The following is a 72,089-nucleotide window of genomic DNA, read 5'->3' as shown; positions in this document are numbered from 1 at the left end:
AAGAAATGTTAGAAATTGCAAACACTGTAACGGAAATGAATGTCTGTGACAGGCTCATTAGTAGACTAGATACATTTGGGGAAAGAATCAGTGAGCTTGAAAATGGGTCTACAGAAAATTCCTAACCTGCAATTCAATGAGAAAAAAGAATTGAGGAGAAAAAAATAAGTAAGTTTTAAAATGTGGACAATTTTAAAGTTGTAACATACACATAATTGGAGTACCAGAAGAAGAAAAATATTTGAAGCAATAATACCTGAGAACCTTCTAAAATGAGTGATAGACACCAAATCATAAATTCAGGAAGCTCAGAGAACACTAGACAGGATATATACCAAAAACAAATCCAGGCAAATCATATTCAACTTTGAACCCTTACTTCCCCCTATAAAAGACAGAGAAGAAAAAATATCTTAAAACATTTCAGAGGAAAATGCTGCATCCTACCTACAGAGGAACAAGAGTACAGTGGAATTCTTGTCCCAAAGCAGGTGATATGGTTTGGCTGTGTCCCCATCCAAATCTCACCTTGAATTGTAATAATCCCCACGTGTCAGGCCAGGTGGAGATAGTTGAATCAGGGGGGCAGTTTCCCCTGTAATGTTCCCATGTTAGTAAATAAGCCTCATGAGATCTGATGGTTTCATAAATGAGAGTTACCCTGCACAAGCTCTTTTGACTGCCATGTAAGATGTTCCTTTGCTTTTCCTTTGTCTTCCACCACAATTTTGATGCTTCCCTAGCCATGTAGAACTGTGAGTCCACTAAACCTCTTTCCTTTAAAAATTAGCCAGTCTCAGGTATGTCTTTATTAGCACCCTGAGGATGGACTAATTGAGTAGGCAAGGAAGAATGTAGTGGGATAAATATTTAGAGTGTTGAAAGAAAAAAAAAAAAAGCTCAGACATTAATTCTATATCCAGCATAATTATCCTTCAAAGTGAATGAGAGATAAAGACTTTCTCAGACAAAGAAAGATTTAAAGAACCCATGGTCAACACACTTGCATGCAAAAACTGTTAAAATTTTTCTTTAGGCAGAAATAATATTATATGAGTCACAAGCTTTGATTACATACACAAAAGAAGAGCCTCAGGGATAAAAAAAGATAAAAATATTTTATTTTTCTTATTTTCATTTGATCTAAAAGTAACCATTCCTTAAAAATAATAATAGGCACAAGTTACTGTGTGATTATAGCATATGGGTAAGTGCAATGAATGAAATGAATATCATAGGGAGAGGAAGAAGGATTTGAGAATAGTCTATTATAAGGAACCTGTACTACAAGTGAAGTGTCATAGTGTTATTGAATGAAAATTAGATTAGTTAAAAATGTATATTGGAATCTCTAAGGAAATCATTAATTTAAATATATATATATATATATATATATATATTCTAAGACAGGAGATTAAATGGAATTATATAAGATGCTCACTTAAAACCAGAGAAAGTGAGAAAGGAAAAAAAAGAAAAAAGGCAACGAAAAGGACAAAGTTACAAACATATTAGATCTTAACCCAGCTATATTAATAATAATTCTCAATATGAATGATCAAAACACCACTTAAAATACAGATTGTCAGAGTGGATAAAAAAGCAAGACCTAACTTTTTGTTGTGTAATATAAACCAACTTTAAAAATAAATAGATCGGTTCAAAATGTAGGCATGGATGAAGATATACCAATGCTAACAATAATCAAAAGAAAGCTAAGGTAGCTGAATTAATTTCTAACAAAGTATACTTCAGAACAAGGAAAATTATCATGGATAAACAAGGGCACTACATAATGATAAAGTCTATTTTAATTTTTTCTAAATGTGTATATACCCCAAAACAGTGCCAAAACACGAGGCAAAAGCTGACAAAATTGAAAGGAGAAATAGACGAATATAATATTATAGCAGAAACTTTCAACACCTCTCTGAATAACTCATAGATCATCAAGCAGAAAATCAGAATATATTTAAGGTGAACATCACCGTCAATCAACTTGGGCTAATTGACATTTATAGAATACTCCAATCAACAATAGCAGAGTGTACATTCTTCTCAAGCTCACATGGAACATTAATCAAGATTGACCACATTCTGGAACATAAAATATGCTTTAACATGTTTGAAAGATTAGATGACATGCAAAGTATTTTCTCAAATACAATGGGATTAAAATAGAAAGGAAACAGAAAGGTAGTTGGCAAAATTCCAAATATTTGAAATTAGACAACACACTTCTGAGTAACATTTGAGTCAGAGAAGATATCTAAAGAGAAAATTTAATAAATATTGGAAGTATTGAAACATAAATGAAAATACAACATATACAAATCTGTGGGATGCAGTGAAAGTGCTAAGAAGGACATTTGTAGCATTAATTGCTTAATGAGAAAATAAGAAATATGTAAATTCAATAGCCTTAATTTTGCTTTAGAAACTAGAAAAATTTTGCTTCTTTAATTTGACTAAGAGCCAAATAAAAATAAATTGACATGATACATGTAATTTTATACATTTTTGTTTATGTATTCTATTTTATATTGTATCCCTTCCTTCAGAGATGTTTGTAAATGTGAGAAATTCATATATGCTTTCTTCATATGCATACTATAAAATGACTGTTCAGAACTATTATATTTTTATACACCTTTTCTTAGTGGTGGGAGGTTTGGGTAAGAATCAGCCACGTTTTCCCTCAACCCTCAAAGGGTAGCATGTTTGAAAACCCCTACAATATATTACAATTCATTATACTTTATAACAAAATGCTATAATATAGCCCATTTGGCATTTATATGCTATGAAAAATATATAAACAGTCATGTGTAAGTCTGTTAGCCAAGTCTATTATTTCAATATACTGTCAATACAATGTAATTTGATAGTATATTGAATATAAGGTGAGTTCCAATTTGAGATGAGTTCACTTCCAGATCAAAAGGTAGAACTGACCAACTGTGAGATGAGAAAGCATCATGTATTTCTTTTTGTCCAGATCTCCCATCTGAGCTTTGGGAGGCTTTTCTACTACCTCCTGCTAGTTCTGAATATTTCCTTTGGATCTTCTCATCCTCAGAGCAGTGCTCTTCTAAGGGATGCTCCTCTTTGTACAAAAACTTTGTCATTTTGCAACCTGGATGGACTAGACTATGCAGAGGGAAGTGGGATGGTGGGAGGGCACTGGAAGTTTTGTTTTATTTTAATTAATATTATTTTAATTTATAGATTATAATTCTATACATTTAGTGGTATCATGTGATGTTTTCACTATGAATAAAATGTGAATGATTGAATTAAGTGAATTAACATATCTATCACCTCACTTTTCTGGGGAGACACTTGAAATTTACTCTCTTAGCTATTTTGAAAAATATAATACATTATTGACTATAGTCACACTGCTGTGCAATATAGCTGAAAAGCGTAGCCCTCAATTGAAATTTTGTGCCATTTGACCAACATCTCTCCATTGCCTCCTCCCCACAACCTGCACCACCAGCCTCTGATAACCACAGTTGTACTTTCTACTTCTATGAATTCAACGTTTTTTTATTCCACATACAAATAAGACTATGCAGTATTTGTGTTTCTCTGTCTGGAGCATTTCACTTACCATAATGTCTTCCAGGTTCATGCATGTTGTCACAGATGACAAGATTTTCTTCTTTTTTAAGCCTCAATAGTACTCCTTTGTGTATATATACCATTTTCTTTATCTATTTATCTATTGATGAAAAATTAGGTTGATTCCATATCTTCCATACTTATAGTGTTGTAATGAACATGAGAATACAGACATTTCTTTGACACACTGATTTCAGTTCCTTTGGATATATGCCCGTAAGTGGGGTTGCTGGATTGTATGGTAGTTCTGTTTTTAGTTTTTTGATAAACCTCTATACCATTTTAAGAAGTTTGAATGTTCGGGGTCCATATGTAGTAGAAGTAACACATAAGACGTAAGACCAGTATAACCTTTAGAAGGCTTTTTGTATTAGGCTGTTCTTGCATTGCCTCAAAGAAATACCTGAGACTGGGTAATTTATAAAGAAAAGAGGTTTAATTGGCTTACAGTTCTGTAGGCTTTCCACGAAGCATGGTGCGGAATCTCCTTGGCTCCCTGGGAGGCCTCAGGAAGCTTACAATCATACAATCACGGCAGGAGGTGAAGAGGTAGCAAGCACTTTGCATGGCTGGAATAGGAGCAAGAGTGAGAGGTGGGAGTGGCGAGAGAGATGTCACATGCTTTTAAATGACTATATCTCAAGAGAACTCATTCACCATGGCAAAGACAGAACCAAGACACGAGGGATCCACCTCCATAATCCAAACAGCTCCTACCAAGCCCCACCTCCAAGATCAGGGATTACATTTTAACATGAAATTTCGGTGGGAACAAATATCCAAACTATATCACTGTTATTGGGAATCTTTTGTAACATTAAAGACACAGGTTTGAATGACCTCACAAGGTTGGTGAACTAAGACCGTGTGTCTGATATGATCTCAACAAACTAAAGGGATCTTCAGAGAGAAAACTTCCAAATATCTATACGCCTGATGTCTTTTAGGAGTTAATTGTTACCAATGTTAAGTTAAATACAATGTCTTGGAATTTGGTTTTAAGGGCATCAGGTTAAAGGATGTTAAATATTTTTCAACAAAAGTAAAATCTATATATTTGGTAGTAGGCAACATGAATTTAGATGATACATAGATAAATAGTTTCATAATTATTACATATGTATTTTAATGTATCAGGTAAAATATAACTACTTTATAAGGATATGATTTTGCAGATTTTATCATTTAGAATACTTTAAAAAGGTTATGAAGTTGTTAATCAACTGACTGCATTTTGAGGATTACCCAGTTATGGGGAAATCCTGCCTCTGGCAAAAGCCTTGAGATACGGAAATAAAAGTGGAGAGGCAACAGGAAGTACAGACAAGTAGGGTTTTGCAATTTAATTTGTGGGTGCCTGGGGGATCATTTGTGAAACTTTGAGCAGAGCCAGTTGGGATGGTGAAATCTCAACTCTGGAACCTGGCATGGCACTGAATGGACTGAGATGTCAAAAATTACCATTCTGAAGGGATACTCAGCTTGAGTAGAGCTTGGACTTGAACCAATGCCAAGCTAACAGGCTTTTGCCAGCAAAGACAGATTCTTCTAGCTGCTTAAAGGGACGTAACATGGAAAAACTGAATGTATATGCCTGGGGGTTTGAAGAATCTTGACCTCTACAGGGCTAATAATCAACAGCTATTTATTTAGGTTTATCATGTGCCATGCCTGTTTTAGGCATGCAAAATACAAAAGTGAACCAAAGTGACAATATCCTTGCTTTTATGGAGTTTGCATTCTGGGAGCCACATCTAAGATGGCTTAGCATGATTTAACTGTGGGCTGAGCTAAATTATGGTTTTAAAACTGCAAATGAAAGTAACCTTAGGCAACTTTTGTCTGGTACTGATTTTTTTCTAAAACTCTTTACATAATATTTACATGATTTCTGTTGCTTAAATTTATACATTTAAGTCATTTGTTTTTAATTTCAAAGTACTCAGTTTTTTTTGTTTGTTTGTTTTTGTTTTTTTCTTTTTTGAGACGGAGTCTTGCTCTGTCACCCAGGCTGGAGTGCAGTGGCGCGATCTCGGCTCACTGCAAGCTCCACCTCCCAGGTTCACACCATGACGCCATGCCCCTGCCTCAGCCTCCCCAGCAGCTGGGACTACAGGAGCCCGCCACCACGCCTGGCTAATTTTTTTGTATTTTTAGTAGAGACGGGGTTTCACCGTGTTGGCCAGGATGGTCTCGATCTCCTGACCTCGTGATCCGCCCGCCTCGGCCTCCCAAAGTGCTGGGATTACAGACGTGAGCCACCGCGCCCTGCCCAAAGTTCTCAGTATTTAAAAAAAAAAAAAAAAATAGGAATAGATATTATTATTTTAGGAAGATATTAAGTTGTTCATAAAATAGTTGTATTTTTGGAAAATATTTCTCATAAGACCAAGATTAAAGCTTTTATTTGACTATGTCAAGTTAGTTAAACTGTATTTTATAATCACAAGATACGTCTTTTCCTTTTTTTCATAAAACTGCTGTGACAAGACAGGTATGTTACTGAAGCCCTATTGTCAATACTGATTAGAGAACTTAAAATACGGCCTGTTAATAGGGAGTCAGTGTCATCCCTCCAAATACCTTAGCTGGTCTCCAAATTATGTCCACAGTGCATATTTTGTAAACAAACATTTGGTGACATTAGAGCTTCTTTGAAGAATTATTTTTACAGAAAAGTTGTACATTTTAATTGCTATGTTTCTGTTTGGTACAGATTTTAATAAAAAAAAAATGTTAAGCCTCTCCAAATTGCACCTTTAAAGAACCATAGCAAATTCCCAGTGCTTATTGACTAAAGCCATGCCTGTCTTCCTAGAAGTCTTTCCCTTGAAGCCTCATAGTGCTGTCTCCTCCCTTGCCTCTGATAGTTTCTTCCCATTTCACTCTCCTCCCACTTAAATTTGAAAAAACAATTCTAGCACAAAACAAAGAAATGAATACAGAAAGCTTTTTTTTTCTCTAAATTAAAAACCTGTATGATTTTACTCATATAGGGTATCTGAAATGGGCAAATTTATGAAGACAGAAAGTAGAATAGAGGGTATAAGTGGTTGGAGGTGGGAACAAAGGAAATCTGAGGTTATTGTTTCATTGATGCAGAGTCTTTGGGATGTAGTGAAACTTCTGGAAATAGATAGTGGTGATGGTTGCATGATGTAAATATAGTTAATTCCACTAACATGAACACTTAAATATAAAATGGTTAAATTCATGTTATGTATATTTTTACCACAATGAAAAGCACACATACACAAAGGAGTCATTTAAACCACTGCATTTGCAATGGCATCATTAAGCACGAGTTAATGTAACATTGGTACTACCACATTTTATTTGTCAGCTAGCAGCAGTCAAGATTTGCAACTACATGGAATAAAAACAAAAAACCTTTACAGTATTTCCTGTAATCTCTCAGCAGCTTTCCTTATGTGGTTTTACTTTCCAGTGACAGGCACATAATGTTCTTATCATTCAGAGGGTTAACAAATCACCTATTTGGACAGTGTTTTGATAGCTCAAACTTCTATGGTTCTTGGCCCATGGAAAGAATTAAATACTCTGTTTCTAGTTGGATTTGAATTGTCACAGACAATGAGTAATGCTAGAAAAGTTATTGAAAATGGCCTCCAGGAATGAAGATGTTTCATAAGAAGCCAATCTTTTGATGAAGAAAGCTCCAAAGAGATTTAAACCTGAAACACCAAATGTGATCCTGCCCCAGTTTTCTCTTGTTGCCCCCATAGGCTCATAATTATAAAGGAAGCTTGCATATTGGTGATTTAATGCTTTTATAAACGATAAGCTCAGACATTATTCTATAAAGAATGGGCACATAAATTATTTTGAAGCAGCCTATTTTCTCAGGTAGTGGAAATGGATTTATACAAGATACAGGATTATTTCCAAAAATAAAAACACTCATGATTCAAATAGCATGTTTTACTTTGTTGTCATGTTAATATATATCTGCATCAAAAAATCACGTCATGAATTATTAGAGAAATAATCCAAAAAAGGCAAATTGCAAGGGATGAATTATTGCCTTTCAAGGAGCAACTTGAATCAAATCAAATAGTTCTCAAGGGGCTGAAACTATCTCAGAAAAAGTTCCTAAACTAAGTCATTATTTTATACTACCAACATTAGAATAAAACTTTTCATTCATTTGCCTACTTAAATTCTGCAAGGCTGTACCCTGTGGTGGAGCATTTACTTTTCCTAGGATACCGGGTAAATTGAAAGGAGAATATTTACACACCAAATAGGGGCTCTACAGTAAATACACGCTGCACAGACATGACCTGCATTTGAATGTTCCAAACTAAACAGGACATAACTTTCAGGTTAGAGTGTGAATAAAAGCTAAGTAGAAAAAGAAAACAATCTCTTAAAATCTTCAATCCATCCTGAAATTTTCTTTATGTGTCATTAACTTAACAGAGTTTGTCTTATATGACAGTTTTGCTCTAAACCTTTACATATACTGACTCATCTTATTCTCATCTGAAGCAGGTACTATCCATGGAGAAGGTCCCTAAGGTCACACAGATAGCTGGTGGCAGAGCTGAGAATCAAACATAAGCAATCTGGCCCCTGGTCTGCATGCTGAACTGCTGCATTATGCTACCTTCCTGAAAAGCTAGTGAAGAGAAGAGATCTTTGTCGAAGGAAATCACAAATACAGGGTCTTTTTTGTTTTCCATATGTCAGGCATTCCACCCTATTCTATTATATCGTATCTTGTGCTTGACCTTAACTTCTGACTTCACACAGGGCATTTTTCTTTGTTGGAAAAGGAGGTAGGGCATTGTTAAAGGGTCTATTTTGGCAGGTATATGGTAGCAGGCCTGGTTTCAGCAGCATATTCAACTAATATGCAAAAAGGCAGGAGCAGGACCCGGGAAGGGGTCTTCCAGGTAATGTCTGGCTGTTATCATTCTCTTTTGTAGTTTTCCCTCATTCCCAGTATACACAGTTCCAAAGATCACCTCATCTGTAAAATGTCAAAATTTTTGCCATCACTCAGTGCAAGAAGCTTTCATTCAACACAAGGTCATTTCCCATGTGAAAAACCAGCCAATCAGGGGAAAATTCCATATGAACCTTTCCTTCTTTCTGTCATTCTGTAATTCAGATTGTGTGATTCTCCAACATTGCTCGGACCAGAGTCCCTTTCAAGATGATACATTATTTTAGTACCCTAAAAGTAAAGTTGAACTCACATAGAATGAGTAATTTCTTATAATTTTCACATACATCAAGAAGTTTAGTTAGCATAATCATTTTTGTTTGTTCTTCCTTTCCATTGGAAGCATCTTTGGAGATGAAAATGCAAACAAAGCAGTCAACTTTTCCTGCTATCACTTACAACGGCAGAAGTGTTGGTTAGAGTGGTGCAGAGGGCAGTGTTCAGAGTACGCTGCCTCATCACACATTATTTGTGCTTTTAAAATTGACTATGTACCATGCTGCCTGGTGCAGAATGAGTGCTCCAAACTTTTCTTTTTAATATATTACATCATCTTCCTAAGAAGTAGCTCTATTTTCGTCATGCTCTTCTATCTTCCTTCCCCTTACTAAGATATTAATATACTGAGATTAAAACTATAACCTTCTAACTAGTTTCCTTGACTCTAGTTTCACCACCCTACATGTACTTGCTAGATTTGATTATCTAAAATAATAATTGGATCATGTTATTACCTCATTCAATTACCTTTGATAACATCTAGATTCAAGCGTAATAATTGGCACATATTCATCACCAAATTAATATTTGATGAACAAATGAATGAATAAATGGATAAGCACTCCATGGGAGAATTTCAAGTCCTTCCACAGTTAGACCTTACCCTCATTTATTTTATTATCTCCCTTTAGTTATTTCCATAAACATGGGACATTCATTTATTGTGTGACTTTGACATGTCAGATGCCATGAGAGTTACTGAACGTTCAAAGAAATAAAGGAGCTCAAGGCTTCTTTGAAAGAAAGTATCTGCTTAAGTCACATTGATTTATTTATTGTCTTCTGCTTTCCCATTGCCAAGGTTTGTTAGTGTCATTTTGCCAGCATAAAAAGCCATTTCTTTCTTTTCTCTCCATGCACATTCTTTTCATCCCTCAGGATTTAGCTCAAATTGTACCTTGTTCATTATAAACACTTACCTAACCACTCAAATGTAAAGTGATCCCTCCCTCAATCCCTTCTCTGACTTTCTAAGACAATTATTTTAATTACATCATACTTTACTTTGGCCGGGAATTATACATTATAAGTTTTCTGGTATGCTAGAGCTAAAATATTATTATACAAATCTATAGTTTATGCCGTATCTCCTTATGAAACATATTTCCCTTGAGGCTATGCCCTTCACATCGTACTTTGTATTTCTTGGTATCTTCCATGGGGCCTGGTATAACACTTCCTCCCACAGTGCTTCCTCAGTCTATATTTGTTGTTTAATTGATTGATGAGTTATTGTAAATTTCCTTGTATTTAACAGAGAGGTATGTACCTTATGCAGACTAATGGATATTCAATAAATGTTGATGTACTGTCCAAGTACAAACTAATCAGTATTATGGAAATAATAATTAATCTTTTAATTAATTACAACTGACAAAAGAGATGCCCCAGAGCATTCAAGAAGAGTCAGGAAATTAAGGAACTGAATATCTCATTGATACTTTTTAATCTATTTTAATTTATTACTTATCCTTTCCCTGTCTCTATTCCCATTTCTACTTTACTGCTCAGAGTAGAAATTCTTAAACTAGAGTCTCTGTTTCCTTATAAAGTCCATGAATGGATTTCAGCTGGACTTGGAGCCCAATAAAATGTTATGCATAAAGAAAGCCAGGCTGTTATTTAACAACACAAAGTCAAGGCTTAAACCAAAGCTTATCTAACTCCAAACTATATCATAGCTTAGCTGATTTCTTGTGTTGTTAGGCAGAAAATCCACTGGACTATAAAAGACGTGCAGTCTGGTTACTGTACTGGAGTGTCCAAGGTAAGGTTTGTTAATAACAAAAAACACAAGAGAAGCAGCAGCAGAAGCAACAACAAGTGTTGTTTGAGATGTGTCAGGCACGGTTCTAAATGTTTTATGTATTAAACTTTTTTGAACTTCACTATAAACCCATGAAGGGGATACCACTGTGGCTATTCACGTTTTATAGGTTAAAAACCTGGAGAACAAAGAGGTTAAGTTACTTGTACAAGGTACTAGGACACCAAACACAATGGTGAGGGATGGAGGAATAGAGGCATGGGAAGATAGCCAAGGTAAAAGTTGTCTACACCAAATTTTCTTTCAAGCTATTCTGTATTCAAAGTGCCCTAAGTTCCACCCTAACCATCTTTCTTGGCTGCGGAAGAACTCTGTCTTCAGTGGCAACTACAGAGCCAGACAATTCACACCAGACCCAGATCTGACTTTGAAGAGTCAGTCTACAGACAAACCAGTCACATCAGGATTGTGAAGATAATCGCTTGCCTCTAGACCTCTTAGAAAGTAAAGGGGTGTCAGAAGGAGACCTTTCTAAGCTCTGGCATTCTTCATATCCTTAATGGGCAGGTACAATTAAATACTTTGTATGTGATGTCAGTGAGAGAGAATGGCCCTGAAATGAACTTTGATAATGTGCAGAATACAGTTAACCCTGTTAGCTAGTGGGCTGTCAGTAGAAATCAAAGTTTAAGTAGTTTAACAGTAGATGTGGGATGTGCTCTGAATTGGAATATTTCACATATCTATATGTCAGCCAGGGATTCAGGGAATCCTACCCCAAACATTCCAAGCCAGAATGAGTTTAAGCAATCGTGCACAGTGCTGTTTCTAGCCTTAAAATTGTTTCATTTCATGTTGGATTGCAAGAGGCCTGGTTTCTGGTCATAGTGTCATGACCTTTTGGTGACTTAACTGCATATGACTTTGTTGGGACATGGTTTCTTCTACTGAAAAATGAGTATAACTTGTGTATAATAGATGTAACTTGTGATTAAAGATGCAGCTTTTAAATATGATGATGTTTGGTACAATGCTTGAGATTTTGGAGGTGAGTTTCTTTCCAAACGACAACAACAAAAAGAAAATTTTTATTTGTTCCTGAACAAATTAAATAAAGTTTTAAAAGCATTGTAACTTGGTCATGGTTTGTAAAATAGTCTGAAAAGATGTTATCTCAAAACGTTGATAATTAATTTTCTATACAGTAAGAGTTTTCTTGCTCTTTCTTAAGATATATTATAGTTTAGTATAGTTTAGTAATGAAAACTGGATTAGGTGTGAGAAGACCTGGATATTAGTTTCTGCTTTGTTTCTTGCCAGCTCTGTGAACTTGGGCAAGTCACTGGGCTTTAATTTTCTCATTTGTAAAACAGAAATAGTAAATGTGACTTATCTTGTCTAACTCAAAGGATTGTTTTGAAATATATGTCAAAACATAATAAAAGCTTGCATTTATGGAGATTTTCACTTATAAGGATTAAGTTCTGAGTTAAGTGTTTTATATATATTGCCTTATTTAATCTCCACTCCAACACTATGAGTTAGGTAAGAATTTGTATCTGTTTTTCAGATATGGAAACTGAAATTCAGAGAGGTTAAGTAAGTTGCCTGAGTTCATACAGCTTACTATCGGCGGGAAGGAACAGATCTAAATCTTAACCATAATGGTTCTGCTTTTATAAAAGTAAAATTATCTGCATAAAAAGGCATTATGTCTTTTTTTCTCCTCCTCCTCATTTTTCTTCTTCTACTTTTTGTTTAATACTTTCTTTTCTCTCTGTCTTGTAATAATGATTGCCATAATTTGTCATATACACTTTAGTAGGGTTAGGTTTTGATAAACAGTAAGCTAGGATTGGGGCAAAACACCAGTCCGGGTACAGTCCATAGCCAATCATTTGATTGTCTTTACTAATTTAGCAAATGTGTCTTGGTAACTTAGTATATACCATGGCTATTTCGGGTGCAGGGATTCTACAAATATGAACACAATGTCATTCCTCCCTTGGAGTAAGACACGTACATAAATAATTATTATGTGAGGCAGGAGTGATTATATGTCATCAAAAAGAGATAAATGCCATATAAGGAGAGTTCAGAAAGGAAATTAATAAATTCCAAGTAAAGGGGATCATGGACTTTTGCACCAATGTCCAGGGACAATAGTGCTTGCCTTTGTCTAAACTATCAGAATAACTAGATATGTGGTTATTAAATGTTAAGGAGATGCAGAGTAGGGTAAATTGTTTATCTGGGAGGCTGGGCTTGGGAAATAAGGCAAACTATAACGTGGTAGCACCCCTCCCCCTCCTTAGATACCACTCGAGAATTTAATTTCTCTAAGTTTTATTGAGGAAAAAGAATATTTACTGTGGAAGAATATACTTTGATGGCTGGAGGAGGGAAGGAAGGAGGCTGGAGGAGGGGAGGGGGATCCTCTCGTGTTTCACAGCTGTTGATTTCCAGTTTCCACCTGGTAACAGCCTAGGGGCCAGAGCATAATGATACAAGTCAAAACACAGAGACCTACACAGAGACAACTAACAGATCCAGCAAGGGAATTATAAAAGCTCAAAAATATTTCCAGTGGCTAAATAAATACCTTTCCTTGTAGTTGCACTTTTTTTCTTTTCATTTACTGAAATTTGGAAAGACACATAGACTCTATTGCCTTTTCAAAGTTCTAGTTTACATAAAAGTACAATCTATGAAAATCAAATTTTTCATATATAGATGATGAAACTATGTTGTGATCAACTACAGGTTATCTATGTATTTTATTTAAAAACTGGTGGACAATGAGAAAGATTTTAAACTATGATTAATGAAAGTGATAGATGACATACTTTTCATATAAAACCATGACTTTCTTTCAGGACACTTTAGAAATATGTCCAAAATATGCAGAAAAACTCCACAGCATAGTGCTTGAATTTACACAAACATTCCAAGGCAAGTAAGAATCCGAATGAGTAGTTTCACATAAGGCTACTCATTTATTTTTGCAGTCCACATTTAAAACAACTACAAGATTAATTTCATTCCATTTTTCTGGACTTACACATCCTGAAAGCAAGAAAAAAAATGTCATTTTGGAAGTCTAATAAATGCTACTTGTAAACAAGGCTAGAAAGGGTGGAGAATGAAATGAGATGGGGGGTGGGGAAACAAACCCTTTAGTTACAATATCTTAGGGAAATGAATCTACAATAAGACAAATTTCAAATCAAGTTGCTCCACTATACTACATAAGCAGTTTAGAATCTTAAGCAGATGCAAAAAGAATAAAGCAAATGGGAGGAAAAAAAAGGCCGATAAAGTTTCTGGCTACAATACAAGAGACATATCATTACCATATGATCTAATGTGGGTGTCAGCCGGATTGTGTTCATTGAGGGAAACCTTATTTTTTAACTGTGCTATGGAGTAGAAGCAGGAGATTTTCAACCTAGTGACAGTCACAGAGCAGCACCTACCCCCTCCTCTTTTCCACACCTGCAAACTCTTTCACTTGGGCTGAATATTTAGTGTAATTACATCTCAGCTTTGAGGGCTCCTGTGGCAAATTCCTGGATTAAAAGGTATGGTTTTCAATAATTGTCCTGAACTCTGCTACAGACTAATAAAACTTCGGTCAAGTTGAGAGCAAAAGGGATTATTTGGTGAGAAAAAGAAAAGGAAAAAAAAAACTGTTAAACTTTTATAGTTTTTATGCAAAATTTTAAACAAGTATTATTTGAAAACAGAAGTTAAATATTTGATAAAATGATTGAATGCATTGTTTTATTTCTTTCTCTTCTGTTTTTGCAAAGATGCTTCTCAAAAAACTGTAACCTAACACCACGACTCTCTATATTAATGTTTTTGTGTTTGTATTAATGAATGTTTAGCTCTTTAAGAGGTGGTAACTGAAAAGTATTCTAAAGTAGCATATCTGTAATTGAGCTATATATTTAAAAATGTATTTTTCTCCTGAATTTTTTATTGCTTTAAGAACTTTTAAAAGCCCAGAAGAACTGAACTTTGGTGATTAGCTGAAGATACCTAATGTATATTTCTTCAACCCCAGAAATGAATAGAAATTATCACCAGAGAAATGAAAATAAACATTGAAAATATTTATGTTAATAAATGCCTAAGATACTAAAAAAGCTGTATAATTTCTTAAATGTAAAGTGTCCCAGTCAGTATCTTCACTGCAAGTGAAATTTTAAGATACATTCACCATAAAATGAGGATGTGGGTTAATTTTCTAATTTCAGAACAGGGTAACACAGTGACCACTAGTTAAGTGGGCTCCCAGTGATGTAAATACCTGTGGCTTTTTTTTTTTCCTGTTGCTGTTTCTAACCAGAAAAGAGCCAAATGCCTCCTATAGTAACCCTTGTTTGTGGATAAATGCTACTTTTATTCTTTATTTTTAAATTACATATATTATTATTGAAGTTTATAATCATCTAGTGCTGTAGGATTTTAATTTTGTTTTGCATTTATAGCTTCACTTATCTCTTGAGGGTTAAATTTTGACTTTGAAAGCGACACCAAAGGCATAGATGACATAATGCAAATGTTGATCTGAATGATATAGTTCATTTAATGGGTTTAAGTAGTTTTAGGAACCAGAAATTATTATTTTTGGTAGAACATTTGTAAACTATGGCAACTAGCTTCAGTGGAGTAGTGATATTACGTTAGTAATTAGCATCTTGGACAGTGTCATGCATTTTCAGACTACTTAAAACAGTTTCAATAAAATTTAAACAGCGTATCATCTCAATAACAATCTCTTTCATTACTACTTGGACAGCTGCACTTTGCTCTTTATATTTCTGATTAATTAAGGAAAGAAGGAAATGACTAAAGGAATTATCAGTATTGACAGCCCACATTAAATGTTTTAAGATGCTGGGTCTTCAAGTACCATGACACTAATTTAAAACAGATGATTTTATGGAAGATTTTGCACAGTTTCTGGACATGCAATTATTTTTTCACAGTACAGTCAGGGTTAAATGCACACACACACATACACTCTCTCTCTGTCACACACATATGCACACACATACACTCTCACACACATGCACATACACACGCACACATACGAGCAAATGAAAGTGAAATAAAAATCGGTGATTGAAGTTATAAGCTGCTTGTCTATATTCGGCTTCAATCAAAAAGAATATTGTTTGGAGCATTTGTACCATTTTAACAGGAGTAAACAAACATAAATTATAATACTATTTCTCTCAGCTAATACTCAACATTTTCTTTTGCGGGTTGTTAGTGAAACAACCAGGCATGTTCTGCTCTGGAGAAAAGATTACAAAGCGACATCTGCATTAACTGTCGTTGCTATTTATTAAATCTGCAATTACTTTGCTTCATTTTTCTTTTAAACTTGTAAGACATTAAATATGCAAGGCTAGCAAGCTTGTGGTAAACCATAAACATTGCATTTTTAATGGGAAACAGATACGAAACCACTCCCTCAGATACAATCCAAAGGAACAGGCTGCCAAAACAAGAGTCTTCTCTTAAAGGGATACTCAGTAACTGAATGGGAGTGGGCTGCTAGAAGAAGCTTAATGTTGAACTTAAAGTGGCAGTGTGAATAATAATCTTTATGATATTTTGTTAAATGAAAAGCCACAAGCCTGTATTCAACATGTGCTGCCTTAGACACATATCAGTGGTAAATATAAACTAAGAACAAACATGTAAGAAACTGAAAAACATTTGTTTCTTCTCTAGAGAATCTAGGCAAAAATTCCCAGAAGATACCTTAAGGTTGGAACATACGAAGATCTTTCTTTTCTCTTCTCTTCTCTCTTTCTCTTTCTTTCTTTCTTTCTTTCTTTCTTTTTCTTTCTTCTTTTTTTAAAAAACTATGTTAAAATTGGATAATGACTCAAAACAGCTCTAAAATTCTACTTACCAACGTACAGCTTTAATATGGATTCGTCTAAGTGTAAAATTCAAGGTAGAGATGATGGGACTAAATATCTGTTATGCTTTGGAGATATCAGAATAGTTTCAATGGAATTTAAAAAATATTTCGTCTCCCAAATGACTTTGTTGCTATATAATCAAGTACCTTTTGTTATTCAGATTTATTAAAATTTTGTCACTCAGATTTATTTAGTGCACTTCAGTTGATTTAACAACATAGATTCGTGCTTGTGGAATGAATGGATAAACATGGAATACATTTATCAAAACAACAATTGGTTTTTTACAAAATGCCCTGTTAGCAAAATGAGATCATACATACATCATATAAAAATCAGTTAGAATTTTCCATATGTGTTTATTAGCTTATTAAAAATAATGTTTGAGAAACTAGGAAATTGATTTATTTTTTAAAGCCAATCTTGCTTATACCAAGTTGAGGTTTTCAATCTGCTTTTTTTTTATCAGAAATTCGATATTGAGAAAAAGCTAATTTTGTGTTTTAAAAAATCGGACTGATTGCTTGGAACAAATGGAATAAATTGTCTTGTCAATAAAGTGATGGTCAATTGAGTCATTTGTGTGCAAAATATTGTGCAAGGCCCGGGTACAGAACAAGGAATAATAAGACACGCCCTAAAGGAGTACATCGTCTAGTGAGGGACAGACCAAGCACGCAAAACAAATTGCAATATAATGTGATAAGTTCTTTAAAAGAGGTAAGAGCAACGTGTTTTGGGAGCAGAGAAGAGGGAGAAAGCAGCATCCTGCCTGGATGAGCCAGGGGACACAGAAGAGAAGCCCACTATCTCATTTAATCTTTACAACACTCTTGCAAGGTCGGTATTCTACGTGGCAAGTAGCTTTGATTGTCAGGGTTCAGGCGAGGACTCGGAATGGAGTGACAATGAAAAGGAATGTGGCTAGAGCGATTAATTCATACCAATTTATGAGTGGTCTGACATACAGCACAGGGACTGTGGACAGTATTGATAAGCCATAGGAAGTTAATAAATGGTTTGTAGTAGAAATTAATAAGATAAAATTGAATTTTTAGAAGATGACTCAGGCAGCAAAGTGGAAGATGGACTGAAATAGAGGAAACATGCAAGGCAGAGATGAATTGGAAGCTCTTGTAGTAGTTTAGGGATAGATGAGAAGGGCCTGGACCAAAATAATTGTGGTAGGATGGAGAGATGTGACTGGCTTCCAGAGATATTTCTGAAGCAGAAATTGGAGATCTCCTATGTGGATAGAGATAATTTTATCTGACCATGTGTTAAGTGAGCATTGAAAAGTCCAACATGATTTATTATCATGACAATTTTGCAAACGATTTGAATATATAGTATATCATCTTAGTTTAGACCCAAAATTCAAACAAGCAGATTTAAATAATATTCAGATTTCTCATCCTAAGTAAATAGCTGTGCAAATGATACTATAATGTACTTGATCATCTTTCAATACATTTTTAATGCTCTGCTTCCTGATAACAATTTAAATATTATTTTGCACCTTTTCTCTGTGCTCACTCTATTGTGGCATATTATATAAGAAACAACACACAGATTAGACAGTGCTACTCTTCTTAAATCTCTCATTTGTTTCCTAGTTTCCCTGGTTGTGAAAATACATGAGATAAATCATGAAGGCCACTATCATCCTCCTTCTGCTTGCACAAGTTTCCTGGGCCGGACCGTTTCAACAGAGAGGCTTATTTGACTTTATGCTAGAAGATGAGGCTTCTGGGATAGGCCCAGAAGTTCCTGATGACGGCGACTTCGAGCCCCCGCTAGGCCCAGTGTGCCCCTTCCGCTGTCAATGCCATCTTCGAGTGGTCCAGTGTTCTGATTTGGGTGAGTGGGATGCGGTTTCTCTCTGCCTACCTTACTTGTTTTATTCTTGGGAATGGCAACTCTGAGAGTTTAGCATTCATTTTCAGTTTTAATCTCTCTAAATGTGAGAGACAGTGCCACCTAATGAGGAGTAAAGGAAGCAGAACAGGATAGAAAGGAAAGTAGCGTTGTGGTTCTCTCTCTCTCTCTGTCTCTCTCTCCCTCTCTGTCCCTCTTCCTTTTTTCCTCCATTACTTTGCAATCTTGGACAAATCATTTAAAAAAATATTTCTGAGCTTCATATCCCTCTACAAAATAAAATTTTGAACAAAAAAAGTCTTATATTCTAAAATTTCAGAGTAATGGTTTAATCTTAATTCTATAATGTGCTTTTATAAAATATTAGATATTAAGAAAATCAGGTCAGTCTCTCTACTGTTCACTTAGCCCAGACAACAGAGTTTCAACACTACTAAATTGTAAAATATGCAGTTATCAAAAGCAAAACACGTCAAATTTTATGACAAAATTTATCTTTCAAGTATCAAAATACTCCCTTAATCTCTGAGTCTTAGTTTTGTCTTTACTTTTGACATTTTGTAATCCAGCTGCTTATATTCTTTAGAAAGTTTCAAAGGAAATATTTATCACTAAGGTATGGTGTAAATATTCAATATAATTGTGTTACATATATCTTTAGCCTAACACGCTAAAGACAGTTTGATTTATCATCTTTTCAGAAAAATGTGGTCTGGAAATTCCAAGAGCATTACACTTAGAAGATAAATCTCCAGAAAGATTGAAGCTCAGTGGATGGGCCAAAGGGGAATGAACTCAGTTTACATGGCAGCTGGTTCACATTCCTCCTTTTGAAGGGGTGTATTTTCTTATTGGAGATGAAAAGAAAAAAAAAAAATCTTTATATCATGATTCCACCATGTGTACTTCCTTCTGGAGGAAATCCCATACTATGATCAGGCACTTCTTTGAGAAGTCCTATATTTACTCAGAACATGCTTTCTAGCAGTAGTTTGCAGAAGAAAAATGCAGCTTCTACAATTGGAATAAACTACCTATAGGAACCCAGAAAAAACATAAAGTATATTCAGTAGTAACAACTGAAAAACACTTGAAATAGCTTCTTCAACACATATATGGTATAGCCATTTAAAACCCAAATACAAATGTTATATAAAGGCTTTCAAAAGGCCACGGGATAATTCCAATGGATCCATTTGTTCACTCATTCAGAAGCTATATTGGGAACCCATCATGGATGAGCTCTGCTCTAGGCATGGGGAGGAAAGGATGAGGAAGACAAATATGGCCCCAGTTCTTGTGGATCTTATGTTCTAGTGGTGGTGACTATTACTTTTTGAATTGTGTATTCACCACAGGGGAGATTGGATTACTCTTCAGAAACTTTATAAGCATCTAGACATGACCTGCATTATTGTCTTGGGCAGGAAAATAACAGGGTTGAAAAAAATCTGAAGAAATCACCATTTGATGGATATACACAGGATAATCTTTTCTGAAGTTACTAAAGTGGTGAAGTTCCCCAAAAATGTGATGCTGGTTAAATTTCACTTTGCCTCTGAGAAAAAGTTAAAAGAATTTATTATTTCTCTCGCTACATATATTATCAAAAATGAAGGGTTGATATTTTTAAGGAAAGAAGAGTTGGCCAGTCACTTTAGTGAAGTTTTATTTTTTCGTAAATATAGTTTGCCTTTGCTTCCATGAAAAATAGCTCATAAAGCTTGACCCTGATGAAAGCATTGGGCCAGTTTTCCAATTCTGTGTTATGTAAAAAGGCATAAGTCAATTGTTCAAAGCGAAACAACAACAACAAAATGTAGTCTTAGGAAACAGCAAGTTCACTGACTTGGGATCTTTATGATAGTTTTGTTGTTGCTGTTGATATTGTTTTGTTTATTTTGTTTTGTTTTCAGATGAGAAAGTTTTCTACATGTTATCTTTTTTCTAGGAGCTCAAAGTGTACATCATTCCTTTATTATAACTAGGTTTACTGACTCATATACTAAGGAAGTAGCTAAAATTATAAAAATAATTTGTTTTTAAAACCATATTTAACTAAGAGAACTAAGTTCCAATGAGCAGTGGTCTCATGCAAGGTATTTTCAATATTTTAAAATTTACAGATGAATATTTAAATATATTATAAAAGTTTTAATCAGATATCTCTAAGAAAATACATTTCTTAAAGGGAAGTGAAATTCACTTGACTTTAAATAAAACAAATGAACTCATTTCATGTTTTTAACTATTATCTAACTCTTCCTTACTTTATGATGCTGGCAAGCTGTTGAGAGCCTTGACATCTCCATCTGCAGAAAAATCACAGTCTTAGAAATCCTATTAATTGTGTGAGGTACCCGGGTCATAGTAGCAGCTTCATGCAGTTTTAAAATTATATGATGATTATATGCAGTAACACATGAAGAAAAAAAGAAAGAAAGCAGGAGAAATGGACCACCTCATTCATTGTAAATGCAATATAGTTGATTTTTTAATTTGTTATGTCCTCTAGTGATCTAAGCATGAAGCTTGAATTATTGTAATAAAGAAAATAAATGCAATGCAGTTGGGGATGGCAAATGTTAATGCTTATCTGTATCAAAGACTAACATTGTCTTCAGGATTATCCTTGATGGATTATCCTCAGCAGACACTTAATGAGCAGAGAGAAGCTACAGTGTTGAAGGACAAAAGTCCTTTGTCATCTTATTATCGAAATAATGTTTAATACAAATAAACTTTTTAAATCAAAATGTTTGACTACTTTTTACCACTGAGAAATATTCTTGGCAAAGTTAAACAACATCAAAATTTTAAACAATTCTTTCAAAGCTAAGAAGTAAAAACCTATGAAATTAAAATTATGTAATTACTCTGCAGGGTAATTTGATGCCTCTGGAAAAATGCATGGACTGTTTTAGTCCCTAGTTCTAATTTATCACAGGAGTATTAAAATGTGCTTTTTTTTTTTTTTTTTTTTTTTTTTTTAGAGGATGAGGGATTGAGACAGTAAACATGAATTCCTCATAGATATTGGCCAAATTGTTTTGTTGAACCTGTTGCAGCTTACCTTGTAATTGGAACCACAGTTTTATGAGACCCATATCTTGTCTTCTTTTATCTATCATGTTAAGAAATAAACCAGTTCCCTCTTAATTATAGCATTTATTTCAAAAAGCAGTATTAAAAATAAATGTAGAGTTAGCAAATTCAGAAGTCTTTCGGTTACTTTATAATAATAAATCCACAATGTAACTCATTCTTCTAAAAACCAAAAAATTTTAAAATGTTCTGATTTTGATTGGATTTTCTATTTTATACGTTTGGCATCCTGAAGGAAGACAGCTTTCCTTACTTAGGTACTCTTTGGCTGAGCCATTCATCTTTGGATCAAGTGTCACCAGGTAGTATAATTTGGTATGGACTTAACACCTCATTACTGAAATACAAATCACTCCTGACAAGTCAAATAAGAACAAGCATTGACTTTTGACTAGTCTCCGAAATTAAAATAATAATTCTTGACATATTTCTTATAAACAAATTTCAGAAGAGTTGAAATGCCTCTTAAAACAATTTGATAGTGGAAAGAACTTGGGCTGTGCAGTTAAGCACCTCTGGCCTCAAATTCTGCTTTGCCGTTTACTACCTGTAACCTTGAAACTTTCAAAATTTTGTTTCCTTATTTGAAAAATGGAAATATATCTTATTTCACTGGGTAAGAATAGAAAAATATATGTACAAATACTTATTATAGTAACTTACATTTCACTTACCATTTCAGGCAAAGTTGGCTAAGAACATGAGGCTGTTTCTGATAGTTCCTTTTATTTTTATGTATTAATGAGAATAATAGGTATAGGCCATATACTCATTAGAGACTCTCAATGACTTATTATTCTCAATTCAAATTATATCATATTATACTCAGTGAAAATAAGCCATATACTTATTAGAGACTTATTTAGAGTCTTATTAGAGACTTATTAAGAGTCTCTAGTAAGTATACGGGTTGTCAAGCTAGAGACAAAATAGTACCATCTCTCTCCACCTCTCTAAAGAGGGCCACATCATCTCCAAATGTAGATAGACAAGAATAAAAAAAGTTGTGCATTTACTAGGCAATTGAATGTTCTCCAAACCAATATTCCTTTGAACAAAATGAGTTTGTTTGATTTGAGAACAATGAAACATTTGGCTATTTTATAATCATAAATGATTCATACTCCCACACACTTAACCCTCTAGAAATGGTGCCAGAACATGAAACACATTTAATTTTGCCATATAGAAGCATTACAAATAACTACTGATTTCTAATAATGTACCTTATAATGCAAATAATGTTTTAATTTTTAAAAATATCAGAAAAAGTACAACCTTTTAAATTATATAATTGCTTCTTCTTCATAATCATTTTTCTTGAACTGGTGAGAAATTTTGTCAGAGGTTACCACTTGGGACCTATTGTACTACAGCTTCTTGCTTGGCTGGGGAAACTGGTTTTCCAGAAGCAGACCTTATACAAGAGGTAAATGAACCATTAGACTTCTCCCATGAAATCAACCCAGAAAAATAAATTAGGACTATTTTGCAGAGGAACAGACAGAATGCTAGAGGCTCAGTTGCCTTTATCGTTTATGTCTGTCTCTGCAGCAGCAGGGGTGTGAAGTGTTCCTCATTCAGAGTTTCGAATGCACCAAAAGGGTGTTTCCAAAACGTGATATGGGAAGGAGGCTGTGCACAAAGTATGCCCACTGGATTGCCTAAATTGACATTGGGTAGGAGTGGAGTATGGGTGATCTTCAGATGAAGCAAGAGTAATGCTCAATGTGACCTGGTTAAACAAGTCTCCCGAATCAAGGGATTAAAGATGGAGAGGAGAAAGAGAGGGAGTCAAGAAGGCCAAAGGGAGCGTCTGTCTCCTTGACCTGAATGACAACTAACATAGCCCTGGTTTCCTTCTCGGTCCCCAGGAGGGAGAGAGAGGCAGCTGTGTGGGATCAAGGCATTTCGTGAGACTGCAGCTGTGATTCATTTTTCTTTGGAAGAACATCCCTAGCTCCAGGGGATATGGTGGGAATTGGTTAGCTAAAATATCAATTCCCTGAGTAAAAGAGGAAAACCATGAGACCCTCTAATCTTAACTTTTCTCCTTCAAAAGAGTGGAAAAAGATTACATAGTTCCTCAAAAAAAAAAAAAAATGAGTCTGCAATTCAGTCTTAATAAAAAGAGAAAGCCCTTAGCACATATACTGTAACACTCAAGACTCAGTTACTCTCGACTTAGTCTGTGGACTGCTTTAACTTCTGTAGCTTGCCTACTTCTGCCTTTTTTACTGTAATCTACATTTGCTTTGATTATTCTATAATAATCAATTATATATACATATCTGTGATTGTACAATATCTTTTATCTTTTTATATATCTATTTTATTTTTTTCTTCACTAGAAATGAAGTATTGCAATAATTTATCTTTGTACAGCCTCTACACAACAAACTGCCTTATACTTTGTAGACTCTTTAAACATCACTCAATGATTGATGAATGAATACACGAACATATGCATGGCTTGGTTCTTGAATTAATGCTTGGATGAATATTCTACAATATTCTTGACTCTAGCAAGCTGAAAAGAGAAGGGAACATGTCTGATTGAGAAACAGAAGTGATTTCTCAGTGCATCCCTGCTCCTTCCCTTTAAGGACAACTGTAAAACCAGGAAGCTTAGAAATTCCTTGAGTTTGACTGGAAAGAGAATAGAATTAAAGAGAAGAATCGTCTATGTCTGAAGCCTGGTCTAACTGATAACACAGTCAGATTGCCATTTTTAAGATGGAAAAAGGGAAACATGCCTGCCTTGAGCAGAAAAGTTTTTGGTGGGGCTGGAGCTCCTAAATATTATTTTGGTCATTTGCCCAAAAACTGAAGTACACCACCAATGTCCCAATGATGAAGCTGAATACAGAATTATAAAAAAAATTGTTGAAAGTCAATAAGAATAAATCTTAGAATTTGGACTCCTGCCACATGGCAGAAAAAAAGCATGATGTTTTAAGACGACCTGGCCTTTGTCCAACATGATGTTTACCAGATTGCTGACATTTGCTAGCAGAACAATGCTGTTCATCACTGGGACAACCAAAAGAAGGGAAGAAAATAAAAGTCTATTTCTTACTAGTCTTTATTCAGAAATGATTTTTTGGTAATGTCTTAAGTAGTGTCTTATTTGCTTTAATAAATAACTAGATTTTAAAGAAGATAAAGCTCCTTACAAAAACTGGGAGAGAAAATATCTAATCCAGGCTACCTTGAAAATAGTGTGTTTTAGTGGAAAATTTAGAATTACGTTAAATAAAGGCTGCTCAATGAAAAATAAATGTAGGGAACCCCTATGCTCCTGTTACTGCAGCTGAATGAATTTCATCCCAAAACATGGTGGCTTAAAAACATAATTTAATTTGCTCATGACTTGAGTTATGGAAAATTTGGGAAGGGCTCTGAAGGGCTGTTCTCACTTGGGGTCACTCTTGCATTTGTAGTCAAATGTTAGCTGAGATTATAGTCATAAGAAGGCTAGCCTGGGCTGGACACCTGTTCACTTCCATAACTGACAGTTGCTGCCGCTGTCGCCCACAAGCTTGGCTGTTCTATCCTCCGGATTGCCTCAGACAGCCTCTCTTTTTTTCTATGGCCCCTGGCTGTACCAGAGCAGGCATCCCAGAAAAAGTGGGTAGCAGCTGTACAATCTTTTCTGACCTTGTCTCAAATGTTATAGTGTTTCAGTCTATTGATTCCTAGAGGCATCACAAGGCCATCCTGAATTCAAAGGGAAGAGAGAGGAATTAGATGCTACCTCCTAATGGTATTGGGACAAATGCATATTGTAGAAAAGCATGCAGGACAGAAAATTTAATATATGCCATCTTTGAAAAATATAATCATCTGCATATTTACTTAGATTTATATACATTTCTAATGAGAAGTTTGAGCATAATTATGTATTACGTAGAGAAAGCCCACAGATATTACGTATCCCTCGTGAAGGTCATTATTTAATGATTACAAACTACATTAAGATGTTAAATAATTATAATTAAATTAATTTACAAATTAACTTCATAGTTACTTAATTCTTCTACTTAAGATTGTAAGAAAAGTATTAAGTCATATCTTGATGACTTTGTTTTCATTATGGAACATTTTTTGGACGTAAATTGAACCTGGCTAATTGATACATATAATTTAAAATGTTAACATTTTACTTTCTATATCATTTTATGAATAACCATAAAATTCATCAGTATCAATAGGAATTATTTAGTTAAAAATCACATGCAACTAATACAATCAGATATGGTTAAAGGCAGAATTTAAATTTGTTTATTTAAAAATTTAAAAAATTAAGGTAGGATAACTGTTTCATAGAATACTATCCGTTTTTATATTTTTTGAAGATTAGGTTTAGTTCAAATAAGCATTTTTTAATTATCAAAAATAATCTCTAGTCCTAGTGTATTTCTACCACAATTTACTTCAGGCTTGGTGTTTTCAGATGAGGAAATGGAGCCTGAGGAATGCTAACTTGCAGATTGCGGTCATCTCTCCTTAATAGCCGAGTTGATTTTAACCCAAGCCATTCTGACTCTAATGATGTACAAAGAGTAATATTTTATAGATTTGCGAAAGAGTGTAGCATTTGCTACCATTAAGATAGGGTTACATTGACCAGGAGCAGTTTTTGAGGAGTCTAATTACTCATTGGGGATCATGTGCTTCCTAAACTGAAGGCTTATCCAAAGGCCCTGAACTTGGTAGACAAGCACCCCAAAGGCCCTGAACTTCATGGGAACAATGATGAATGCAGAAAGACCAGGAAATAACTGTCAAGAAAAAAACATTTCAGGACCAAGATCTTTAGATGAACACCTTGTGTTTGACATACCTGAAAAACAGATTTCAGCCTCTAGGATAATATGCATTCTAATTGTACAGAAAAGAAAGAGTTACAGATGAATAATCAGAAAGATAGTGAGAGCAACACCCTCTATTTTGCTTATTAATAATAATCATAGGTAGCAATACTTGATACGCCGCTATGCACTATGGTAGGAGATTATTTTGTAGCATAGCTTATTGAATTCTCACAAAAATTCTGTAAAAGACTTAAGAAAACTGAGGACAGAGGGTTTAAACAATATGCCTTCTAATTTTTTTTTTGTTTTTTTTTTGGGGGGCAGAATCTTGCTGTGTCACCCAGGCTGGAGTGCAGTGGCACGATCTCGGCTCACTGCAAGCTCTGCCTCCCGGGTTCACGCCATTCTCCTGCCTCAGCCTCCCCAGCAGCTGGGACTACAGGCACCTGCCACCACGCCCAGCTAATTTTTTGTATTTTTAGTAGAGATGGGTTTCACCGTGTTAGCCAGGATGGTCTCGATCTCCTGACCTCATGATCCACCCGCCTCGGCTTCCCAAAGTGCTGGGATTACAGGTGTGAGCCACCGCGCCCGGCCTCAATATGTCTTCTAATCTTAAAGATCAAGAAGAGGAACCAGAATTGAAATTCACATAACAATCTTATAAAAAAAGTTATAGGAGCATGTTTAAATATGAAAACTCTACATAATAAAATGACCCCATTGTGTACCCACCACAGAGCTTCAACCAGTGTCAACTAATGCCACTATTTTTCTATCTCCATCCACTTCCATATCATTTTGAAGCAAATTCCAGATATATGATTGTATCTAACAATACACATATCACTATGTTTCTCTGAAAAATAAAGCTCTCAAATAGCCATAGTTTATAGCTCATTTATATGAGTCAGGATCCAGATGAAGTACATACATTGCTTTTTTAAAAATAACTTTTTTGTTTTGTTTTGTTTTGTTTTGTTTTTTAGACAGGGTCTCACTCTGTTGCCTCGGCTGGAGTGCAGTGGTGCAATCACAGCTCACTGTAGCCTCAACCTCCCCGGGCTCAGGGGATCCTCCCTCCCGAGTAGATGGGACTACAGGCTTGTGCCACCATGCTCAGCTAATTTTTTGTAAAGATGGGGTCTTGCTATGTTGCCCAGGCTGGTCTTGAACTCAGAGGCTCAAGCAATCCACCTGCCTGAGCTTCCCAAAGTTCTGGAATTAGAGGCAAGAGCCACAGCACCCAGCTAAAACATCTCCTAACTCTCCTTTACACTACAGATTCACAATTTCTTCATTTTCCTTTGGAATTTAGAGGATCAATCAGATTCAGGATTAATTGTTTGTTTTCGAAAATGCAAATCTATGAACGGGGATTTGTTTCTTCATTTAGAAGCTTCTAATTGATCCTTTCCCAGGAGATATATATGCCATGTAGAGAAACTCTTACTGCTGGAGTAGTCACTCTGTAAGACAGAAAAATCAGTCTTGTTGAGATATGTATGTGACAAAAGGTGCTTCACAAATATGGCAAAGACACTGAAGAAAGTGAGAGCAATTTTCAGTTGCAGATAATGGGGATGACATATTTGATAGTAAGTAGCATTCATTTATAAAATATTCCCGGAAACAGGAAAAAATATAATTATTATAACCAGTTGTATCCTAATACTTCTGAGGAAAATAAAAACTCCTATGATAGCAGGTTATAGGGAGATGGTTATAACAGAACATGGCAGAAATGATCTCAAAGCCATACTCATAAACTTTTCATCATGGGACAACAAGGCAGATAGACTTTAAAATTAATTAATCAGAAAGGCACTTCTTGTTTTCAAAGCAGCCAGAGCAAAATGCTGATGTGAAACCGTAATTAGTCCTCCTTACTCAGGAAAAAAATAAATAAACTAACAAAACAAACAAAGACCCTGAAATACAGGACAGTATAGTTTAAACTTATAAATCTATAGCCTGTAAGAAGTTCAGAGGTGCAAGATTACTGTTACACGGGGGTGGTCAGGATGAATATTACAGAGGAGAGGGATAACGGATATGCTTCAAGGGATTGTTAGAATGGAGATAGAAATAAATGAATAAGTGGAGTTTTACATAAAATATGCATTGCATGAACAAAAATGAGTAGCTAGGAATGAGTATAATATGCTCAAGGAATAGCTGTAGATCAGCATTAGAAAATATGCACAATGATCACATGCATAAATGGCACACCACAGCCAGGCACAGTGGCTCACACCTGTAATCCCAGCACTTTGGGAGGCCGAGGCTGGTGGATCATGAGGTCAGGAGATCGAGACCATCCTGGCTGACACAGTGAAACTCCATCTCTACTAAAAATACAAAAAATTAGCCAGGCATTGGTGGGAAATGCCTGTAGTCTCAGCTACTCGGGAGGCTGAGGCAGGAGAATCGCTTGAATCGGGAGGTGGAGGTTAAAGTGAGCTGAGATGATGCCACTGCATTCCAGGCTGAGCGACAGAGCAAGACTCTGTCTCAAAAAAAACAAAAAAACAAAAAACAAACAAACAAAAAAACCATAGTTCTGGAGTGAGGACTCTAACTATCCTGGTTCTTGATCTACTTTAGCCATGAGGCACCTTAGATAAGCTATTTAACTTCTTTGGGTTTCTGTTTCCTTACCTATGAAATGAGAAGATTAGACTGGCTTAAAATTCTCTGATTTCTGGGATAATTAAAATTTTGAATGTTGAACAAGTTAATTTCTCATTAAAGTCTATACCAAACCTAACAAAAGAAGAGCCTGCCATCTGCTATCATAATCATTTTTTAAAGAAGGTGTATTTAAAAGTAGAAATGGAAGTGAAGGCAGGAACTGGTCTCAGATGGTCTCAGAAATGTGTGTGTGTGTGTTTGTGTGTGAGTGTCTGTGTGTGTGTGTATGAGATAATTTACATTAAAACTTACCACACTGCTCTTATTGTTTTTTTATTTTGATATAGATTGCTAACAACCTCATCACAGAGTCTACCTAATCAGCATTTGGGAACCATAGACTAGCTGACATTTAAGGGCCCTTCCCTTTGTGACATTCAGAGAACCCATAATAACTAGGGTAAATTCTCCATTATGCTCTGTCTCTTGTCTTTGAGCAAGCTAGTTAACACTCCAATGCCTTATCTACCCCTTACAGGTAAAGCATATTACTGGGTCTGATGATATCAGAACAATTATTTCAGGGGGTACAGATAGGTATGCCAGAAAAGAAAGTCATGCTGGAAGCCAGGAGAGTTGTCATCTAATTCACATTTTGTCATTCCTAACTAGATAAGCTTGTTCATGTTATGAAACTTTTTAAAAGAATTGAAAGTATGAGATTACCATACTGCCTTGCCTATCTCATTGGGTTATTGTAAGGTAAATAATAACATATTTTCATTTTTAAAAATAAACTCTAAAACTAAATTATTAATAAAAAATACTAATATGTGAAATCCCCCCAATAAACATAAATTTACTAATTCGCAGCAGGTTGTAGAATTATAATTTTAATCTTTGAAATGGCTCTCCAAGAACTAAACTACAAGAATTAGAATCCTGAGGATGGCATTCCTTTTTTCTGAATCTCTAGAAATAAGATGTATATAAATTACCTTAAGTAATTCCTAGTGTTATAAAATTTTAGGACGACAACATGATCAAAAGTGTCAGCCATCCAGACACATCATTCTTTCCCTACACATTTGAAATTTTATCTGCAGTTTCCCATTAACAAAATGAGAGTCACTAGAATTTAAATTCACCAATGAATAAAAGTAAGCCCAAGTGGAAATTAGGACTTTGATGAAGGTGTCCAAGAAGGAATGATAAAATGTAGTAACTACGTTCCAAATGGAAAGAAGTTTGTCTTTTCTGGGTTGGAGAACACTAATTATCAAAGATTTGGCAGAAGTCTACTATTCCTAATTGCATGAAATTAGCAAATTGACATTTCTGAAAATGGTGGTAATTACAACTGTACAGTGTCATTAAACAACCTCCTACAAGGTAGCTGTTCTGGTATTTTACTGTTCATCACTGAAAACACTTAACTCTTGTTATTTCTATGGGAGCTGTGTCTATAAGAGTTATATATTTATGTAACATTTATGTAAGTTCAGAATTACTTATATTTTGATACTTAAATTTATAAAGATAGGTGGTCACTGAATTAAGAACAAGATTCCACCCGCAACCCCAACTATTAATGGAGCAGTGATATTATAAATAAAAAATTATTTGGAAAAGACTCAGAAATAGGTAGCTTCAGGTATATTTTCTGTAATTTTCATGGAAGAAATGAAGACAGTCAAAATATGGCTACCACGGTGGTTTACAGGTATGTTTACATAAAAAAAATTGAAAAGTTATTTTCTCGACATAGCAGTTATTATACCCTGTAGTAATTTTATTTTAATTGAAAACAGTAAACTGAATTATATTTTTATGAAGTCATGGGTAATACCTGCCTTGGTCCTGCTATATTCCCAGGATCTAATAAATTCATGGTGCCCAGGAGGTATTCAATAAAGGCTTGTTGAATTTATGAAAAAATAATCTTCAGTACTTCAAGTTTCAGATATGATGGAGAGATTGCTTCTAACAAAGGCTAAAAAATATTTCTGATTTATGTTATACAGTCTTAAAATACGGAAATGATCACATTAATTTGAGTTAATAGAATATCAAATTTTTACTTAATGTCCTACTTCAATATGAAACAATGAAAAAAGAAAGGCAAAAGGCCTTATTTAATATTTTTCTCTATTATGATTCAAGATGATTTATTCAAAATAACTGCCTTTTGTATAATTCTGGTTCATCCTTATATGACTAGCTGAATGACTATTAAAATGTTTTTAATACCATGGACCATTTGGTAATTCAATGAGTTTACATTTACAAACTAAAAACAATAATTCAGTCAGAACAAAATCTAAAGTCCAAAAGTAATGCTTCATAAAATTAATTTCAGATATGTCATACTACCAAATTTATTTCATTCTAACTAGCCATATACCTATTGGTCATAAAATATCAACTGAAATGAATATTGTTTTGGCATTCCAATGAAAACTAAAAGAAACGTTATCCCAAAATGTTGGATAAATTTTCAAGATCCTGCCACAAGTTGATTATATGTTTATATGATTTTAACTGTAGATCTGTGACAGGGTTAGGTTTATCAAAAAGATCTTTATTACTGATGATTTGGCTAGAGTAATTATTGACATGGTATTTATGTAAAAATGTATAGATTTGCAAATCACTCATGCTGACTACTTATCAAAATAACTACTTTTCAATACAACAACAAAGAGGTAAAACGTATAGATTTGAGCCACAACCTAATGCAACACAAATGTTCCCCTAATGCAGAAGAGTAATTCCATGAGGAAAATATCATGTTGAGTTTATTATTAAATACAAAAAGTCATTTTTTGGTTGCAAAAGATAAAGCAAAAATTTTACCCTACAATGAATGTAATTCTTAGAAGAAGAAAAATACGTTGTTACTGTTAAAATGATCATCATAACATTAATTTCTTGGTAAATATATGTTGCATGATTCTGTAGCCACATGTCCTTTGTGCTCACCGCACACTCCTATTACTCTTATGCTAGGTCTGGACAAAGTGCCAAAGGATCTTCCCCCTGACACAACTCTGCTAGACCTGCAAAACAACAAAATAACCGAAATCAAAGATGGAGACTTTAAGAACCTGAAGAACCTTCACGTAAGAACTAATTTTTTTAAATCACAATAAGATAGGACTCAAGGTATTTTTCAAAACACCACCTAGATAAGGCCAAGAGTACTATGTACCAACAAAGAAGCACATTAGTGTTTATTAACTTCACCTTTTTAGCAGTGGTAGGGAAGCAAAGCATCATATTTATTAACCACTAACAATTTACCCAACTTTTTTTCTACATATACCCCATATATCTTAGGTATTTTCTTCATAAAAATACTTTAGATCTTAATTCCCTCTCATGTTTTCAGGAATAAAAATTGTCTTTCAAATTAAATTGTATTTTAGTAGTGGGAAAAAACACAAAATGGATTGATCCTAGTATTATTTTATTTCTTTGTTTCTTTTGTTTGTTTTCATGCATTTTCTAAGAGAGGTGTGAATGATGTTCTAAAGTCTAGAAGACTGGAATCAAGTGAAAAAAGATAATTATTCATATTTCATTTAGTGAAATATAATTCTATCTTCATATATATGTTTCTTGCTTTATCTTTAGGATTATGCTTGCTGTGTCCTTATCTGTATGTTTATTTTGATTTTCTCTTATCTCTCTACCTTATCATAATGTTCAGTCTATCAGTCAGGATTTCATCAGAAAAGAGATGCCACTCACAAAGGGGTTTCATGGAGGAGACGTTATTGAAACCTCTATTTGCAAAGGGGTATGGGAACCCAGCAAGGCACTGTGAGGCACCCAGTCCCACAAAGGTCTAGAAGAATTTGAGTGTCTCAGAGCCATGGGAGAGCTGAGTAGTTCCACCTCTTAATTTCCTGCCTGTGTCTCGTGTGGTTGTGTCTACTTCAGACCAAAAGACAAAGGCATTTGATTAATGCATTCCCCAGAGGTCAGCTTCCCAGGACATGAAGAAGGGCCAAAAAAGGGCAAAGAATGAATATTGTGGTAGTTGGAAGAGAATATACTATACAAGGGAAATGACCAACCCAATAAAATAGAGGTAAGCCTTGCTAAGAGAACCTTCTGTAAGAGTAAATGTATTGTTTGTTCACACAGAACACCAGAATCACTATAAAATGCATTTTCTCGCCCAGTTCTCTATCTGTGGGATGAGTGTGATGTGGACTTCCATCAAAATATGAGTGCACATTGAATATAAATAAACCAGACTTCAATGTCCAAAATATATACTCTGGAAATCTCACTGTGTCAACTTCCATTCTGGTAGACCACTCTGAAGCATTGAGTCTGGTTCTTGGCATTTTAAGAAAGGCATTAAAGAACATCTAGAGAAGGATGACCATCGAGATAAAGAATCTGGAAATTAGGTCTCAGAGGCACCGTGGATGGAGATGTGGATGTCTAAACTGAGTGTTGAGGGTCACTAGTGGCATATTTGAAGGGCCATGTTGAAGAAAAAGAATTGTATTTACTTGCTTCAACTACAAGATGACAGAATCGTCCTAGTGAGTAGAAGTTTTAGAGAAGCAGATTTTTATTCAACATTAAAAATAAAATTTAAAGAATCAGAATTTTCAGAAAATAGAGAGACTTACCTAATGATTTGTTACCTGCCTGTGGAGATTAGAGTTCACAGCTTCGTATAAGGAATGTCATAGGAATATATTCTTAATGTTGGGAGCATAAACATACCAAACTCGAATTTCATTATCTACTTATTTATTCTAGTCATTACAGAAAATAATTGAGGAGGATATATCATGAGAATAGGCACTACTTAGTAAAGTATAAATATAAATCATCTGATATACATTAGAATAAAAAATATAGATACAAGGGAAATAATATAATATAAAATAGAATCAACTGGTCATAATTATTACAGAGTTACTATAATGAAGGTACCATTTAGTTATAAACTTTACAATAGCCAAGATGGGAAAAGCAGTAAACATTTAGCCATTAGAAGAAAATATACCAGATATTTTTAAAGGAAGAAATTTTTTTTTCTAAAATTTTAAGACTCTACAAGGAACCATTTAAAAAAATGCAGAAAGGCTGGGTGCGGTGGCTCACGCCTGTAATCCCAGCACTTTGGGAGGTCAAGGCGGGTGGATCACAAGGTTAAGAGATCAAGACCATCCTGGCCAACATGGTGAAACCCTGTCTCTACTGAAAATAATTAGCTGGGCATGGTGGCACGCTCCTGTAGTCCCAGCTACTCGGGAGTCTGAGGCAGGAGAATCGCTTGAACCCGGGAGGGAGAGGTTGCAGTGAGTCGAGATCGTGCCACTGCACTGCAGCCCCGGCAACAGAGTGAGAATCCATCTCAAAAAAAAAAAAAAAATTGGTAGATAAAACAGTGCTATGATCAATTTATTGACGTGTCCAACAATATAAGCACAATATGATATGAGTAGTGAGTGTTAGGGACTTCAAGTATAAGAAAAAATTAGGCATCATTATTTATCCAATTACCAGATACAGTTTTGAGAGAATATGCGAGGAAGGAGTTTTAGACGATCAGCAGAAGTTTGAAGGAGTTTCTGTACAAGAAGAAAGCAAAGGCAGAACAAAATAAGAGACAAAAATACGAGTTGGCTAGAGTGAAAAAAACAGCTGAAACAATGGAGGATAAGGACAAGCTGGAGGTACCGACTTTTGGGTCTCTTTCCGCTGATTAGAACCTTACTCACCAACTCCCTGACTTCACCTTAAGGTTTCACTGGGAATGAGCTGATGGTGAAACCAGCAAGGTTTTCAATGACTATTTAAGCAACTGTTGGCATAAGTTTAAAAAGGAGACCATAAAAAATGAATATTATTAAATTTAGATTACTAAAATATTTTTAAAACTTTTATTTGCATAAGTTTGCCTTATAGCTACTTTTTTAAAGGATGAAACTTTCTTCCTGTCATCTCAACTTCCTGTACATTTAAGTATAATTGGAATGCTTTTTTAAAAAACCCTTTATATCCTTAAGTAAGTGACATCTAGTGTCCACGACATTCTCATTAAATCTGGCATTTGTAATAATGTGTTGTTTCTTGTCCCAAGACTCCTTCTAAGTATGTTTTTAGGCAGTCATCATCTTGACAATCTCTTTCTTTCTACTTCAAAGTATACATCAGATGAATAAAGAGAGTTCATTAGAGCCTTCAACCATTCAGAGGATGTTAAACAGCTATTTTTCTCTTACTCTTTCATTCATGATCCTTTCTATCCTTGTTATTTTGCAAATAAACATCATAATTTCACCTAGCAAAGCCACACCTAAGGAAGGAGAGAAATGGAAATTTAGCAAGGATTAAAACAGAAAGAATTTAACAGAATCATGTTCCCTGTATGTGCTTCATTATGAGTGGTACGTGTTGCCTAAGAGTAATTTTATACCTATATATAGTGGGAAAAACTACATAATTGTTCTATAAAATAATGGAAAATTAAGTGTGGTAATGCCAACATTTAATATATTTTCTTTGAATTGAAGCTTAATAAGTTGAGTAAGGAAAATTTTTTTAATTAAAAATCAGCAAAAATTGTCAAAGACTGAAAAAAAGCAAACACTTGTTTAGCAGTTACTATATATACTAGTAACTATTCTTAGTACCTTATATACATTAACTTATTTAATTCTTATAACTATTCTATGAGGTAGTCACACTTGATACCTCCTTTAAATGGGCACAGAACGGTTAAGTTACATGCTCATAGTCACAGGCCAAGTAGGACCCGGAGCTTGAGGTTCTAAACTCAGAATTCTGGCTTGAGTATGTGCACTAATAATTGCCTATAAATATAACAGTCACCAAAAAAGTCTTTAGAACAATATTTGGTACAGTGTAAGACCTACATAAACGGCTTTGGAGAAAAAAAATCATATTAAAAGTCAGGTTTTAAAAACATTTAACATAATACAGACTTTTCAGATCATGTTTAATACATTTAATTATATCACACTTCCAAATGTTCCTCCATGGATAGGAATTGAATATCTCCTTTGTGATTTTCATTAGGCATCCACAATTTTGGATGTCTTGTAATGATATATGTCACCTCACTCCACTCAGCTGGCTCTGGCTTTTCCCTGATTTTTTGTTTGTTAATGTCAATTTTTTTATGACCTTAACTCCCACAAGTTTTTGAACTTTTGATTATTAATCGCAATGTGTTAGGATTGTGTATCAATTAACCAATGCATCTTTCAGGATTAAACGATTATATTACTTAATAAGAAGTTTTAATTCATCAAGTAATGTGAACTATATGAGGATATACATATATTAATTAATCAGCTATTACCTTTAGAAAACACTCTTGCATTTCTGAGACTAAAAATACTCGCTTTCCTATTATAGGACCCCTTTTGCCCCTCCACATTCTCATATATGCAAAACATATACTACAATTGAAAATGCAAAATTAGACCTTAATAAGTTATTTTAAGTTCCTTATAATTAGTTAATGAAGTGGCTTGAAATAATAAAACCATGTGGTTTTGTTAGACATATAGATAATTGAAAAAGAATAAAATAGTCCAAAAATAGGCCTAGCAATTGTTATAAGCATAATAATAATGAATTAGAGGTAATTTCTTATATAATGAGAACTCAGAAATAAAAATCAAATAATTACCCAAAATATTAACATATTTGTCATATAAAACCTTTACACATAAAAAAAGGCAAAAAAATCAGGAGAAAAATATGTTAAGGCTCTCTGTGTCATATTGACCATATCTTTATTTTCTAAATCAATTATTAAACTATATTAAAATTTAATAAACATGAGAAGTATTTGTGATCAAGCAATCTCCTCTCTCCAAAAAATACAATAAATGGTAGGAAAATAAAAAATACTTTAACCTTTTTAAATGACAAGGAAATACAAAGAAAAGAAATGAGCTACAACATGATATTATTTTGGCTATACTCTTAAGAAACATAAGGTCAAATATTGCAAGACTATGGGAAAATTTTAGTTCCTTGCATTGCTAGTGATAGCATAAATTGGTATCATCCTTTTATAGCGGAATCCATATTCATGATCAATGAAGATGGACTTTTTAGGTTAAAAAGCTGACTGCGGGATGGATGTCTGTGGCATTGATTATTTTCAGGTATCTTGGGTCATTTCAATTGTTAGGAGTATTTATTATTTAAAAATTACATATATATACATGTACATACACATACATACATGTCTGTGTGAGTGGAGTGCATATATGTTTATGTATATATTATATATCTTATTACACTTCCCTTCTCTTCATTCCTGATTTTCAGGTCCTCATATTATAACTTTTTTTTTTTTTTTTTTTTGAGACAGTCTTTCCCTGTCACCAAGGCTGGAGGGCAGTTGTGTGATCTTGGCTCACTGCAGCCTGTGCCTCCCAAGTTCAAGTGATCCTCCTGTCTCAGCCTCCCAAGTAGCCAGGACTACAGGCACCCACCACCACGCCCAGCTAATTTTTGTATTTTTGATACAGACACGGTTTCGCCATGCTGACCAGGCTTGTCTCGAACTCCTGGCCTCAAGTGATCCTCCCACCTCAGCCTCCCAAAGTGCTGGGATTACAGGCATGAGCCACCACACCTGGCCTATAGACTTCTTAAGTAAAGAAACAATATTTACTTAATTATTTCTCTGATTTCTTGCAATTTTTTAGCTTTCTCTGCTATCCCTATGAATGGAATGAACAAACATGCCCTTGTTTTACATGTATGTGGAAGGTTTTGAATTTAAGGAGTTGTTTTTCTTCACTATCTACAGGCATTGATTCTTGTCAACAATAAAATTAGCAAAGTTAGCCCTGGAGCATTTACACCTTTGGTGAAGTTGGAACGACTTTATCTGTCCAAGAATCAGCTGAAGGAATTGCCAGAAAAAATGCCTAAAACTCTTCAGGAGCTGCGTGCCCATGAGAATGAGATCACCAAAGTGCGAAAAGTTACTTTCAATGGACTGAACCAGATGATTGTCATAGGTACAGACATTTTTATAACTTTAAGACCAAAACTCAAGTTTTTACCTTAAGAGATTTCAACCGGGTTTTAAGTGCAGGAAGGTAAATTAGCTACAAGCTACATGCCTGGAGCATATGTGATTTATAAGAACAGGGCAAGAGAAATTGGGATTTTGAATCTGGACCTTACAGTGATGTTTTTATGTATGTCCTTGAGTATCCGAGAATATGGAGAAAAGCCTAGGGCTGAAGTTATCCTACCACATGCACAATATGCAAAGATGAGTTTAAATAGTGCTTAACTACACATATTTTGAGATACCTTTCCATTTTGGGGAGCTGTTGTATTCTAAACACTCATAAATCATTTGCTTTAAAAATATGTTATGGCTGGGCACGGTGGCTCATGCCTGTAATCCCAGCACTTTGGGAGGCAGAAGCAGGCGGATCACAAGGTCAGGATATCGAGACCATCCTGGCTAACATGGTGAACCCCGTTTCTACTAAAAATACAAAAAATTAACCGGGTGTGGTGGCAGGGGCCTGTAGTCCCAGCTACTCAGGAGGCTGAGGCAGGAGAATGGCGTGAACCTGGGAGGCGGAGCTTGCGGTGAGCCGAGTGCCCCACTGCACTCCAGCCTGGGCGACAGAGCAAAACTCCGTCTCAAAAAAAAAAAAAAAAAATAGTTATAATGTTTCTCTAAACATATAGTAAAAATTGTAATTTTATTATTGGCTTATAAAATGCTAGATTGAAATTCTTTAACAAAATTTTAAAATACCTTAGGAAAATAATAAATAACATAAGATGGGAATTGTAAACTTGCTTTAGTTGATTTCTGGACAAACCTGTGTATGCATTTTAAATAATTTTATTGGTATTGCTTTCACTAATAGTCTTTTTCATAAGTCATTATTATTCATAAGTCATTGTTTGTTTGGCTTTTGTTTGTTTTAATAAGGGAAATTTTTATCCCATTTTGCTATTCTCCTGAGAAGCATGCTCTTTAATCTCACTTTTGTTTTTTTGGTCAAGTTGATATTAATCCCTATTTCTTTATAGATTGCTTGCTGAAACAGATACTACAGTGACTAGTAATATCCTAAAATGTCCTCTAAAAGCCTTGCACTTATTACATTTGTAGAACTGGGCACCAATCCGCTGAAGAGCTCAGGAATTGAAAATGGGGCTTTCCAGGGAATGAAGAAGCTCTCCTACATCCGCATTGCTGATACCAATATCACCAGCATTCCTCAAGGTGATAGAAGATTCTCCAAAACACTTTGAAAAATTTAAATTCAAAGGCTTTAATTAAAAAAAAAATCTTGTGTAAACTGGAATTGTCACCTAAGAGGCCAACCTTATTTCCAGCAAATTCTCTATTACTGCTAGTGTTTCATCCAATGTTTATATTTCCAGCAAATTCTCTATTACTGCTAGTGTTATATCCAGTGATTCAGTCTGGATGACCACGGGGCCAACCAGGCTCACTGTAGAGATGGTTAGACTCCGTTTAATGTCTAGTCTAAGACACAACTTAATGCACGTGATTTTATAATATTGTGAAATCACAAAGAAAAAGTATACTTATTTAAAAAATAGCATGCCTTGGTGTTTGTAAAAAAAAAAAAAAAAAGATATATGGGAGTACCTCTGAAATTGATCCAATTTTTACCTTGAGTCTGCAATAGCTTAGAGAATTTTTTTCCTTTTTAAGACACTCCGGTTATTAATATCTGAATGATAGTGGTAGTTGTGTGTTGTGAAGAGTGTAGATTTTGGAGTCAGTTTGCTTGAGCCTAAATTACCATAAAATGGTTCAAAGACTTTGAAAAAGTTATTCATTTGTCCTCTATCTCTTTATCTGTCAAGTGGAAATAATACTGCTATCCACTTCATTGAGTTGTTTTAAAGTTAAATAAATAATTAGAGAAATATTTAGCATATAGATAAGTAGGGAATTAATATAACTCTATATTATGCATTAAAAATGTTCTGAACAATCAGTATGTGTAGGCGATGTACCACACACTTAAGACAGGGCAGGGAATAGGATATGCTACATGCCTTTGGGAGCTTACTCTCTAAAACCAAGCCAGACAAATACACAGCAATGACCACATAGTCACAAGGGTAAGTTCATTGTTCCAAGGGATTCCCAGGAGAGGCAGAAAAGCCAGTCTTTGTGAATTAGAAAAGGCATCAAACCACCAATAATAAATTCCCCTAACTTGCACATCGTCCCTACTCTGGGTTTTTCAGTCTCACCAAAGCCCTCTATATTATCTAGTTTTCCCCTGTCTGTCCCTTTCTCAACTTAGATGCCTTGTTCTTGAGCGCATGCAAAATGTAGGCATTTGGCCACAGAAAACACCAGTTGTCCTTTATTGTTCTTTTACAGAAATTTCAATTCCTGAGAGTGCATATTCCATAGGATGCTTTCTTACCACCCCTTGCCCTCTCCCTGGTCTTTTGAATACAGAGCATGCTTTTGACTTCCTTAGTAGCAACTACTGGGATAGACAGATACATAGATGATAAAGACTGATTTATAATTCATAAAGCACTTTCATGTTGAGTCTCCAAGTTGTTGCATGTGACAAGTAATCTTTTGCTATCCCCAGTGCAGGAATGAGATATTTATATCTCAGATACATATAAATTGGGGATTGATATAGATAGATCTTATTAAAATTCTTGCTGAAATTTATTTCATGCAGCCAGATGACTTACATTTAGCACAATCTCAGACTTTGCTGAACCTCTTAATCCATGCTCCAAAATATCCTTCACTGATACCTTTTATCATTTCATGATCTCTTTTCCTTTACTTTGCTATGTCTTCTATCTATCCCAGGTATCCTTTCCTCATCATTTATAGCGTGCTTTTATTTACCACCACTTAGCAGAAAAGTTAAGTAACTACAATTTATTAAGCATGTATTTAGTTCTGGGTATCATGTCAAATGCTTGTCATGGAGTCTTCTATATGATTCCTACAACATCCTTATATAGTAGTGTCATCATTCCTGTTTCATAAAAGTGGAAAATGAGGCTTAAACAGGTAAAGAAAATTATAATTAAGTTCTTAGAGCTAGGAAGCAGCAGAGATGGAGTTGTGTGGTGCTGATGTCAGAACTCGTGTGTTTAACTATTTCACTCTGCTGGCATATTAAGTCCTCCTTTCTATTCATCGTTATGCTTATCTAATACATGATTCCACCTTGCTTAGGCTGGGATACCTATGCCTGAATATCAGCAACCTCCTGGTGATATTTTCTCCTATCACTTATGGAAATGGAAAGGCAGTAGAAAGTAATGTAGAGACTATAAAAATCATACTTTTAGACCAACCTGGGTGAGAGACCTAACTCAGTCATTTAGTTGTACTGTGACTTTAGGATAATTATTCTGCATTTCTATAACCTCAGGTTTGTTAAATGTTACATGGAGCTATTAATAACCCTGTCTACTAGGATTATTATGAGGCTTACTCTATAGAAGTAAGGCTTGTAATGTACACACAAGTACTTGGCCCAATGTAAACCTCAACATATTTTATCTTAAAAAAGGAAAAGAAAAAAGAAAATTTAAAATAAATAAACAAACAAATAAATAAAAGAACTAGAGTATGGGTTCTTTAACTCAATGCCACAGTGGCAGAAGCTAATGATGCACTTTATAAATTTGTCTATCTCAAACCTATTGCAAAGTTTTTTCCCATAGTCAAACTTCTTCCTAGCTATAACTTTAAATTTGGGAAACTGACATCCCAAAAAGGGAGACACTTTGAAACTAAGTAAGGCTGATGGTTGTGATAGCAATTGGTGTACTAGAGGCACTGCATTAAAAAATATACTTTTTGCATTACTTTGTAATTACTTTGTAACTTTGCATTACTTTGTAACTTTGAGTCTTATTTCTTTATCTGTGAAAAGGGATTAGTGACCAATAATTTATATTTTGAGAGGCTTAAAGGATTTGAAGTAGGAAAAGTGCCAAGGTCAATGTTCGGTGCGTAACAGACACACAATAAATAGATGTTCCTTTTCCTAGCAGCTCTAACACAAAATATGCTACCATAGGAAACTAAGAATCATTTTCAAGTCAAATATGGACTAAACTATTCTATTAAATGGACAATATTGACAGAATTCAGTGTGATGTGATAAAAATTTTAGACAAAATGAAACCTATGGTTTTTCAATTGTGTGTCTTTATAGACAAATAGCCAAGTCTTTCTGCCAGTCAGATGTTCTTTCTACACATAACCAATTTGCTATTTTCTCTGTATCTATTGCTATTAAGTGGAACAATATGTTATTTTAAAAGCTGTATAAATATAATACATCCTCAGATGCTAGGAGGAAATGAAAATAAAATATTTAAAATTTTATATTTATAATACTCAATCTTTGGAAATCACAGCCGTGCAAGTACTATCTAGAGGTTTAGTGGGTACTTTGGATCTAAAATTATTACCCCAGGTGCTCCACATATGGCAGATCACTTGATTATAGACCTCTCCACTCCTCCTGCATAAACATTCTGGATTTAATAGGCATAAGTAAATGTTAGCTGTTTCTACACAGACATTTTGCAAGGTATTTGATGTTTTTATGGAAAAGTCAATTAAGGCTAAGACCAGCACAGCATATCAGTGTTAATTTTTAATGATTCTCATTAATGGAATAGACAATTAAGTTTATACATGGGTTTAATTTATACGTAATCTCTTCATTATGGTTCGAATAGTGACCTTCCCACTTTATAGTTACTATCTTTCATCAACGTCAATTTTAGCCCATTAACAAAGGTGGAAGAGAATAATGAGACTCAGCGTTGACTTCAGTTCTTCTATTCCACAAAAAAAAATCGACTACATGATAGAAATCATCCAGGTTTTTGTTAAAGTCAACCTAAGAGAAAAATAGCAAGGGCTTCCACTACTTCCAAAAGCACACATTATTATAAAAGGGATGAAAAAAAAAGATAAGTAAAGCTGATTCTTTGAAACTGTGTGTCTTTTAGAAAATTGATGGCATATGTCTTCTTTAAGTCTACCCACATTTTGTACTTACAATATTTATCTGCTAATTTAACATCTTTAATTCCACATTCCAGGTCTTCCTCCTTCCCTTACTGAATTACATCTTGATGGCAATAAAATCAGCAGAGTTGATGCAGCTAGCCTGAAAGGACTGAATAATTTGGCTAAGTAATAATATTCTTTCATGACATTCTATCAGAACAATGGCTAGGCATATTACTGCTTATATGATAAGAATTACAAACACGATGATTGATTTTTGACTGTACTACATTTCGCGGCTGTTGTTGTTTCTAATAATCTCAAACTTCAGCATATCCAATTGTTTCTTGAGAAGAAGCTAATGAAATAGTACCCTTACTAAAACCACCAAGATCAGCTTCATATTTTATTAATACTATGCTGTTTATAGATTAGTTATATTTTATACACAAACTGTGTGATTAAATCAGTATGTGCATTTAATATGTTCTAACTTATTTGCATCAAACAGAAGGTTAAGTAAATTATAACACAGTTTCTAGAATTTGAAAATGCATTAAAATGAAATCTACCAAGACGGAGAAATATTGAGCATCACACAAATTACTATTTTAATAATTATGAGATTCTCCAATCCCCTCTTCTCTGAAAAGTTTAAAATAAAATATCTCTGGACATTTAATGTAGATCAACAAAAGAAAAGCTTTTGTTGTTTTTGCTGGCCCTTCTTAACGATTTTTTTTTTTTAATAAGTGATACTAGTACTTGTCCTGGTTTCAAACATAACTTCAATCTGGCAAACGTTTTCATTTGTCTTCAAGTAACACTATGTTCTTTTTGATCTGTACATATTGCTGACTGTCCCTACAGAGAAGCACAGTATCATGCCAGATTTACTCATTCCTGTTTTCATATATAAATTTCATGGTGGATAAATAAATATAAAATATATATTTGAATGTATATATATATGTGTATATATATATATATATATGCATGTGTGTGTGTATAATCAACTCCTTTACTAGGTAAAATATTCTTTGATGGGAAAAGTGGTTTTTGATCCACGAGACCTCTGTCCTTCACAATGCCTAGCATAATATCGTGCACATAATAAGTTTTCAAGAACATTTGTTTATTAAATATACAAATAAATGTTTGAATAAGTGAACAGTTTTTAAAAATAAACTACTAGGAATATTATGTTCCAATACTACGGTAGTCCATAATTTGATGTTGGAACTTAGGATATTATAAGAAATAGGAGACTATGTCCAATCACGTTCTGTCAGATGAATCTCAAAGAGAGTAACTTTGAGCCGAGAACTTAACAATAAATGGACTTTGTCCAGGCTCAGAGAGGTTGGAGAGAGCACTCCAAGAACTGGGAATAGTAAGTGCAAAAACAGAAAAATGTCCTTTCCTATAGACTTGATTAATTACACAGTGCTTGTAAGAAAGGCATCCATGTGTGGTATTTGCTTTCATTTCTGCTTTCTGTTGCAGGTTGGGATTGAGTTTCAACAGCATCTCTGCCGTTGACAATGGCTCTCTGGCCAACATGCCTCATCTGAGGGAGCTTCACTTGGACAACAACAAGCTTACCAGAGTACCTGGTGGGCTGGCAGAGCATAAGTACATTCAGGTAATGCAAAGCCACTGCTTATGTGAGGAATATCCAGACAGCAAGACCCCCACCCCGCTTATGGGATGCTAGGAAGCAGGAAGCACTTCTTAGAAGTTTTTTTTTTTTTTTTCAGTGTCTTAGTTAGAATTTCTATGACAAAATACCATAAAAAATTAAATCAAAAAGCACAATTTACATTAGCTGGATTTCTTTTTTTATTTTTTTTCTTTATTTTAATTTATTTTATTATTATTATACTTTAAGTTTTAGGGTACATTTGCACAATGTGCAGGTTTGTTACATATGTATCCATGTGCCATGTTGGTGTGCTGCACCCATTAACTCATCATTTAGCATTAGGTGTATCTCCTAATGCTGTCCCTCCCCCCTCCGCCCACCCCACTATAGTCCCCGGAGTGTGATGTTCCCCTTCCTGTGTCCATGAGTTCTCATTATTCAATTCCCACCTATGAGTGAGAACATGCGGTGTTTGGTTTTTTGTCCTTGCGAAAGTTTACTGAGAATGATGATTTCCAGTTTCATCCATGTCCCTACAAATGACATGAACTCATCATTTTTTATGGCTGCATAGTATTCCATGGTGTATATGTGCCACATTTTCTTAATCCAGTCTATTGTTGTTGGACATTTGGGTTGGTTCCAAGTCTTTGCCATTGTGAATAGTGCCACAATAAACATACGTGTGCATGTGTCTTTATAGCAGCATGATTTATAGTCCTTTGGGTACATACCCAGTAATGGGATGGCTGGGTCAAATCGTATTTCTAGTTCTAGATCCCTGAGGAATCACCACACTGACTTCCACAATGGTTGAACTAGTTTACAGTCCCACCAACAGTGTAAAAGTGTTCCTATTTCTCCACATCCTCTGCAGCACCTGTTGTTTCCTGACTTTTTAATGATGGCCATTCTAACTGGTGTGAGATGTCATTTCATTGTGGTTTTGATTTGCATTTCTCTGATGGCCAGTGATGATGAGCATTTTTTCATGTGGTTTTTGGCTGCATACATTAGCTAGATTTCAATAAAGTTTTTGATTTAGAAGTATGGAGATGAAACTTTAAGTCTTTTGTAATGCTATTTTTTTTCAGTAGGGGTGGTGGTGTTGGTGGTGCCATAGTGAGTAGGGGGAGTTTGAAGCCACAAGTAAAATAAAAATTCTTTCTTTTTACTGTCATTATTAATTTTAATTTTCAAATTATTCAAGAATCGACTGGGAGGAGCTTCTTTGGTCTAGCTCCTGATTCTTTTTGACATGGCTTCATCATTTTTCTTTATTTCCTCTAAAAAAAAAAATGAGATACGTTTGCAGAATGTGCAGGTTTGTTATACAGGTATACGTGTGCGATGGTGGTTTGCTGCCCCTATTGACCCATCCTCTAAGTTCCCCCGCTCACTCCCTACCCCCTGTTGTGTGTTTTGTTACCCTCTCTGTGTCCATGTGTTCTCAGTGTTCAACTTCCACTTATGAGTGAGAACATGCAGTATTTGGTTTTCTGTTCCTGTGTTAGTTTGATGAGGATGATGGCTTCCAGTTTCATCCATGTCCCTGCAAATGACATGATCTCATTCCTTTTTATGGCTGCATAGTATTCTACGGTGTATATGTACCACATTTCCTTTATCCAGTCTATCATTGATGGGCATTTGGATTGATTCCATGTCTTTGCTATTGTAAGTAGTGCTGCGATAAACATTATGTGTGCATGTGTCTTTATAGTAGAATGATTTATATTCCTTTGAGTATATACCCAGTAATGGGATTGCTGGGTCAAGTGGTATTTCTGGTTCTAGATCCTTGAGGAATTGCTACACTGTCTTTCACAATGGTTGAACTAATTTACGCTCTCACCAACAATGTAAAAGCGCTCCTATTTCTCCACAGCCTCATCAGCATCTACTGTCTCCTGACTTTTTAATAATCGCCAAACTGACTGGTATGAGATAATATCTCATATCCAGCCACAGGGAATCATTAATCTATTTTATCATTTTTGTTTGTTTCATAGACCATATTTTGTGTAGATTCTGAGAATACTTTAACATCTAGAAATTTTGTAATTTTAACTCCTGTATTTGGTTTTATAATCTAATTTTGAGATAATCCCAGTATATGATATGAGTCTAATTCATTTTCTGTATGTGGATAGCAATTGTCCCAATGTCATTTGTTGGAAATAATATTCTTTCTCCAATGAATTGTCTTGTCACTGTTGAAAATCACTCGATCATAGACACTTCTCAAAAGAAGACATTTATGCAGCCAAAAAAACACATGAAAAAATGCTCATCGTCACTGGCCATCAGAGAAATGCAAATCAAAACCACAATGAAATACCATCTCACACCAGTTAGAATGGCCATCATTAAAAAGTCAGGAAACAACAGGTGCTGGAGAGGATGTGGAAAAATAGGAACACTTTTACACTGTTGGTGGGACTGTAAACTAGTTCAACCATTGTGGAAGTCAGTGTGGCGATTCCTCAGGGATCTAGAACTAGAAATACCATTTGACCCAGCCATCCCATTACTGGGTATATACCCAAGGCACTATAAATCATGCTGCTATAAAGACACATGCACACGTCTGCTTATTGCGGCACTATTCACAATAGCAAAGACTTGGAACCAACCCAAATGTCCAACAATGATAGACTGGATTAAGAAAATGTGGCACATATACACCATGGAATACTATGCAGCCATAAAAAATGATGAGTTCATGTCCTTTGTAGGGACATGGATGAAACTGGAAAACATCATTCTCAGTAAACTGTCGCAAGGACAAAAAACCAAACACCGCATGTTCTCACTCACAGGTGGGAATTGAACAATGAGAACTCATGGACACAGGAAGGGGAACATCACACTCCGGGGACTGTTGTGGAGTGGAGACAGGGGGGAGGGACAGCATTAGGAGATATACCTAATGCTAAATAATGAGTTAATGGGTGCAACAAACCAACATGGCACATGGATACATATGTAACGAACCTGCACATTGTGCACATGTACCCTAAAACCTAAAGTATAATAATAAAATAAAATAAAGAAAAAATAAAAAAAAAAGAAAATCACTCAATCATAAATGTAAGGGTTTATTTCTGGACTTTCAATTCTATTACATTAATCTATATGTCTAGTCATATGACATTATTATACCCTTCAATTACTGTAGCTTTTGATTAAGTTTTGAAATTAGAAAATGTAGGTTCTCCAACTTTGTTCTTTTTTTTCAAAGTTATTTTGGCTATTCTGGTTCCTTCGCATTCCATATCAATTTTAGGATCTACTTTTTCATTTCTGGAAAAATATTCTTGTAAGGCTTTGAAACGTATTGTTTTGAATCTACAGTTCATTGGGAAGAATTACTATCTTAATAATATTGAGCCTTCCAAGTCATAAACAAGGGTTATTTATATCTTCTTTTCTTTTTCTCAACAGTTTTTGTCATCTTTAGCATACATGCCTTGCAATTCTTTTACTACATTCATTTTTTTCATTATTTTTGATGCTGTTTTGAATTGTTAACTTTTTTATTTGTTTGCTGCTAATGTATAAAAATACAATTGATGTTTATATATTAAGCTATCCTGGTATTATGCCAAATTTTTTTTAGTTGCAGTAATTTTTGTGAGTTCCTTTGGATATTCTATATTCAGGATATATTATTTAAAAATAGACAGCTTTAGTTATTTTATTTGGATTGTTTTAGGTCTCCCCCTCCCCCACAACCCACCCTTTACATTGGCTGGGATCTCCACTGCAGTGTTGAACAAAGGTGATGAAATTAGACATCTGTGCCTTATTTGCTAGTTTCGGAGGAGGGAGCATTCATTTTACCATTAGTTACTATGTTAGCCACCGGTCTTCTATAGATGCTCTTTATCAAGTTGAGGGAGTTCCCTTCTATTTCTGGTTTACTGAAAACATTTATTATGAATTTTTTTCTTACATGTTTTTCCTGCATCTATTGAGATAATAATGCGTATTTTGGCCTTTATATTTTTGATATAGTGTATTACATTGATATTACTTTGATTGATTTTCATATGTTAAACCAATTTTACAACCCTGAGATAAATCATGTTTGGTCCTATAGTATAAAATCACTTTATATGTTGTGAAATGTAGCTTCCTAACATTTTGTGAAATATTTTTTGTCCATATTCATAAGAGGTATTTGATTACACTTTTTTTTCTTATGATGAATTTTGTCTGGCTTTGGTCTTAGAAAATATTGACCCCATAGAATGAGTTTGGAATCTACTTTTATTTTGTTCTACACAGACTGATACTTACGTCTTGATATTTTCTTCTCTCACTTTCAATATTAACCATAAATCCTCACCAAACACCCCTTCCTTTACTTGCTAATCACTACTGGAATATGTTAAATGACAACAAAAAACTTCCAAAATATGAGAATCATAAACCATACATATAAGTGTTGCTTTCACTTTAATATTCCTTGTTTCTGTTTTTATATGACATCTACTAATTCGCTTTTAAGCCCTTACAAAAACAAAGCCGTTTTCACTAGCACATGAATGTGAATGTCCTAATGGGTAGAGCAATATTTCAAGTTGTTTTTTTTTTGAGACAGAGTCTCGCTCTGTCACCTAGGCTGGACTGCATACAATGGCACAATCTTGGCTCACTGCAACCTCCGCCTCTCCAGTTCAAGAAATTCTCTTGCCTCGGCCTCCTGAGTAGCTGGGATTACAGGCACGTGCCACCATGCCTGGCTAATTTTTGTATTTTTAGTAGAAATGGGGTTTCACCATGTTGGTCAGGCTGGTCTTGAACTCCTGACCTCATGATCCATCCACCTCGGCCTCCCAAAGTGCTGAGATCACAGACATAAGCCACCACGCCCAGCCTTTCAAGTTATTTTCTAAGGGAGTACTTCATAGGTTTTATAGCTCACTTAAGACCTTGCTGGTGGCTGGGTGTGGTGGCTCACACCTGTAATCCCAGCACTTTGGGAGGCAGAGGCTGGCGGATCATGAGGTCAGGAGATTGAGACCATCCTGGCTAACACAGTGAAACCCTGTCTCTACTAAAAATACAAAAAATTAGCCAGGCGTGGTGGCGGGCACCTGTAGTCCCAGCTACTCCGGAGGCTGAGGCAGGAGAATGGTGTGAACCCGGGAGGCGGAGCTTGCAGTGAGCCGAGATTGTGCCACTGCACTCCAGCTTGGGTGACAGAGTGAGACTCCATCTCAAAAAAAAAAAAAAAAAGAAAAAAAAAAGACCTTGTTGTCTTAGTGTTATATTCTAACCTTACTTGTATGATTTCAGAGAAGTTGCTTCTTGACCTACAGAACTCATATCCTCAAAGTGAAGTGTAAACTCATTTCTAACATTCTTTGTATAAGTCTGGTTTTTAGTGACCCTAAGAAAATCTATGGCCAAATTACCATTATCCTAAACATGATTGTAAAACATAATTCAGAAAAAAAACTCTGATTAATTATATTGCACTGTATTCATCAAGTAAAACATATTACATAAAATACATATTTGTTAAAACTTCCTAGGTCTATTTATTGTAAATGCTGTGATATTTAAATATTTAAGAATTTCTTGGAGTTTGTGATTCTTTATTTCAATTCCAGTACTTTATGCTCTCTTTTTCTTTTTCACTACACAGCACTTTCTCATTCTATATGATTTTGTTAAAAGGTGTATATATTTTTTTGTCCTGAAAACATAATATTTCATGTAGACCCAATATAGTCATATAGACCTGATATATGAAATAGCATTTGTTCATTCAACACATACTTATTGAACACCTGGTCTGTTCTAGTACTGGAGATACAGCCATAAACAAGCAGAACCATTCCTGTCTCATGGAGCTTTTACTCTAGAGGAGAGAAACAAACAATATCAAATAAGCATAATATGCTACATATTGATAATACTATGAAGAAAAATATGTAACGTAATTCTGCCCCAGAGAATGGCAGGATGGGGTGGTCAGGGAAGGCCTCTCTGGTAAGAAAAAACGACTTACATGAGGCAGCAAGCCTTGAAGACACCTTAGAGATTATTCCAGGTTGAGTAAACAGTGTTGATAACTTAATCACGCTTTGTGCATTAGAAGAGCAGCAAGTAGACCAGATGATTGGCTTTTACAATAAGAGAAGAGGAGGTCAGAGTAGAAGGGTGTCAGATCATGTAGGATTTGTAGGCCCCTTTGAGAACTTTAGATTTTATTATTCTGCATGAGATTGGAAACCGCTGGAGTTCTGAGGCAAAGAACATATAATTTGGTTTACTTTCTAAAGCAATTGCTCTGAGAGCTTAAAAAAAGAATAAAATTTAGGAAGGCAAAAGGGGAAGCAGGAATAATAATCAGGGCAACTTCAATCATTTGGAAAGAAACAATGGTGACTTGGACAAGGTTGTAGGAGTAGACATGGAGAGAAGAACTTGATTAAGTGTACATTTTGAAGGCTGAGCTAGCAAGAATTGTTGTTGATTATGTAGAGAGCATAAGAGAATTGGAGCTCAAGGATAATGACAATGTATATAGGCTGAGCATCTGAAATGATTGGTATGCAATTTACTGAGATGGGGAAGACAAGACTAAAGAAGGGAAAAGCAAATTTTCTTTCTTTTTTTTTTTTTTTTTTTTGAGACGGAGTCTCGCTCTGTCGCCCAGGCTGGAGTGCAGTGGCGCGATCTCGGCTCACTGCAAGCTCCGCCTCCTGGGTTCACATCATTCTCCTGCCTCAGCCTCTCTGAGTAGCTGGGACTACAGGCGCCCGCCACCACGCCCGGCTAATTTTTTTTTGTATTTTTAGTAGAGACGGGGTTTCACCGTGGTCTCGATCTCCTGACCTCGTGATCCGCCCGCCTCGGCCTCCCAAAGTGCTGGGATTACAAGCGTGAGCCACCGCGCCTGGCCGGGAAAAGCAAATTTTCAAAAGGAAGGGAGAAATCAAAAGTTTAATTTGAGAAGTAGTCAGTTATTCAAAGTGGGGTCTGTCGTGGTGGCTCACACCTGTAATCCAAGCACTTCAGGAGGCTGAGGTGGCCGGATCACTTGTCAGAAGTTCTAGACAAGCCTGGCCAACATGGTGAAAACCCATCTTTACTAAAAACAAAAATTAGCCAGGCATGGTGCGGCTACTCAGGAGGTTGAGGCAGAATAGCTTCAACCTGTGAGGCAGAGGCTGCAATGCACTGAGATCATGCTACTGCACTCCAGCCTGGGTGACAAAGCAAGATTCCATCAAAAAAAAAAAAAAGTGAAGGATTAAAAAATAATAAAAAGAATAAAATGTTTACCTGAAGGGCCTCAACATATTTAGAAAATAATAATTATTTTCTATCGTTTCATGTTGTAGGTTGTCTACCTTCATAACAACAATATCTCTGTAGTTGGATCAAGTGACTTCTGCCCCCCTGGACACAACACCAAAAAGGCTTCTTATTCGGGTGTGAGTCTCTTCAGCAACCCGGTCCAGTACTGGGAGATACAGCCATCCACCTTCAGATGTGTCTATGTGCGCTCTGCCATTCAGCTCGGAAACTATAAGTAATTCTCAAGAAAGCCCTCATTTTTATAACCTGGCAAAATCTTGTTAATGTCATTGCTAAAAAATAAATAAAAGCTAGATACTGGAAACCTAACTGCAATGTGGATGTTTTACCCACATGACTTACTATGCATAAAGCCAAATTTCCAGTTTAAGTAATTGCCTACAATAAAAAGAAATTTTGCCTGCCATTTTCAGAATCATCTTTTGAAGCTTTCTGTTGATGTTAACTGAGCTACTAGAGATATTCTTATTTCACTAAATGTAAAATTTGGAGTAAATATGTATGTCAATATTTAGTAAAGCTTTTCTTTTTTAATTTCCAGGAAAAAATAAAAAGAGTACAAGTCTTCTGTAATTCATTAAACAGTTAGCTCCTTTGAGATAAAGTCAAATGCCAAACACTAGCTCTGTATTAATCCCCATTATTACTGGTAAAGCCTCATTTGAATGTGAATTCAATACAGGCTATGTAAAATTTTTGCTAATGTCATTATTTTGAAAAAATAAATTTAAAAACATTTCCTGATTGGTCTAGAGAACTGATGTTTCAATTTACTCCTCTGCTGAATAAATATTAAAACTATCATGTGACTTCATGTAATCAGGCTGAACATTTCTACAATTACTAGATGTATTAGACATAAGTATTTTCTTTAGTTAAACCACCAATGTTAAAAATGTTTTCTGTGGAATTTAGAAACAGCTATCAATGCAGACAATTTAACAAGCCTGGGGATGATTTACTTACAGTAAACATTTATCAAATTGTACATTTGTGCTATCAACAATTAATAAGCAAATATGTGAAAATAGTTTTTGTCTTCTATGAAGTTGGATATTTGATGGTTAAAAGCCCTATAAATCATAGTTTCATATGGGAAAAAATAATTGAAATACTACAGGGTAAATTTAAATAATTGATTAAGTACAGCAAATAATTGAAATATGGTGGAATAAATTTTATCACAGAAATATATGCAAGGTATAGTAGTGGCTCACATGAGAGGTAATCATTTCTGCTAATAGTAGCAGGATGAGTGCAGTGGAACATGAAAAACTTGAGGAGATAATGGTTGAGGTGGGTTTCCATAGATTCATAATAGTTCAAGAGCAAGATTTGGTGGGGAGGCACTATTCAAGACAGGGACTAAGTTCAAAGTCAAAGAGGTATGCCGGGACACATCTCTGACAGGTTGGCATAAAGGAGGCTTAATCAAATTATTTTTCTTCTTCTGAAACAGAAGCAATAATTTTCATTTACATTTGACATATCCGGAGCTAATATTAACATTAGGGAAAGTTACTTTTTTCCATCTTTCTACATTCTTGCAGGACCATAAAATCTGAATTTTCCAGTATTTGTAATAAGAGGGAGGAAATCTCTCTTTTTCTTCTCTTTTTCTTCTCCCAAGAGATCCTCCTCTCATGACTACAGTTGAATGGGTGGTTTCTATTGGAAGACATTCAGGAATTCAAGGTGCATGTCCACAAATGGACATTTTTTTGTTGTTGTTCAGAGCAGGACCTTGAATGATGCATGATGCATCCTTCTTTCTGTTGTAATCATGAATAATGCACCCTTCATGCTATAGCCTTTAATGATTCACCCTTCTTATTGTAACCTTGAATGATTCACCCTTTATGGTATAGCGTTGAGTGATGCACCCTTCATGTTGTAGCCTTCAATGATGCACACTCCATGTTATAGCCTTGAACGATATACCCTTTATGCTGCAGCCTTTCTCTTATGGGGAAAAGCCTGCAGATATCCTGCTGCTTAACTGACAAGTGTGGTGAGAAATAAGTAGAAATCTAAAGAGGGGAAGACCATTTTGGACACTTAACTGTAAAGCAGATCCAACACATTTTTCCAGTAGTCAAGCTACTTCTAATTTTGTTCAGTATCAAAATGAGAGACAGGCCTGATTCTCCAGCACTCTTAAGTGTCAACACAACTTCCCCCCATGTTTATATATATATACACACACATATATATCTTTATATATATATATCTTTTTTTTTTTTTTTTTTTGAGACGGAGTCTCGCTCTGTCGCCCAGGCTGGAGTGCAGTGGCGCGATCTCGGCTCACTGCAAGCTCCGCCTCCCGGGTTCACGCCATTCTCCTGCCTCAGCCTCTCTGAGTAGCTGGGACTACAGGCGCCCGCCACCGTGCCCGGCTAATTTTTTGTATTTTTAGTAGAGACAGGGTTTCACCGTCGTCTCGATCTCCTGACCTTGTGATCCGCCCGCCTCGGCCTCCCAAAGTGCTGGGATTACAAGCGTGAGCCACCGCGCCCGGCCTATATATATATCTTTTTGTATATATACATATATATGTATCTTTATTTCCTTTGAAATAAAGATAAATATATAGCTGATTTCTTTGGCTTCAACACTTACTATTTGCATGACTAAGGGAAGTTAGTTAACCTTTCTGTGACTCATTTCCTTGTCCATAAAATGGGAATATTAATTGTACATGTCTTATGGATTGGTGTGTGCATTCAGTTAGCGAGCACAGAATATAACTTTTAGATCAAAGTAAAGTAAATGGAACGGGCTCAACTATGGTTGTTGCTGCTGCCATTGTTATTACAGGCACACAGTTCGAACTATAATCATTTCAAGGGAAATTCTTATGTGTCAGGTCTGGATCGAGGTCTGAGATTCTGCATTTCAAACAAACTTCCAGGAATGCTGCTGCTTCTTGGTCCACACTTGGAGAAATAAGTCAGCAGAGAGTCCTCTCGTTTCCTATTATACCATGTCTGTCTTTTGTCTCCTGGTTGTTGGCCTCTGTAAGGAAGTCACAGCTGCTATAATAAAGTACCAAAAACTGGGTGGCTTAAAGCAACAGAAACTTATTCTCTCACAATTCTGGAGGCTAAAAATTCAAAATCAAGGTGTCAGCAGGGTCAGATTCCTTCCAAAGCCTTTAGGAGAGGACCTTTCCTTGTTCCTCCTAGACTTCTGGTTAGATCTAGGTGTTCTTTGCCTTATGGCAGCATGACTCTAATTTATGCCTCCATATTCATCCTCACATGGCCTTCTCTCTCATGTGTTTGTGTCTTTTCTCTACTTCTATGAACACGAGTTATACTGGATTAAGGCTCACCCTAATTTAGTATGAACCCATCTTAACTTGATTATATCTGCAAAGACTCTATTTCCAAATGAAGTCTGACTCACAGAGGGGTTCAATCTTGAACATATCTTCTGGGAGGAGACACAACTTAATCATTAATATCCACTTTCTTTTTTCCTTATTAAATGTCTAATTTTTTTTGTTTTCATTAAAACTGTTGTTCGATTATGTGTGCTTCACATAAAAGGTTGGAAACTTATGAATTTGTCTCTGGCCTCTCCTGGTTGGAAAAGCCTCTGTTGTACATTTATGCTAGCCTAGGCCATACCACTTTCTGTCTTCAGGACAGCCATCTTAGTTTATTCAAGTGACACAGATTTTCCAGAACACAGTATTCATGATCTTTTAAAGTGTTTCTCTTCAAAGACTTTGATCTGGCAATAAATGTTACTATGCAATTCTCATGACATAAATTAGGCATAACTTGGATCTCCTCTTCTTCTGCACATTCGTTTGTCTGAATCATCACTATTATCTTTTTTTTTATTTTCCTTTACCCTTCTCCATAATGCTTTTCCAAGAAACCATTTTATTCCACAATTTTATTGCAGAGGCAGCTGCAGGATATCATAATCTTATCTTTATACGAAGGCAGAAATGCCTAATCCCTCAGGTAAACTAAAAATGTTTTATACAGTCATTTCTCATTCATCCAATGTTCCAGGCAGTCCCAGTCCAAGACTGCCCCTTCACACACACAACAACTCTTCATAAGACTTCACTGTCCTTCAGACTCTCCTGCAGCAGACATTCGAGGTTGCTGAGTCGACATTGCAGTCATTTCACTCTTGATTTTGCTGCTCAATTTTAAATCCCCACACTTATTGCTAAAACATTCCTTCTAGTGGATCTGTTTATGTATGGGAGCACACCATCCGTCACAATTACTTCAAATCACAGGTCTGTGACAGACTGTCAATTTCACACTACAAAGTATGATAGTGGAAAACAAAGTAAAATCAAGAAAGGGAGAACACTAAACTTATTAAAACCATATACAAGCATAAACGTTCAGGAAACTAAAACAACCTTCAAAGAAGTTGAACAATTTTGAGCCAAAAGAAAGGTCATATGCACACCCTACTCCAGTATAAGACAACCAGAAAAGGACTGGGTGAGTTGCCTCCTGAGTATTATGATTGCCACCAATCACTTAGGCATTGGAGATCAGGAGACTCTTCCCAGGCCACACAATCTGTAGTGACTGTGAGGGCTGAATGAATGCTTTCAGGCCATCAGGATCAAGCATAGAAACACAAATCAATTTTCAAATACACTCAAAAATATCAAAATAATCCAACTTTTTTGTCTTGATCAGATATATCTACTAGCACATATTGCTTTATTTTTTCAGCCAATATTTATTAATAACCTACTGTGTGCTTGACAATGTTCTAGTGGCAGAGACACAGCAGTGCATAATGCCTTGCCCTCTGAAGCAGATGTTGCAGCAGGAGGAGACATTCCAGGACATGACAATTAAAGTGGAGGAATGTCAAGCAGAACTGGGGAATAAGGGATGTGAAGGGGGTGAGACTTGCTATTTTATATAGGATGGTTGGAAAAAGGCCTTATCAGGAGTGACATTTGAGCAGGGAGATGAAGAACTGAAGGGAGCAAGCCAAGAAAAGAGGCCCTGAATTTGGAAAATACATGACAGGTTCCAACAAGAGCGGAGAGGACAAACGTGAGCAGAGTGAAGTGAGCAAGAAGAGATAATATATGATACAAGGTCAGAAAGGTAATGACAATCGCATCCTGTAGGACTTTTTAGGCTATTGTAAAGATGAGCTTTTACTTTGAGTAAGACAGAGAGCTATTAGAAGGGTCTCAGCAGAGGAGTGACTTGATTCAACTGTCTTCGAGAGGACCCCTTTGCATGTACAGACTGTAAGGTAACAGGAATAGGCCAAGAGAGAATATTTCGGATGCTAGTGCAATAATCAGGTGAGAGATGATGAAGACTTTGACCTGGATAATAGTAGAAAAATTGTTGAGAAGGGATCAAAATACGGGGTTTGTTTTGATGGTAGAGAGGCCAGGGATGGCTGAATGATCAGATGGGGCATGAGAGAGAAAGAAAAGAAACAGAGATGACTTCAGGAATTTTGGCCTGGGCCACTGGAAGGATGAAGTCACCATTTACTGAGATGGGAATGACTGGGAGGTTGAGTTGGAAGAAGTGAGAATCAAATGTCTGGTTTTGAATCTGTTCTTTTTGAGATGCATATTCAACTTCCATATGGAGGTGTCAAGGAGGATTTAGATCTAGAATTTTGGAGTTCAAGGGAAAGGGTTGAGCTGTAGACATAAATTCGAGAGATGCCAGAATATAGATTGTGATCCTTCTTTATCGGCACAGAAATGATTTGACTTTATCCAAACTAAGCAATCATACTGTACATGTTAGCAACACATTTTACAGGGCCAATTTGGCCTTTTGCAATGTTCTGTGGTTTCTAAGATAAATAAACATATTATATGTTTCCCTCTGGATGCCTTTGCTATGATCCTGTCAGCATTTCCAAAACAGTTCTTGCTTGAACACCACCAAGGAAAGAAAAAAACCTCTTGAGAAAGAAATCATTGTTTTTTTTTTTAAATCCCTGTGTTTTGACTTATGAGTTTAAAACTTACAAAAACAGTCTAGTTTCTGTTTTCTTCAAGAATTCACATTAACAAAAGTGTGGCTTGGTGCCTGTTTTGAATGTGAGTTGATAACTTGCTGGTGGTTTGACAGTTATAAACAAACAGTCTTACAGCATAAAGAAAGCATATTCCTGAAACTGCAGGAGGTCTCAGTGAGCCTCAGGCACTATACCAGCATGTTTAACTAGAAAATCATGAAAACACATACAACTTCTATAGCTCAGGCCATTTTCTTGTGGAATTGTAGCATAAAATGACTCCTTCTAATTCTGTAAAAGTTTGTATTGATGACTAGTTTATAAAGCACCCATATTGCCACTTGGTCTGACGATGATATGTGAAAAATATAAAAAATTTCTTGAAGTAATTTATTTTTCCTCCTCTTTCCACAAAACCAGGTATGTGTGTGTGTGTGGTTATCCTCTTCCAATCTTAACATGTTTATATGAGAGAAAATAAAATTTTAATTTAACATTCATTCATTTACTCCACTAATTCACATATTTATTGAGGACTTAGAATATGACAGGAACCATGCTAGGTCTAGAGAAAATAGAAACAAAAAATGTATACTTTCTTCCCTCTAGTAGATAACTTTGGAATGTGAAAGTGATATATTTCAATAAACTTTAAAATTGAACAAAAAGACAATATCTGAGAAGGTTCTGAAAGGAAATGAAAGTCAAAAGTATTACATACCCGTTCATGATTAAAAATTATAATGTTAAACAAATTTCCTGTGGCTGTCCTGACTTCAGGAAAAACATCTGGAACATTGTAAGAAATACCAGGCCACCTACAAATCACAAGACAAAGCTTTTACTGAGGTTCAGGAAATGATAAATAAAGCTTATGGGACCAGATGTTTCTGGATGCTGTTATTTTGATTAAGATGATTCTTCTTTCACACCATCTGGATTGATAGATTAAAAAAAATCATTCCTTCCTAGCTTCAGTGACTCCTATTGATAAGTATACTAGAGATATATCTACCTAAGATAAATGCTAGTAGTACTAGAGTTAGTAGTTTTTTGAAAGGGAAAGTTAGTTCAAAAACTCAAACTACTCATGAATGGGCTGTACAATTTAGTCCAGGTTTAAAAATTACTGTCATATTCACAGAGCCTACATTTTTTCCCAGACACTAACATCCACTTTTGAATTCCTTTCCCAGAAAGAATGTCTTAGGTGTAGTTGGCAAAAGATGAAAATCAGGTAATAAAATGTAAAAGCAATCTTTTCACAGGTTTCTAGGGCACCTTAATCTTGGTCCTTTGTGACTCTCAGAAATAGTAAACTTATTTCAGTTCTGTATCCATTCTCTGAATTTCTTTCAGTACCAATAATAACAACAATGGCAACGTTACTTTGCACTTATATGGCAGCTTTTGGTTTACAAGTGTATTCACTGATATAATCTCATTGCTGTTTCACAATCAACAGTGCTATAGGGTTATTTTATGATAAGAAAAAGAGAAAGAATAAATAATTTAAGAGGGATTTGATTAATAAGCGACTAGTGCTATGAGATTAGATGTAGACTTAATCCATTAGCCAGGGGAAACAGAGTTGAGGAACTAACAGAGTTAGGGAAGAAAAAGATTTCTTTTAGTGGCTCCGTGTTCTTTGTGGCACGCCCTCTACTCCTCCACTCCCTTACTCCCTCTCTCTCTCATTCATGCCTTCCATCCCCCACCATGCACAGAGATTCATATCCTTGCCAGATGAAACGGTTATAAAAAGCAGCTCCGGCTCAGGAAAGGAGATATCTGGAATGGGCTTCAGCTGTTGTCTAGCACAGACCAGGTCTCAAAGCTGAGAGACAATGTGCCTGGGGCTGTAAGCCTGGTGCAGGCAGCCTGGGTGGAGGCCTGAAATTTAGCTGCAGACTCTGATCCAGCTTCTCTTGAGGCAGTACAGAGCAGGCATTAAGAATAAAAGACAACAAGGTTTTGCTCCTGTCATAGTATTACCTAGTTGCTTTGTAGTCTCAATTATATAATCACTTTTTAGTATCTATAAGTTCTATATTTTCATGTGCTTTAATGATGGCAAGCATTGCCCCTTGTTTCCATATTTAGAACTTCTTTGAGCATTTCTTCTGGGACCAGTCTAGGGGTGACACATTCCCTTAGCAACTTGCCTAGGAAAAACTTTAATTCTTCTTCATTTATGAAGCTCAGCTTAGCAGGATATAAAATGCTTGATTGGCATTATTTTTTCTTTCAGAAAGCTAAGAATAGGCCCCCAATCTCTATTGGTTTGTAAGGTTTCTGCTGAGATGCTCACTGTTAGTGTGATGAGATTTCCTTTATAAATGATTAGATGTTTCTCTCTAATGGCTTTATTTTTTTTTCCTTCACATTGACTTGGGGTAGTCTGATGACCATATGCTTTGATGAGATTTGTCTTGCTGAGAATCTTCCAGGTGTTTTCTTGAGCTTCTTGTATCTGGATGTCTAATTCTATAGCTATACGAGGGATGTTTTCCTGAAATTTTCCATCGTATACATTTTCTAAGCCTTTTATTTTTTCTTCTTCTCCCCCAGGAATGCCTATAACTTGTAGGTGTGGATGCTTAACATAATCTCATATTTCCAGAAGTCTTTGTTCATTTATTTGATTTTTTTCTTCATTTTCATCTGAGTTAATTAAAAGGACGAGTCTTCATTATTATATCAAAAAGACACTCGCACTTGTATGTTTATTGTAGACTATTCACAATAGCAAAGACATATAGAATTGACCTAAGTGTCCATTAATGGATAATTGGATAAATAAAATATGGTGTATATACACCATAGAATACTATGCAACCATAAAAAAGAATAATATCATGTATTTTTCAGCAACATGGATGGAGCTGAAGGCCATTATTCTAAACAAAATAACTTAGGAAGAGAAAATCAAATAATGCATGTTCTCACTCAGAAGTGGGAGCTCAACAATGAGTACACATGGACACACATAGTGAAATAATAGGTAGTAGAGACTCCAAAAGTGGTGAGAATGAGAGAGGGGTGAAGTTTTAAAAACTACCTATTGGGTATAATGTTCACTCTACACGTTACAGGCACACTAGAAGCCCAAACCTCACCATTATGGAATGTATCCATGTAACTACCTAAATCTATAAAAATAACGATTAAAAAAAAAAGAGAGAATAAAAGCCTATGGTCAACCTGACCTAGGGTAGTCCTTGTTTTGGTGTTCACAAGCTGTGAGACATTAGGCATATCAAAATGAGAAGCAATAATAAGGTGCCTACCACTCAAGTTATTTAGGGCCATTAACTGAGATACTGTATGTAAATAGTGAAAGACAGAATGCTTTCCCCCTAAGATCAGGAAAAAGCAAGAATGGCTGTGGTCATCATTTCTATTAAACTTTGAATAGAAAGTTCTAGATAGTATAGTAGGAAAAAGTAATAAATAAAAAGCATGAAAATTGGAAAGGAAAACATAAAATGATATTCACTTGAAAATGATATGTATGTGTTCATCAGAAATACTAAGACAAGAATAAAAAATACCCACTAAATCTAATAAATGAATTTAGCAAAGTCATAGGATGCAGTGTTAGTATATAGCAATCAGTTTAATTTTTATTTATTAGTAGAAAAGAACTGGAAAATAATTTATTAAAAAATTTATCTTAAATTCAAAAAAAAGACACACGAATAAATTTAAGAGATATGTGTGATATATACATTAAAATACATAAAACATTCCTAATGGAAATTAAAGAAATTAAATTGAGACATATACCATATACATTATTTAAAGATTCAGTATTGATAACTGACATATAGATTTATTACAATTCTAATCATAATTTTAATTAGCCTTTATATAGAAATTGACAAGCTGATTCTAAAGTTTCTATGAAAATGCAAACAGTCTAATGGATACAATGCCCTTTATAAAAAGGAAAAATTGAGGACTTTCACTTTTAAGTCTTTCCATGAAGATATAGTGGTATTGGCAAAATGACAGACATAAAGATCAATTGAACGAAAAACAGTTATGAAATTAGCCCATCCAAAAACAATCTAATGATTTTCAACAAAATAACAAGTCAATTCAATTAGGAAAGGAAATCTCTTCAGCAAGTGGTGTTGACACAACTGGATATTGGTATGGGATATCCACATTGACTCTTACCTTATATTAATATTATATATACAAATTAACCCAAAATGCATCTGTATAATTAAAAGCCAAAATTAAAAAAGAATTCTAGAAGAAAATAATGGAGAAAATCTTTGCAAGGTTGAGACAGGCAGAGTTTTTTTAGATAACATATGAAAAGCATGAACTATCATAGAAAAAAGTAATAAATTAAAACATATCAAATTAAAAATCTTTGCTCTTCAAAAGACATCTCAAGAACAAAGAAAGAGAGCTACAGACTGAGAGAAAACGTTTACACTACATATATTTAACAGAGGATTTCTATCCAGAGTGCCTATGTGTATGTGTTCATGTGTACGTGTGTATCTTCACAATTTCAAAATTTAATAAGATCAAGCAAACAGCTTTCAGAAAATAAGAAAATTATTGAATATCCACTTCATGAAAGAGAATATATAAACATTCAATTTAGCAACCACATGATTCAGCAAACCTACTGCTGGGTATATACTCAGTATATCAAGGAGATATCTGCACTCCTACATTTGTTGCAGCACTGCTTACAATAGTTAAGATTTGGAAGCAACCTAGGTGTCTATCAACAGATGAATGGATAAAGAAAATGTGGTATATATACACAATGGAGTACCATTCAGCCATAAAAAATAACGAGATCCAGTCATTTGCAACACCATAGATGGAACTGGAGATCATTATGTTAAGTGAAATAAAGGCACAGAAAGACAAACATTGCGCGTTCTCACTTCATGTGGGATCTAAAAAAACAATTGAACCCATGGACATAGAGAGTACAAAGATGATCATCAGAGGCTGGGAAGGTCAGTGGGGGACTGGGGAGCAGGTAGGGATGATTAATGGATATAAAACAGAGTTAGCAAGAATGAATAAGTACTACTATATGATACCACAACAGGGTGACTATAGTAAATAATAACTACAAATTTTAAAATAACTTACAGAGTATAATCAAATTTTTGCAACTTCATGGATAAATGCTTGAGGGAATGGATACCCAATTCTTCATGATGTGCTTATTTCATAGGCATGGCTATATCAAAACATCTCATGTACCCCATAAATATATACACCTACTATGTACCTACAAAAATTATAAATAAAACTTTAAAAAGAAAATATACAAATATTCAAAAAGAACATAATAGCCATCAGGGAAATGTTAATTAAAACCATAATAAGATATTACTATGTACCTATGAAAATGGCTAAAATTTAAAACTCCTGATACGAAGTCTTGAAAATGATGTGGAGCCACTGGAACTCTCATATATTGCTGCTGACAAGGCATAATATTATAGGCACTTAAAACATTATTTTTGATAATGACTATAAGTTAAATGTACACCTACCATATGACCCAGCTATCCCACTTAAAAGTATTTTTCATAGACAACACATGTCCACACAAAGATGACTTGGACATAAATCTTCATAGTAGTTTTATTTGCAATAACTAAAACTTAGAAACAACTCAAATGTCCATTCACAGATGAATAAAATTATTTTACAAAGTAGTTTATTCATAAGATAGAATAGCACTTAGTAATAAAAGGAGGGCCAAGGGAGATACGAACTGCAAAGGAGATAGTGAAAAGTTTAGGTGATGATGGTAAGGTTCTCTACAAAGTATTAGTTTTACAAGTATATACATCTGTCATAACTCATTGAATGTATTCAGGTTATGGTATATTGATTTAAATAAGAAAAGACAAGACACGGGAAATGTTAGTGCTGCATATGAGATCTGTCTTCAGCAACATGGGCAACATGACAAAAGTAGAGGTTGTAAAGATAGAGACAGCCAGGAGCCAACAGCTGTGAAGGGACATATCCAGTGGGCTGTAGAAGTCGTGATACACGGCATCTGTGTTGAATTTTCCTATTCCATGTTATGGTTTCCCTAATACCTAAATCCACATAGTATCTGTGCTCTGTGGATTGAAGAGAAAGGTGAGTGTAAAGCGTGGGACAGCCCTAAGAAATTCATCCTTTGGTGTTGACTCATTATTATAAAAAGACCAAAAGAGATTTATGAAGAAGTTCAGGGTGTGAGGTGCAAGCAACATGAAGTAATTCTTGAAATTCCATCTCATGTGGTTTTTTATAAACACATAGGAAATTCCCCAAAAGTTTCACCATCATGCAGGATGAGGTACTCAATTTATGTTTCTTGTGTGTTGAAGGAAAAGGCAACTCAAAGTGGTGGGGAAACTGAAGGACATCTAGTTACCTATTTCGTCTCATTCTGAATTATTTTTGAGAAACATTGGGAAGTTAGAAACAACTGATTTGATTTTTTCCACCTTCTTAATAAGAAACTAAACACAAACTAGTTCTAGTTATAAGATGACAGTAGATGTTTTAGGGAAAAAAAATCTACCCCCTGGCGATTTAATACAATAAAAGTTAATTTCTTGCTCATAAAGAGTCCAATGTGAATATTCATTGATATGCGACTTGCCTTTCTGTGGTGATGCTGGGGTCCAGACTCCCTCCGTCTTGTGGCTCCACCTTCCCTGAGATGCTTGGCATCCTGGCATTCAGCTGGCAAATGGCAGATGGGAGTGTGAAAAATGAAATCCCATCTCATATACACCTTCACCTAGAAATGCCAGCCATCACTTCCACTCACATTACATTAGTGAGTATTAATCATGGCACCTCCTTTTGTGATAGTCAGGGCTAGAAAATGAAATCCCTGATGAGGAGCTGCTCTCCAGAGAAAACTTTTGGTGGGTTCTTTACCAGAAGCTGCATGTTTTCAGCAACACAATGAACTACATTATTGATAAATGTCCTGCCAGACTCCAGGAAGAATTCCCTTAACCAAACTCAGGTATAAAAAAGAATTGGAGAAGCCATAAAATAATTTTCATAAAATGGGGGAGTCATGGAATAGAATTAAAGAGTCTTCCATGCATACTTCTCACTGTATTATCTTACTGCTCAAATACTGATCCTTTGCTGGGCAAAATGAGGAGATCAAAAACACTATTTATCTGAAGTTAATTTCTAGGGTAACAAAATATTTTAAAATCCCTAAATTATGCCTCCATTAAACTATTTTTGGCACTAGTTTTGGGATCAGAACTTCAAGAAGTTCATGTAAAATTGCCTAGAATATAGTATTTCATGTTTAACAATGTGAAGTTGGAAATAGCCAATTCATTTTAAGAATATCTTACATAAGCTTTTGTTTTCATGTTTCCTGAAAGCACCACATATAGGCTCTTGAGTCTCTAAGTTATTTGTTAAATTTCACTTTTTACTGTGTCTGGCAAGATAAGATGACCAGGTAATGGAATTAGAAACTTCCTCTTAGCTCAGTAGATTCACATTCAAAAAAACCCTCGTAAAAATACAAAATGTTGCTCACCACTTGATTTTCCAACTTAATATCTAAGAGGATTATTCTTTAAAAGCTGGAAGAAAGAAAAGGATGTCAAGTAGAACCTGAAACTTTTGTTTATGGGCAAAATACCAGACTGGATAGAAATCACTCAAGGACGAGAAAACATTTTCAAAATAGTTACAATCTGGTGAAAAGATTGTGTAACGTAAAGGGAAACACTGAAGTAGTGGAAAGAAAGACCTCTTTTGAAAATCATTTTTTAGGAAACAAATGTTGACAGCTCTATCTTCTACTCTAAGTTAATGCTGATTAAATTGTATGTATGAAATAGGAGATATTGAGATAGAAAAAATAGAAAACTGGATGGTAGGCAGAGTTTAAATAAATGAAATACAATATGAGAATAAAAAAATGCATAGCTTCAGAAACAGTACAGAGGTGAATAAACACTACAGTAATTCAAATGGGCAACATTTCTGATATTAGTTATCTACTAGGAGGCCAAAGAAAAGACACAAAAATGAAAGAATCTAATGTGATGAAAAGTAAATGTGAAAAGAGACGTCTACTTTATGGTTAATTGGTGATCTTCAAAAAGAAACTAATCTAAATAGTGCAGAAAGAGTATCAAAGACAAAGCAGGGGAAAAAAAAACCATTTTCTGAGTTGAAAGTTTGAATGTTCAGGCTAAAAGTGGGCCAATGAAGCATTAAAAAAAAAATAAAACCTGGTAAAGTATTTGAATTTCAGAAATGAACATAAATATTAATTTAAAAAGTCACACAAATATAAATGGGGACAAACATGAATGAAACATACTCTGTACAAATAAAAAACAAAGCAATGATAGTTACCTCAGACTCCACAGCACTAAACCTCAGAAGAAAACGAAGCAATATTGTCAGAATTTTAACAGAAAAAATTTTGACTCTGCCTATGTGTTTCTTTATGTTACTTCCTTGGGACTTGGATCATAGTAGGCAGTGAATAAATATTTGTCGAATGAATGAAAAAAAGGAATAATAAAAATGTGAGTGCAGCACATCTTTTCAAATCACCAGGAAACAGTTTAATGTACTGATTGTGGACACCCTGAGTGTTAAACAAGAGGAATAGTTTTTTCTCATCAATTTTTAAGTAGTAGTAGTGTACCTGGATTCCAAATGTGTTGGCTGCTAATTGGTATTAGTATGCTTAGCCTTTTTCTTCCACGAGAACATATTATTTTTATGGCTTCAGGGTTGTAAAAATGAACAGGTTCTTACTTACCTATATAATATAGCAGCATTTATTCATTCATTGAATATCTAGGAAGTATTTTTGATAATCCATTGACAAGTACTACCAGTGTGCCATACAAAACTTGTCCTCAATATTGTTTTTTGATAATCTCTCCTGCTACCACCCAATTCAACACCGCAATTGCCCCTCTGGGCTGGGAAATATTCAGAGGGATTTTTCTGCTTCCATTCTACTCTCTTTCTCTTTCTCTACCCAACTGCGTCACTCAGTAGTCTCAGTTCCTTTATAAAACCTAGATTGAATCATATCACTCCATGATTAAACCATTCAAGAACTTCCCATTATATTTGGACAACACCACAAATGATGGGCCTGTACAGGATTACTTCTTTGCCCAATTCTCTGCACTTAACTCTTACCACTGACATGACAACCCTTACCTACTTCAGGATATTTATATTAGCTCTTCTCTCTGTCTGAGATACTTCCAGATCTGTGGTCACTTGTCACTTCCCTTACTACCATTTATACTAATATAAAACAACATATACTCTCATCACTTTCAATCTTTCATCCTATTGATTTTTCATAGCACGTTATTTTTAAGAAACTATATTGTTTACTTTTTTATTACCTTTCTTCTCCCAAGTACATAAACTCCTTAAAAGCAGAGACCCTTACTTTCTAGTTGTGTTCCCAGAACGCAGGATGATTCCAGACACACAGTTGGGCATTCTGTATTGACTGAATGAGCTAATTGAATAAATGAATGGTTAAACAAAGGAGATTATTTGATTAGTCTCTCACTTTCAAAACAATTATTCAAAAGGTATGGAACTATTATTCAAAACGATACTTTTATTTTATGTTTGCTTTTATTTACCTCCTTTTCCTTAATTTGGAGTGATGGTGGCGGAGGGCAGGGGAGGTCGAATTAAAGGGATGTTTTGCTACTTGCGTTCGGCCAGAGTGCCGCAGAAACCGGAAGGAGTAACTTGGATACTAGAGGGGAGTGGGGAAATCTCAAGGAGACACAGCACTACCACATTTAATATAGTCATCATGACTTCTTGTTAATATCCACAGATATCTGCACTATAAAGCCGGTGTGCTACTAGCAATTTTGATAATGAAAACTGACTCTTTCGATTAAGATTACTTCCATTTTGCGATGAGCGTCCAAAGAATGGTTCCAGGAAAGAGAAAGAAAAAGACAGGGGGTGAGGAGGTAGAAGGAAGGAAAGGTAGTGAAGGAAGGTTAGGAAGGAAGAAAGAAAGGGAAGAAGGAAAGAAGAAAAAAGAAGGAAGAAAGGAAGGATGGAAGGAAGGAAGGATGGAAGGAAGGAAGGAAAAAGGAAGGAAGGAAGGAAGGAAGGAAGGAAGAAAAGAAAGAGAAAGAAAGAAAGAAAGGAGAGAGAAAGAAAGAAAAAAGAAAGGAAGAGAAAGAAAGGAAAAAAGGAAGAAGAAGAAAGAAAGAAGAAAGAGAAAGAAATAAAGGAAGAGGAAGAAAGAAAGAAACAAAGAGAAAGAAAGAAAGGAAAAAAGGAAAAGAAAAGAAAAAGAAGAAAAGATAGAAAAGAAAAGTGATCTATTTCAACAGCTGGACCAAATTAGAAAACCAAATGAAATTCTCTGGTTTGGTTCTGGACCCAAAAAACTACAGTTGTGGTAGAACACCACACTGTTTTCAGCTAGCAAAATGAAGGACAGTCAACTCCACAGTTACTGGGTTGTGTATCTTGGTGAGCTAGGCAGAGCCCTTAGGGAATGGTCCTTAGGAACTATGAAGTGTCATTACTGGTGAAATGGAAATTTAGAGTTAATGAAGTTTAAAAACAGTCACCTCAAAGGTTGCTTTTTGCAAACTGGGCCATGTCTTGTTTGAGGTTTGCTTATGTTTACACTAGGTATAATGTCTGAAAAGTCTTCTTTGGTCATTGGACTGTGTATTTATTTTAAAATAGTGTTGTTTTTAAGTGAGGTAATGATTTCCAAGTAATCAGATTATGTTCTTTAAAATAAATATAGGTATATGGATGAGGAGAGAAGTACTTGACAAAATAGATCATAATATTTATCATACTATGTAAAAATGTGATGGCATTCATAGAATATATAATTTTATTCATAATTTTTCTTTTCTCAAATCAGCAAGTATAATTTCATCTAAGAAAATTACTGTAACTACCAGTGTAAAAAATTAAATGAAAAGTTTTCAAGGTTTCATCAAAAATGCCCAAATAAATTTAACAGGTAAATATTTTACATTATTTTTGTTTGGAGTAAGAATACATTAATAAGATGAGAGAATTAAATCATAATTTTTAAAAAGGGCACATGAAATAACAAATCCCATATCTGCATCAGGAATTATTTATTGATAGAGTTGTCCAAAATTATAATACTAAATAAAAGCTAAAGGAAATCATTAGCTCAAGGAGATAATTCAATGGTTTACTTAAAATTTAATTCGCTTCATTGTTTGGTGTGTATTGCAATCCAAGTGTACATTGTTATATTACTGCAGATAGAAATTATGAACTTTTGTATTACATGTCTGCTGATTCATATTCCATGAATAGTATTGTTTCCACTTTATTATACCATATAATTTTAATAATGTATATTTTATTGTTTGAATTAACTATATAGTCACTTGTCTGTGTTATTCGTCTTCTATTTTAGAATTTATTTTGTTTCTGTTATTATATAGTGTTGAAACATATATTGTCCTGGTTTTAAATCACTTAATATTTTATCTATATAGTGGGATTGCTGAATCAAAGCATATAAACATTTTGCTACATATGGCTAATTAAAAATATTTCTTAAATTAGCATTATAATAAAATAAAGTACACTTATTTGATCTTGTTATTTTTATAGGTTCAAAATGATACCTCATTTTAATGGCATTTTATATGCTTGCTATTATTTTTGTAGTTATTTTTTACATAATTACACTTTATTAACTTTCTAAAAATGTTAAAGATTGTAAGGATAAAAGAGGTTAAATGACTGCCCAGAAAAAGAAAGAAAAAGTACCAAGTTAGTGAAAGAACCAATACTACTGCTTGCCCTCAAGTCCCATATTCTTATTTACATGCAACTTTAGTGTTCATAATACATGTTAAATTGGCAAAGACAGGCTGTTAAATCTGTGGGATCCAGAAAGTGAATGTTTTTGAAACAAAAATTGGTTGAGGAAGAGGAGTTTTAAGAGACTATTGTGACATAAAAGAATCAAACTCAAATGCTTGCATGATATTGCTTGGAAAATGTGAGGAAATTCTGGTGTCTCCCAACTTCTTCAAAGACATTGTTTCATCTCTGTGCTGTGCCCATTTTGGTGTAATTCTTACAGAATATTCAAGAGGCACTTAATAGAATTCAGAATCCTTTGGTGTGTATAAAAGTTTGAACAATGACTAGATTAAACCAGGATCTTCATTTGTGGATTGACTCATTTAACAAATATTTGAATTCCTACTCCGTGCAGAATGTTGTGTTAGATACTAAAAGTACCGTAGTGTCAACACCATAAATAACAGGCATGGGCCCATTCTAATGAGGGATACATGCACACACATACATATATGTAAGAAAAGTAATCAGAAAAGTAAATAAAAGGTAAATCGTGATAGGGGCTGTGACAGAAACAAAAGAGTAACTGAAACTGGTAGGCAGCATGCTGAGTGCAAAGTCCAAGGGATTATGTGAACTATGTAGGGGGGAAGAGTGAGTTGAGTTTGGGGCAGGGTGGGGTGGAAAAGGCTGGTGGGAGAACCACCACTCAAGGGCAGAGAGAAAACATGAGAGAAAATATTATCTATTTCAAGGCTGGTAGAACTGAAAAGTCACAGAATCTTGGAGGCTAAACTCCTGTGCCTGAGGCCTGACTTTCCTCATCTTTAATATAGACTAATTTGTATTTCTCTGGATTTTAATAAGGATCAAGTAAAAACAATATACATACAAGAATGTCCTATGTCATAAATCACTTGGCACTTTCGAGTCACAGTCTATAAAAGAAAAGTAGTATCATGGACATCTTTCACCACCTCATTCAGAAAGACTTTTGGGCTGGGCGCGGTGGCTCACGCCTGTAATCCCAGCACTTCGGGAGGCTGAGGCGGGCAGATCACGAGGTCAAGAGATCGAGACCACGGTGAAACCCCGTCTCTACTAAAAAAAAAAAAAAAATACAAAAAATTAGCCGGGCGTGGTGGCCGGCACCTGTAGTCCCAGCTACTCGGAGAGGCTGAGGCAGGAGAATGGTGGGAACCCGGGAGGCGGAGCTTGCAGTGAGCCCAGATTGCACCACTGCACTCCAGCCTGGGTGACAGAGCAAGACTCCGTCTCAAAAAAAAAAAAAGAAAGAAAGAAAGAAAGAAAGACTTTTGATTTGGTGGGAGAGGGAGACATTGGAATTTTATTCATGTTTGAAACTCATCTCTTTCCCAGTGTTATTTTTTTCCTTTCTACACTTTAAAATATTCTTTAAAATAAAGTAATAATTGGAATTGAGAAAGGGAGGGATGGGATTCAAGTTAAGCCACATATTAACTATATTTAAGAATATATATTTTACTTCCTTTTTAAACTTTTTCTAGTAAACGTTCAAAATATATACTCTAACCATATAGTTTAGGCTACAGTGGATGTCAGAAACAATTATATATAAAGGATTATAAAGTATGAGGTAGTGAATCTAAAAATCATGAGACACCCCCTGCTTTTGTACTTTCTTGTTCTGTTCAGTCCCTGTTTGTGTGGAGAGCATACGTACTGAACACATATATATTCATAGAACAATGGCAGGTTCCACAAGTGATCACAGGAACAATGAAGGGAAATGGTATTGACAAGAACACAGAGAAAGGAGGGAGATGAGATAAATATGAATCCTAATACTGTTCATGGCCAAAGTGATATTAGAAATTTCGGAAAGTGTTTTCAATGGTTGTGATCCACGATCCAGCACAACTGCAGTGTGTTTTTCTACTCAGGTACTTGTCTTTTTCCTTTTCCCAAAGTGGCAAAATAAGATTATAATTTATTTTGAGATTCCACTCTGAGTCATGATCACAGAACCAAATCCAGACTTGCCAGCACTCACACCCTCCCTCTTCCGTTTGCCCAGTCTAGTGTGCAGCGTCACTTTTGGGAAAAACAATCCACAGACCCACAAGCAAAATTCCCGGTGTATTTTTTAGGTTAATCCAAAGTCTATTCCCAGAA

General features: G+C 35.1%; 1 protein-coding gene across 2 annotated transcripts; it reads left to right on the top strand.

The window, feature by feature from the left end:
* Window positions 1–13,974: 13,974 nt before the first annotated feature.
* Window positions 13,975–52,604, top strand: DCN (decorin). Of its 2 annotated transcripts, none has more exons than XM_055238286.2 (8): window positions 13,975–14,227; window positions 18,211–18,454; window positions 32,038–32,150; window positions 37,859–38,072; window positions 39,197–39,310; window positions 43,177–43,270; window positions 44,591–44,729; window positions 52,094–52,604. In XM_055238286.2, exons 2-8 carry the CDS (start codon window positions 18,244–18,246, stop codon window positions 52,286–52,288), a joined length of 1,080 nt encoding a protein of 359 aa, XP_055094261.1. In that variant the 5' UTR covers window positions 13,975–14,227; window positions 18,211–18,243; the 3' UTR covers window positions 52,289–52,604. The 2 variants fall into 2 exon arrangements, with proteins under 2 accessions (XP_055094261.1, XP_055094262.1); XM_055238287.2 differs by lacking the exon at window positions 13,975–14,227 and adding an exon at window positions 17,214–17,434.
* Window positions 52,605–72,089: the final 19,485 nt, after the last annotated feature.

The sequence above is a fragment of the Symphalangus syndactylus genome, chromosome 13 (genome assembly GCF_028878055.3).
Source record: "Symphalangus syndactylus isolate Jambi chromosome 13, NHGRI_mSymSyn1-v2.1_pri, whole genome shotgun sequence".
NCBI lineage: Eukaryota > Metazoa > Chordata > Mammalia > Primates > Hylobatidae > Symphalangus > Symphalangus syndactylus.
The sequence above is the reverse complement of the archived record's forward strand: the minus strand, read 5'-3'. Positions and strand labels throughout refer to the sequence as shown.

Coding starts and splice junctions, on each gene's coding strand:
- DCN (XM_055238286.2), top strand. CDS start 18,244: ATGAAGGCCACTATCATCCTCCTTCTGCTTGCACAAGTTTCCTGGGCC. Junction 18,455..32,037: donor GGTCCAGTGTTCTGATTTGG/GTGAGTGGGATG, acceptor CTCTTATGCTAG/GTCTGGACAAAGTGCCAAAG. Junction 43,271..44,590: donor GGACTGAATAATTTGGCTAA/GTAATAATATTC, acceptor TTTCTGTTGCAG/GTTGGGATTGAGTTTCAACA.